This window comes from Labrus mixtus, chromosome 2 (assembly GCF_963584025.1).
Source record: "Labrus mixtus chromosome 2, fLabMix1.1, whole genome shotgun sequence".
NCBI lineage: Eukaryota > Metazoa > Chordata > Actinopteri > Labriformes > Labridae > Labrus > Labrus mixtus.
Window position 1 is genome coordinate 3009736 of NC_083613.1, and position 72089 is coordinate 3081824.

At 40.1% G+C, this 72089-nt stretch overlaps 2 protein-coding genes and 1 long non-coding RNA gene across 3 annotated transcripts in view; all 3 read right to left on the bottom strand.

The window, feature by feature from the left end:
- Nucleotides 1-21112: 21112 nt before the first annotated feature.
- On the bottom strand, nucleotides 21113-33045 carry LOC132980893 (multidrug and toxin extrusion protein 1-like). Its single transcript, XM_061047273.1, has 16 exons — nucleotides 32740-33045; nucleotides 31135-31236; nucleotides 30948-31016; nucleotides 30576-30724; nucleotides 29184-29226; nucleotides 29004-29048; nucleotides 28810-28907; nucleotides 28108-28205; nucleotides 26788-26969; nucleotides 26529-26637; nucleotides 23881-23956; nucleotides 23115-23184; nucleotides 22885-23017; nucleotides 22681-22775; nucleotides 22520-22583; nucleotides 21113-21998 (listed from the first exon to the last, which is right to left on the bottom strand). The coding sequence occupies exons 1-16, from the start codon at nucleotides 32929-32931 to the stop codon at nucleotides 21757-21759; spliced, it is 1767 nt and encodes a 588-aa protein (XP_060903256.1). The 5' UTR covers nucleotides 32932-33045; the 3' UTR covers nucleotides 21113-21756.
- Nucleotides 33046-35039: 1994 nt separating this feature from the next.
- On the bottom strand, nucleotides 35040-59886 carry LOC132993994 (FERM and PDZ domain-containing protein 1). Its single transcript, XM_061064041.1, has 14 exons — nucleotides 59768-59886; nucleotides 59319-59482; nucleotides 52390-52492; nucleotides 52212-52257; nucleotides 50959-51063; nucleotides 47931-48026; nucleotides 47473-47598; nucleotides 47108-47227; nucleotides 45302-45438; nucleotides 44486-44705; nucleotides 44154-44336; nucleotides 43107-43251; nucleotides 41674-43002; nucleotides 35040-40284 (listed from the first exon to the last, which is right to left on the bottom strand). Exons 1-14 carry the CDS (start codon nucleotides 59884-59886, stop codon nucleotides 36824-36826), a joined length of 6354 nt encoding a protein of 2117 aa, XP_060920024.1. The 3' UTR covers nucleotides 35040-36823.
- Nucleotides 59887-68320: 8434 nt separating this feature from the next.
- The window catches only part of LOC132954418 (uncharacterized), a 12253-nt gene continuing 8484 nt past the window's right edge, over nucleotides 68321-72089 (bottom strand). The window contains exons 2-3 of the long non-coding RNA XR_009665759.1: nucleotides 68454-69986; nucleotides 68321-68378 (exon numbers count right to left, since the gene is read on the bottom strand). This is a non-coding gene — a long non-coding RNA (uncharacterized LOC132954418). The remainder of the gene's footprint in view (nucleotides 68379-68453; nucleotides 69987-72089) is intronic.

Genomic DNA, 72089 nt, shown 5'->3' on the forward strand with positions numbered 1-72089 from the left:
ACAGAGGAAGTGGAGTGTTGCTGGTTAGTCCAACCTCAATGGAACAAAAAGACTGATATTTAATGTACTGTCTGATCATCAAGCTTTCATAAACTGTTGATGAGTAGAGTGAGCTATATTTTGAATATAGATCATTTTAAATGATCACAGATACCATTGACTAACACCTCATATAAGGCCTTCATTCTGTCCAGGCATTTTGCAGCCTGGTCTGAAAGCTGCCATTTCGGGTGCTGGACCTGAGTAATCCACGTGGCAGGCTTCTTCACTGGTTTTGCAATAAACACCATGGCCCTGTATCCCAGCGTGTTTAATTTCTCCAGCTGATACAGAATTTCAAATGTCATACAGAAATACCACCAGCCTTAATTTTGTGAAATACAATTAGAGACTTTAAACACATACCAATATAGACGCCTCATCCATCACGAGAGGTGGTTTTGTTTTTTTGTTGTTTTTTTAGCCAGCCCTCTTTTTTGGCCTCTAACTTAAGCAGATTGTTGGCCAGCCTTTGCTTCCTGGGTTGCACTGTCTGACAGGCCTTGCATGTTTTTGTGGCCACAGCAATGACTGCTTTGCAGCTGATACATTTTGTTGTAGTAGAGCCTCGTGGCATCTTGAACCTGGAATAAAAAAAAGTCACACAGTCAGCTAGGATTGTCAACCTTCCATGATTGGCCTGGAGACTTTATGAATTTGCCTCAGTCTCCAGGAAAATAAAAAATAAATTTAAAGAGATCTGTTGAAAAGCTGGATGTTGGCATTGGGTAACAGCAGGATTTCAGTAAATTGCATATTTTCATTCATGATCATCATATCAGAGCAGGACTGACTAGTGTGTGTTGAGACCCCCACATGAACAGGCAAAGTCTACTTGATTAAACATTCCTTCAACCTTTACTGAATAATGATATGGTAATCTTAAACATGTTCCTTCAACGAGGGGGGTAAATGTTTGCGATTAAGGCCTACTGTTCTGCAGGGTGCATCGGAGGCTGCCACTCTCTTTTGCAATATATATTATATAAAATAGCTTTAGCTTTAGAACCCAGTTACAGTAAGATACACTGAAAAAGATGAAGTAGCTGTTTAAAACGGAACGAATAATGGCTGACACGTCATTAATGCAAGTTCATATTGTTTCTTATTGCATCATGTGTGCTCATTTCTTACCATTTAGTCTGTCCAGTGCAATCCGTGTGGTACAGAAGGAGCGCAACAGGGACTCTTCATCAGCTGAACTCTGAACTCTGGGATGGATGGGGATCGCCCCCCCTCCCCTCCCCTCCCCTCCCCTCCTCTCCGTAGACTCAAATTTTAAATCCCTTTTTCATACACTTATGTTTGACCTAGAACCCCCAAATTCACCAGTTGTTCGTGAGATTGGGAACTGTCACCAAAACAAAAATCAACTTCCTAGGTGTCTTCTAAGAGATTTTGTGAGCCCACAAGTCACTTAAGGCCCCACTCTCAATTTGCCAAACCTTTCACAATTTATCAAAACATCAAAAAGGGTGTTAAAAAGTGTGAAAATGTTCCAAAAGACAAAGGGTCATTCTCCACTATATGCTGTATGCTTTGGGAACTAGACTGATGTTAAAAACTCCTTTTAAAGGTGCTTAAAAGATCTAATTTGACCATTTGATGCCCAGCAGAGACATGAAGCCTTTTGACCTGTTCAACCCTGTTGCTCTTTGGCTACAATTCTACAATTCTACAATTCTACAATTCACTTAGCAGACGCTTTTATCCAAAGCGACGTACATCAGAGAGTAAGAACAACATAAGCAAGGATCTAGAAAAAAGGGAACAATGTCAGTAAGAGCAAACGATCAGCTTTGAGTCTGATTGGACACACAGGTGCTGACAGGAAGTGACCAGAGGCAAAGCACAACATTGAGGGCAGTTCTTGAGAGCTCTAATCAGTATAGAAACCATCTTTAAAGTTACTTTATCTTTCAAGTTAGTAGGTATTCATGAAAGAGAATTGCTCTCATCATTCATGGCTCTCATAACAAGCACGTGGGATGTTTCAAAGATATGAAAGACATTAAACTGAATATTAAAACAATGACTGATGACAAATTAGATTAACTCTTCTATGAGGAAAGAAGGATAAAAAAAAGTACTAGGATGAATTTATATGGACAAGAGTATAAGAGATTTTTACTTTTAGCCATAATTCTAAACCAAGCACTTAAGGCTGTCCTCCAAGCATATAGTTCCCCAGATTCTATGATATACTTACACCAAAACAAACAAACAAACAAACAAACAAAAAAGGGGCTACAGACATGGGAACTGTTTTAGAGAGGTATCATGTGAGGGTAGGGTCTTACCAAAACAACAGGGGGAGCTGCTATATATGGTTAAAATACATTTTAACAAATGTATCAATTATTTTTTTAAATATCTGATAACATAAATGTGTTAACCATCCAATTAAACTCCCCTGTGTACCCTCAATTAAATATATATTACTTCTTAGGTAAGGGAAACACTGAGATTTGTCTAAAAGACTACAATTCCGCAGAGTCAAGTCATACAGCTTGACACTGAATGGCGCCATAATTGTAGTCTTTTCCGTTTCCAAAAAAATGTTGTAACTAGGATTATAAAAGGCTTACAAAAGATATATTCACTGAATATGTCACGGATCTCATGTGGCCGAAGTATTTATTGCATAGTACATATATGATCTATGTTAAAATAAAGTACATATATCAGTTAATTTCAGATATTTTGACTGTTATTCTAGAAACGTCTGGCGTTGTGCACAGAGGGAACATAATTAGGGTTGTAAAAAATGTTTATCTACCCACTATATCAAATATTTACTAAAGCTGAATGGGTTTTGTAAAATAATCTAGACTATATATATTGTAAAAAGTGATGACGCTGGTTTATTTCACACAATTTAGTGATTTTTGTGGAAATCGCGTTTTGTTTTGGGAATTCTTCCGGTTTCAACTTTTCATACATAAATATACATTTATCTGCTGAATATATCATATTTATACTATTGCCAAAGTAGTAGTAACGTGGAATAGTTGAGAGAAAATAGTTGAGAGAAAGTAAAGTTGATTTTTTATTTCATATAATTTAGACAAATGAGGAGTCAAATATGTCGTGGATTACAGCTTCCGCATTACATCATTGACTCACAGCCAATGGGGAGATACACAAGATTTACATAGTGTAAATGTATATTGATAGCTATTTTTATGGCGCTTATCTATGAATAGGGCAATTCTATAAAATCAAAGCACATACCATATGGTTTTGAGCTTACATTTATTTGTTGTCCAGTTTTTTTTCTTTTAGCAGCAGAAAATATATTTATGGTTGTAGATTGATTTATTACTCAGTTAACATTTTTTTTTTTTTTAAATCTCTCCTAAATACAGGTTGTTTGTTGTGGATGTCTTTAAGTTTGTGCACTTTGAGGTGAAGCATTTCTAATTTAATTGTACAGTTATATACTGACCATAAAAGCTTTCTATTACAATCATATTGAGATACATAAGACAAGGCCACAGTTCCCATACATGTTTTATTTTTAAAAGACAAGAAAAAAACAAAACGACACCTCTGCATGATTGACAGTTTATGGAAACTAATTTGCAGTCTTAACTTAACCCAGCAGAATAGAACCACTTATTCGCAAGTTGATCTTCAAGACGATCAACCAAGGGGAGAAGGAGACCAAGAGACGATAAATACTCAGTGAGCAAGAGACATAGAGAGAGAGAGAGAGTAGACTCCTTTTGGGGGAAGTCAAAGTTCTTCATCAGAGGAGGAGCTATTGTCCGAGTTTTCTTCTTCGTCGGACGAGTCATCCATGGACACCGTTTGCAGTCCCAAAACACTTTGGTATATTGTACGTGCTGCACCCTGCTGCGCTTGAACTACGGACAATCTTCTCTTTAGCAGACAGAGTAGCCCTTCACGTCCTCTCTCCGTCAACGCCTCAGTGCTGTCTGACAATAGGACATTAAATTTAAAATAATAATTTTAAAAAAGCTACAAGCAATTTCCCAAAAATATTTATTGTACTTACTTTGCTGGTTGATGCCTTCAGAAAGCTGTGATGAAAGCTCTTCAATCATACTCCTCATATACTCCCAGTGCTGCTTGACTTCATGAACCAAAATAACCTCCTCTTCTTTCAGTCTGGTCAGCAGCATTACCTTGTCATGAACGCTTTTTTTCTTTGCCATATCGCCATGACCTGCAATTCATCACATTAAAGTGTTATCAATAATCTAATATCACCAAAATGCACTTTACTTTAGGTGGTCATTGGTGAAAGACAGGGCTATCATTTCTCTGCTTAACTCTTTTAGAAATATTTCAATGCCAGATATTTTGTTTAATCAATAATTCTTTATTTTTTTCTGCAAGTCGTGACTTCAATACTAATCATGCTTCAAGAAGTTGCTTTACACTTACACCCACAAACACAGGACAACGTGCTGTTATTGATAGAGGCATGAAGAATTGTCTTTAAGCAAACATTACCAGTCTAACCAGTAATACTGTTTTTAAAAAGTTTAAAGCAATATCTTATGTCACAGAGGCTGTTTCTGAAGGTCCTCAGACGCCTCTGAAATCCTTTGTACAGTCTATCAAAACAAATGTTGAAGTTACAAAAACGTGACCCAAATTTGAAACAATCGTGCTTAAGCATGGTACGGGACAAGTTGCTAGTGTGAGTGTGCACTTAGTCATACAACACCGGTCTGGTCTGTACCTTGATGTATCTTTTGGCCAATGTCCGGTCAAGGTTTTCTGCTTCCTTTTGTTCCAGCCACTTGCCTGGATGGTAAGCATGTCTCTGTGAACTAAATAGACACTGCATATTAGGTAAGGAAATCAAAAACAAATTAATTAGATGCAACTAAAAAATACTTACCAGCCTTTGACATGTACTTGGAACATATGGCTGCTTGAGAGAGGAAGCTGTTGACCTGTTCAACCTCCTCCCCCATTGTTGTCCCTGCTCCTTCTTGATTACGTCCTCCCCATTGCAACTACAACATATTGACTCAGATGTTAACATTTGGAAAACAGTGTGTGTTGGCAGAGGACCAACAGTAATAATAAATACAGTACAAGTGATTGTCAATCATTACCTCACACATCCAGGAATGTGCTTTAGCATGCATGATGGAGAGAAATGGACGCATGTTCAACAGGTCTTGCAACTCCGGACAGTGGCCCACACCCCTCTGAAAATACGGCCAGTATTTGCAGACCACGTTGGAGCAAAAAAACTGTACAGTCTGTGAAGCAAGCTGTCTCTGGAGCTATAAGGGATATGCAAATATCTCTCCACGGGAACATATTCAATCCCTTCAGCAGAAACCCATGACGGCAGACAGCAACCTCAACGCCTTCCTCGTCTACTTTGCTGGCAGACTTGTTTGAGGACTCTCGTGCTGCCACCCACTCGCCTGTACCACACCTCCCTTTTGATGGATTCTAAAAGAGAAGATGGCAAATACAGACATGTACACAGTGCTAAGTGGTATAAATTAAGCTGTTGACATTAGTAACAGGACGTTTTATGGGGTCATCATATTAATACACAAGATTTGCAAGAAGTAGGCTACAAGCATTCACAAGGCACAAGAGTAATCAAGGAGAAATGTAAATTATCGTTACATGTCGTGTTGTCCCATGGATGTAGTTGACAAAGGAGGTCACTTCAGCATCCTTGGCCAGAAACACGCCATCAAAAAATCCATTAGGTCTAAAGAAATAAAAACACAAATATTGGTGAAACTTACTAAGGTACCATTTATGGCAATCTAAATTTTAAATAGACAAGAATTCTACACACCCTGGTTGGCTCTTGAAGCGGTAGTTTGCGGTTCCCATCCACTGCAACAGCCAACATGGAGGGTGTGCATGCAGGGCACTGAAAATGCTGCACTTGAGACAGCCTTTCAACCTCAAATTTTGCATAGGTCCAATCCAGGAATGACTTCTGCATGGTGTCTCCACATATTTTACCACTCTGATAGCAAAAGGAAAACCAAAATGCATCATAAAAATCATACAAATATATCTGAAAATCATTCCAAGTTGTGGACAATTACTTGCATCATGTACTCACCCGGTCGAAGAGTTTTGTGCGCTGTTCAAGCATGCTAACAAAAGCTTGCCATGACATTCCCGGTGCAGTGATCTTAAGATCCTCATACGTAGTGAACAAATCCACTGTGTACAAAGTCTCAAAATTGACTGTGGCTGGCCAGTAGCCACTTTCAACCAGATCCCCTATGCTTACTGACAAAATCTTTCCACAGGAGCAACTCATAGTTGGAAGGGACAGATTGTATCGTCCTGAAATGTAAGAGAAAAATAATTAGCTTAATTCACAAGCCATTTAAAAGTCATTATGAGAAGAAAACAAAAATACCATTCATTCCAATCAGAATGACTTGCTTTCCTGCAGAAACAATCATTTGACCAGTGGAGCAATCGCAGCAGGGAAGCATTATCGGTAAAAAGCATTCTAGCAAGGGAAGAAACATTTTACATTACTGTAAAAATCCATTTAAACTTTCAACAGTGGGTGTGTGCTTTCATTATGAAAAAAACTTAAAGTCAAAAATAAATAAATCACTGAAACTTCACAAAAGATGCCCTTTGGATTAAAATAATGTAACAGTTTTAGTAGGCCTATATGATCTTGAACATAGAAAGTACCTTTTTCATGGTAGGAGAATTTTCCTCCCTCATCTTCCTTGATGTGAGTTGATGGTGGCAGTGGCCTGAAGAATCCCTCTACCATTGATGATCTGTTATGGAGCACCATGGAGTGTGTATGGCGAGATCTGAGGCTGTACAGTAAAGTGGTCTTGGTAAACAATCAGGGTTGGTAAGGTAAGGTAAGGTTATAGTTATAAAGCAAGGGTAAAACTTAATCAGTACATGACAAGTAAGGAAACAAGAATAAAAACTACCTATGTCTTGAATGGTCCCACTCTCTTGTCCACTAGTAGATGGAACACATCCACTAGTAGATGGAGAACATAAGGGTCCATGCTTCCAGAGGTAACTGCAAGAGTGAGTGTACATTTTTATTTTACATTCATTTACCCAGGTTAGTCCCATCAGAGATCTACTTTTCAAGGGTGACCTGGTATTTTAGAACTAATTTCAAGAATAAATAAAAGTACTGAATTGATTGGGAAACAAAACTAACCTGTGGCTGAACCTCGCTTCCGTTTCTCCCCAGTTCTACTCCTTTTTGGGAGAGGATTCCCTTCCTGGTCCACCTCAACCCAAACAAACTTTTCTGAGCCTGTTTTAGACACTCCAGTAGTTTGCTTACTTTGATCCTCCTTAAATAAACACCACAGGACATGCCAGTGTTACTTAATACGTATCACCACCTAACGTTACAAACATTGATGTTACATTCTACATTACATTGTTACATTCTGTACAATGTAAATTTCCCCGTTGTGGGATAAATAAAGGATTATCTTATCTTATCTTCTACAAATAAATGTGAATTTAAGCGTCCGAAGCGTCACTTCAGGAAAGACCACTCTAGTTTTTGCATTTGTAAGGAGACAATTAAAACATATAGCCTACCTCGCACTCATCCAAGAGCACATCAGCAAGAAATATGGCGTCATCGTCTTCAAGCGAATCCATTGTACTTCACGGCGTTGAATTGATAGTGAACTAGAAGTTACCAGGTGGGTTACAGTGGGCGTGACTGCACAATTGCACATGTCAGCAGTACACTGGCAGACCATAGCATAATGGCCTTTTTCAATGGATTTTTGCTTAGATTCCTGGAATGGGATCTTTGTTTAACACAGATTTAAGATGTGTTTTTGCAACCAACCTTAAAAAACATCAGTAAATACCCCCTGAAAGATCTAATAAAGAGGTCGCTCACAAGTGACGATTATCAATACGTCATTATTTGATGTCAGTGTCATGCGCCCGTTTGTAGTTCTTATCGCCGGCCGGTTACTTTATTGATTACATTTTCTGGTATTAATCTAATCCGTCAGGATTATTTTGTTAAATAAAATTATGAAATCATATAAATCACACAAACTGTACAGTATTGTCTTTATGTATTGTTACATGTTATAGTTTATAATGTTGCTAATATGCATCGATCTGTTCCAATCGTTTTATTACATTTGGTTGTAATGAAAGACATCCATAAAAATGTAACAGAAATCATTATTTATTGCATAGGAGTTTAGTTTGATGTCTAGGGTCTGATGTAAGCCGTTTTAAGAGCCGCGAACCGAACGTCCACTTCCTTCCGGTTCGTTGTTGATAGCGTCCATAGCTATCACTATAGCAACAGTAGAAAACGTAACAGTCCAACGTTTCTCTAGCGAGACCAGAAAGAATCTTCGTAGAAACGAACAAACTAAAGATCATAAACATAAACTGAACGAAGATTATGAAGATACAATGTACATTTGTCGCCAGAAAGGTTATCAAAACGACACTTAAGCCTCAAACTATCTTAAAATATTGCATTTTCCACCGAAAATAGAAGGGATGTCCGCCATGTTTATTTTTTCGCCAGGGGAAAACTGGGCAGTCACGTGACCTGAGGTATGCCTATACAAAAGAATAGACAAAAGGAAACGTAGACATGTCACAATTTTAGAGCCCTTATTGTGAAACTACTACGTTTTGCGCTGTGGACCAACGTAGGTATTACACATTTTGACATGAGACTGGGTTGTCCCAGCTCACTTTGTTTAGTTTGCTAATGTAACAGGTCGTTATTGATGACATATGAATTTCCCCAAAACACTAATTTTTCATTTTAAATCGAATTGTTTTGGAGTCTGTGCATAATGACGGAGGTAAGTGCGTGCGTGGTAAGTGCGCGTGCGGTGCGCCCTCTGGCCAGAGCCGTTACAACTTTGGTCAGAGGGGAGATGCTCGACTCTGACAACACACACACAGGACTGATATGTGCTTTTATCTGTTGAATACAGAGAACCAGAATCCAAGAGCTGTCTCCTGATTTATTTCTGCAACCCAGAACACAACGCAGAACACATCCTTTACACACGGGTTACACTAAACCTAGTTAGCTTGGATTAATGCTTTTTACTTTGATTCCAGCAGAGGGAGATGATCACCAATAAACCTGAACTAACAAAAGTCATCACTGTTTCAGTTCCAGGAAATAACAAGAATAGAAGTAGTCCTGAGAAAAGAAGTAGTCCACTTTCACAGAGCTGATCCTGCACTGTATCTGATCAGTTTTAAAGTATTACTCAGCATGAACCTGCCTCATTAACAGATGAACCAGAGGTTTAAACAGTAAAGTCATAATAATTTTAAATTAAACACGTCTGAGACAGGGTGAGTTTAATTTAAAATTATTATGACTTTACTGTTTAAACCTCTGGTTCATCTGTTAATGAAGCAGGTTCATGCTGAGTAATACTTTAAAACTGATCAGATACAGTGCAGGATCAGCTCTGTGAAAGTGGACTACTTCTTTTCTCAGCTTTGGGAGGGGCAAGTAAAATACATTTTGTGTACACACACATATTATATATATATATATATATATATATATATATATATATATATATGTACACAGTCAAACACACACACACACACACACACACACACACTCACACACACTTACAGGTTTATAGTGTTTAGATCGACAAAATCTCAAAACCCGTGTTTTGGTGGTTTACATTGACACACCTTTCCCAAGGTCCTATAACAGGTGTCCTCAAACTTTTTAGACTGCGTACCACCTCCGAAAATATTTGGCTCTCCAAGTACCACCATTATGGTAGACGTTAAAATACACTGTAGGCCTATTTCTACACACATTTTACACAGGAGGTTATTTATTATTGACTGTTGGCAGCCATACTATAGGACTACTAAGGGCTAGCGCTAGAACTGACACTTTAACTAACACAACTCTGACATTTACCCAAATCAAAAAAAAAGTGCAGAACAATAAAAATGACAACTTCATACCAACAACCTGTTTGAGAATATTTAGTCTCCAGTGTTTCCCACACAAACACGATACCTGGGCTCAAGTATATTTCCGACCTGTTCTCATTTAATTTTTCATTTATTCATAAAATTGCTGCGTGCCTGAGAGAGCGAGAGGGAGCGGGGGAGAGCGAGAGAGAGAGGGAGCAGGGGGAGAGAGAGAGGGAGTGGGGGATAGTGATGTGTAGTTCATGAACGATTCGTTCAAAATGAACAAATCATCTGGGTGAATGAACTGAACTGAATCACTTACTGAAAAGAGTCGTTCATTTCTCAACTTCAGTTGCGCTCTCCTCTCTCCCGTCTCGTGTCTCTCTCTCTAGACCGTAAGAGTCACTCAAAGCCCGCCCTCCTCTCCTCAGTCAGTACAGTGTGTGTGTGTGTGCTCTCGTTCTCGTGTGTGAGCTCTCGTTCAGTGAACGAACTGAACGAGAGCTCCGACATGAATCACTGAACGAACTGAACGAGAGCTCCGACATGAATCACTGAACGAACTGAACGAGAGCTCAGACGTGAATCACTGAACGAACTGAGAGGAAGAGCGGATCTCTCGTTCAGTGAACGTACTGAACAGAACGGTCGGGGAAAATAAATGTGATTGTTTTAGCAGCTTTCAGTTTGCAAACTGTAACTTTATCCAACTAAATTCTCAGCTCATTGGTTTATTATTCACCACCGGCTGTTCTCAGTACGATCGCGAGCAGAACTAAGCGTTCGGCCGTGTTTCAGCTTATTAAATTCTGATTCACAGACAGAGCTGCGGAGAAGCACTGAACGATTTGGTGAACGAATCTTTTGAACGAATCACTTTACTGAACTGATTCTACTGATTCAGTACACTGAAAAGAACTGCTTTTCCCATCACTAGTGGGGGAGAGAGAGAGAGAGAGGGAGTGGGGGGAGAGAGAGAGGGAGCGGGGGAGAGAGAGAGAGAGAGGGAGCGGGGGAGAGAGAGAGCGAGAAGGAGGGGGGGAGAGAGAGAGAGGGAGTGGGGGAGAGAGAGAGGGAGCGGGGGAGGGAGAGAGAGAGCGAGAAGGAGGGGGGGAGAGAGAGAGAGCGCGTGAGAGTGCAGGCGCGCGCTCTGCAGGCTCTGTGCAACCAGAGCCTCTGTATTATAAGTCTCTGCGTTCAACATAGCAAAACTGCCTTTAAAAAAAATCCTGCGGAGTGTTAACACTAGAACCGCCAAGACCGTCTGCCGGACGGTTTGGGTTTTTATAATACAAATAACTCTTTTTCAATAAAAACTACGAGCCTCTCATCCAATGACTTTTCTTAAATATGTGTCCTGTATGTTTTCTGAAGCCTATGTGTAACTAAAATAAAACACACAAGATTTCTGAGCATTTATACCTCTAACCGCCGCCTTCATATTGACAGCAGTTGAAAATGATACATTTCCCTGGATTGTTTTCGCACGTCATTTTAATTTGTATTAGTTATTATTTCTATTTATAGACTTCAATTTTAACAAAGAGCGACAGATAGATAGGATATACAAATAGATAGATAGAGACCATAGACAGATAGATACATGCTCATTCTTGAGCCGGCAAAGGAACAGAGAGAGGAACACCTGCGTGTCAAGGCCAGTCTGACGTCGGTGCCCACTGAGCCACAACATCCACAAGAGCTGAGAAGGAGGCAGTGTCAGAGAAACACGCACTGCAAGAATATGACCATTGTCTCCTGCAAGGGGTGCAAGCACCCTGTGAGTGGGAAGTGCACCGTAAAGGTTGAGCACTTGTGCAGCAGGTTTGTGCATTGTGCCGCGGCGCTGTGCGAGGTGCTGATCGTTCATTTGTTCATCTGTTTGTTTGTTCACCACTGCATCTGTTATGGATTTCTGCAGTTATTTTTGTAGGCTATATAGTTTGTCATGCCCATAGATAGCCGTGTTTTTGTTGTTGTTGTTGTTTTTGGCGTGTGTGTGAGTGTTGGTCAATGATTTCCTCTATGTCGGGGAAACAAACCCAGTTGCAGAGAGGAGGAGGAGGAACATCGGTGTTTATCTCTTTTTTTGCAGTGTTTTTATTAAAATGCATAGCCTAATATATCCAACAATATAATAGACTAAAAGTCATGTCTGTTTCATTTTTGTAGAATGTGTTTTATCAACGGGAGACGTGGAGCAGCAGTAAAAAACGGCGCTCTAAAAAAGCCGACAGATATTGTAAATTGACATGCGACATTTAGAAGGTTACCGATCCTGCTTTATGCTGATTGTCTATTTGATTTGTAGATAAAAGTAAGTTGTATTTAACTTCATCAAAAAAAAATGCATTATTTGTGTGCTTCTGAGCACAAACGATTTCATTTGCATATGCCCTCTGAAAGACGGCTGCGGCGCTTGGAGGGGGGTCTAGAATGTTGGTGGTCCTAGTGTTAAGAGCAGCAAAATAGAGCAGAATCACATCAGCTTCAGAGCGAGAGAGAGAGAGAGAGAGGGTGAGCAACTGTCCGTACATGCATCAAAAAGTGAAGCTTCTCCTGGCTCCGTTATGTACAGCTGCTTGCTGCCGATTGTACTGAACTCCAATGAATAACAGAATATCTATTAATGTAGGTCTACAGCTGCTTTCTGTTGTTTCAGGACTGAAATAAAAACGGAATATCGAGAGGAACTTTTCAAAACGTGAGGCGTACTCCTGTAGTTGTTTATGTCTGTGCGCGCGAGCATAAATTGAGCAGATTAAAGTTGTTTGTTGCAAAAACTAGATACATTTAGAGGGGAAAACACATTTGATATAAATACAACCCAATAGATACAAGACAGATAAGAGTATGACAAAAATAAAAAATGTCGTTTTATGCTGAGCAGGTTTTTTTTTATATTGTGGAGATTTCTTTGCGTACCACCACAGGGAGCCCGCGTACTACCATAGTTTGAGAACCACTGAATTAAATAAAATAAATTAACAACTTAAATTGACCACAACTTTTGAATAAAAATTCAGTTAGTTCAACTTATTTAAGCTTGGATAGGTCAAAACAAATCATGTTGGTTATACTCAACTAATTTGGTTAGTTTGACAATAAAGACCTTAAAGGATTTACTTAATAACACTAGAGTTGGAACAACTTAAAAAGATGCATACAAATTGTTACCTTAATTTTTTTAAGTTCATTTTTTTAGAGTGTATGGCTTTTGAGTATTGCTGTGTCCCTTTTTCAAATTGTTGCTGATCAAAACATAAGAAAAAAATCAAATCAAATAAAGTGTTATTGTTCCACATATCTTTGCAGGATTGAGAATGAGATACTTTCTAACATGTTTGTTCATGAAGATCAGTATGTAGCTGTTTTCCTCTTCCACAATGTTATTGTGTCAAATGTTGATGGGAACACATTTTTTGATAACACAGTCACTCTAGCAGACGTTTGTGTTGCCGCATCCACTCTGGATGCATGTACAGTATCTATTGCAGTTGACCTTAACTAGTCACATGTGTGGGTGGTTCATACTGTAGTTGGCTCTCTATTGGGTTAAAGTTGCAAACTAGTCCCCGGTTGGAAGTAATGCACAGTGGTCTTGGCTGGTGAAATGGAATCTACCACCAGTACTCAGAAAGAAAAGACAGTAAGTACTTAGCATATTTGATCAATTAAAACAAGTACTAATCTTTCTAATGATTCAAAAAAATGTCTGCCATTTTTAACCATGCAATAAAACATTCCATACGCTAGGCTTTAATTACATCTGACACTGTCTGAGTATCATTATGATTAAAGGATCTGTCTTTGACGCTGTGTCAGTCAGTGTAGAGTATACAAACAGCTCGTCATAAATGACATCATCTTTAGCTTGTCATGCATTAACAGCTGTGTTTGGGATATGCAGATTCACATGTCTCAGTTTACCGACATGTTGTGTATCATGAAAAGCGGTAGATTTGTTGTTTGAATGTCATTTGGATGAGCTTGAATCATCGTAAAGTCAATATCTATTGGTCTTAGATTTCTTTCTGTCCTTTGTTTATTTTGCAAGGCCATTGAGCACAAATGAAATTCCATGCTTTAAACACAGATAAATGTAGTCTTTATCCCACAATGGATCACACCGAAGTGATATCAATTAAATAACCATGGAGTTCAGTTTCTGCTTGGCAAAGCTACCTTCTATGGGATAGTGATTATCAGTTCATGCTGCTAAAAAAGTAAAATAGAGTTCTACATTATGAAACTTAATTCGCTCTGGATCTACTCTCTTAGAACAATTTATTGACAGATTTATCTGCTTAAAGTTAGAAATGTGGTACGAGTTTTATCACGTTTTCATGGTTAGTTCTTTTTCCTATTACATTTTTCGAATTCATGAAGATTGGTACTAACACAGAGAGTCATATTTTGTTTTACGGTCTTCTTTTCCGTGTAATTATACTCAACGCTATTACTCAAATGTCTTCACACCACACCACAGGTTTGAGTGACTGCGGTGCTTATTGCTGCCTCTCCTCACCAGTCGCCATGTAAAAGTAATGGGTGAATGTTTCTTTGGTATAGTCAAGACCAGTGGTTCCCAAAGTGTGGGTTGGGACCCCCAGGGGGGGTCGCATGCCACCAAGAGGGGGGTCACGAGATGCCTTCCATAAAAAATAAAAAATCATTTAAAAGTGCATAAGTATATATTTTTACCCATTTTTGTAAATATACAAAAAGTATACCTGAGGAGCTCTCTTAAGGGCTAAGACACTTTGTGAATAACTTTCATCTTTACAACAATCTAGTCTTAGAATTTTGTCACTAGGAGCAACTCTTAGTTACTCTTACTTAGGAGGCTTTGTGAATACGGCCTCTGGTTTACACAGGTGTAGCTTCGTGCTTGACTGATGTCTTTTTTTTTTGCAGTCTATGGTCTGTCCGTGTGCGTCTGTATATGTGCATATGTGTGTTTGTGTTCTGTGAGAACATGATAGTGTGATCAACTGCCCCATCACATAACCAGGGTGTTTGTGTGTGTGTGTGTGTGTGTGTGTGTGTGTGTGTGTGTGTGGGTACATCTTCAGCAAAGCCGAATTGGGTGACCTATTGCTCCATAGCACCTCTGGGTAATTTTTCACTCTGACACAGACAACAAAAGCTTAACATTTTCATAAAAATGGAGCAGAGCAGCGTACTACGGTGAGCGTATTGCATAATTTCTTGTTCTGTCCTCCTCTGTACTGTGTTACTGTGTACCTACTCTTAGCTTAGCTTAGCAGTTAGCTTTACAATGGCTTCTTTTTCTGTCTCTCCCTCTCCTGCTCTCTCCTGCTCTACGTGTCAGATGTTAAGTTACTCCTCGTCCTCCTTTAGTGATAATGATACATGTAAGAAATGTAGTTTATTTTGAGCTTTGGAGGCAAGGATGTCTGAGTTAGAGAGACGGCTCCGCACCATTGAGTCAGAGTCATCGTATGCAGCAGTAGTTAGCCAGCCACCTGTAGCCGGTGCGGGCCGACATAGCTTGGCTTCCCCCCCGGTAGCTCCCGAGCAGCCGGGAGGCAGTGGCTGGGTTACTGTCCGAGGGAAGCATAGTCGAAAATTGAAGCACACGGTTCCCCACCAACCACTTCACGTTTCAAACAAATTTTCCCCACTCAGCGACACACCCGCTGAGAATAAAACTCTGATTATTGGAGACTCCATAGTCCGAAACGTGAAGCTAGCGAAGTCAGCGGGCATAGTTAGGTGTATACCCGGGGCCAGAGCGGGCGACATCGCATCTCATTTAAAGTTGCTGACAAAGGCTAAAGGTAGATTTGATACAATTGTAATTCATGTCGGCACGAATGACTCCCGACTACGCCAGTCGGAAGTCACTAAGGTTAATGTGGAGTCGGTGTGTACTTTTGCTAAGACGATGTCGGACTCCGTAGTGTTCTCTGGTCCCCTCCCAAATCGGACCAGTGATGACATGTATAGCCGCATGTCATCACTCAACCGCTGGCTGTCGAGGTGGTGTCCAGCACATGATGTGGGCTTCATAGATAACTGGCGGTCTTTTTGGGGAAAACCTGGTCTGCTAGCTAGAGACGGCATCCATCCCACTTTGGACGGTGCAGCTCTATTATCTAGAAACATAGCAGAGGTTATTAGTCCAAAACCTTGACAACAACTCAGAGTTCAGACCAGGAGGCAGAGCTGCAGTCTTACATGCTTCTCTGCGCCTCCCTTAGATCTGTCTCCCAGTCACTATAGCTGTAATTCTGAATCGAACTGTAGTTATACTATAGGTACTGTGTCTGTCCCCCGGCCCAGACCCGTTTTTATAAGTCATCCAAACGGCGTGGATCATCAAAATCTGATTAGAATCAAAACTACGAATACGATTTTGCTACAAGATCGGAGGATTCACTGCGGACTTTTGAACAATAGGTCCTTAGCATCCAAGTCTCTTCTAGTGAATGATCTGATATCAGATCAGCATATTGATTTACTTTTTTTGACTGAAACCTGGCTGTGTCGAGATGAATATGTTAGTTTGAATGAATCCACTCCTCCCAGTCATTTTAATACTCATATACCTCGAGACACCGGACGAGGTGGTGGAGTAGCAGCTATTTTTAATTCCAGTCTTTTAGTTAACCCTCGACCAAAGCTGAACTTTTCTTCTTTTGAAAGCCTTGTTCTTAGTCTTCCACATCCAGTCTCAAGAACCTTTCAGCCACTTCTAGTTGTTGTAGTTTACCGCCCTCCTGGCCCATATTCTGAATTTTTATCTGAATTTGCAGAATTTTTATCAGACTTAGACCTTAGCAGTGATAGAATAATTGTCGTAGGTGACTTCAATATCCATGTGGATGTTGATAATGATAGCCTGAGCACAGCTTTCATGTCACTATTAGACTCTATTGGTTTCACCCAGGGTGTAAACGAACCTACTCATCATTTTAACCACACCCTGGATCTTGTTTTAGCTTATGGAATTGAAATCCATAACCTTACAGTTTTCCTAGAAAATCCTCTGCTATCAGACCATTTTTTTATTACATTCGATTTTGTCCTACTAGAATTACCTCTGCCTGGAAGAGATGTGCTCTCTAGAAGTTTGTCGGATAGTGCTGTGGCTAGATTTAAGGAAGCTATTTCAGCTGCTTTTGATTCAGTACCGTGTTTCAACCCAGTTGGAAACTCTTATGATAGCTTTAGTCCCTCTCAGCTAGATCAGTTTGTTGATAGTGCAGTGGATTCGCTGAGAGTTACTCTGGATTCGATTGCTCCCCTGAAACAGAAGGTTGTCAAGCGGCGGAGAGTGGCTCCATGGTTCAACTCAGAAACCCGTACTCTGAAACAATCGTCGCGGAATTTTAAAAGAATATGGCGCTCGACCAAAACGGTAGAATCTCGTTTTTTCTGGCAGGATAGTCATAGAAGATATATGAAGGCTCTACGTCACGCTCGAGCTGCCTACTACTCCTCTCTAATCGAGGAAAACAAAAGCAATCCTAGATACCTTTTCAGCACTGTAGCCAGGCTGACAGAGAGTCATGGCTCCATTGAGCCTTGTATTCCTCTAGCCCTCAGCAGTAATGACTTCCTGAGCTTTTTCAACAACAAAGTTCTAGACATCAGAGACAAAATTGGTAACCTCCTGCCCTTACCTGGTGCAGATACGTCTGATACGGCAGAGACAGTTCCAGGACCAGATATTAGTCTTGATTGTTTTTCTCCAATCGCCCTTTCAGAGCTATATTCCATTTTTTCTGCGTCGAAACCGTCAACCTGTATTTTAGACCCAATCCCAACCAAGCTGTTTAAGGAAGTCTTTCCCTTAGTTAGCAACTCTATATTAGATATGATCAATATGTCTTTACTGGCAGGCTATGTACCACAGGCATTTAAAGTAGCGGTAATCAAACCTCTACTTAAAAAGCCTACTCTGGACTCAGGAACTCTGGCTAATTACAGGCCTATATCCAACCTTCCTTTTATCTCGAAGATCCTGGAGAAGGTGGTAGCTAAACAGCTGTGTGACTTTCTCCATGACAACAGTTTATTTGAGGAGTTCCAGTCAGGTTTTAGAGTCCACCATAGCACTGAGACTGCACTAGTTAGAGTTACAAACAATCTACTTCTAGCTTCAGACAGGGGACTTCTGTCTGTGCTCGTCTTGTTAGATCTTAGTGCTGCTTTTGACACCATTGACCATCGGATCCTGTTGTATAGACTGGAGCATTTGCTTGGAATTACAGGGACAGCTTTAAGTTGGTTTGAATCCTACTTATCAGACCGATCTCAGTTTGTACATGTTAATGATGAGTCCTCTATGCACACTAAAGTTTGCCATGGAGTCCCACAAGGTTCAGTGCTTGGACCAATTCTTTTTACATTATATATGCTTCCTCTGGGAAATATTATGAGGAAACACTCCATACAGTTTCATTGTTATGCAGATGATACTCAGCTTTATGTATCAATGAAGCCCGATGGTACCAGTCAGTTATGTCAGCTAGAAACGTGCCTTACGGACGTTAGGACCTGGATGACCAGAAATGTTTTGCTACTTAACTCAGACAAGACTGAAGTTATTGTGCTAGGCCCTAAAAACCTCAGAGAGACTTTTTCTAGTGATGTGACTGTCCTTAATGACATCAGCCTGGCATCTAGTACCACTGTTAGGAATCTAGGAGTTCTATTTGATCAAGATATGTCCTTTAGCTCTCACATCAGTCAAATTTCAAGAACAGCCTATTTTCACCTTCGTAATATATCCAAGATCAGGAATATCCTGTCGCAAAATGATGCAGAAAAACTAGTTCATGCATTTGTTACCTCCAGACTGGATTATTATAATTATCTTTTGTCAGGGTGCTCTGGTAAATCTCTAAAGACTCTTCAACTGGTCCAGAACGCTGCAGCTCGTGTACTGACCAGAACTAGGAAAAGGGACCACATTACTCCTGTGTTGGCTTCTCTGCACTGGCTCCCTATACAGTCTAGAATAGAATTCAAGATCCTTCTTCTCACCTACAAAGCTCTAAATGGCCAGGCACCATCTTATCTTAAGGAGCTACTAGTGCCGTACTGTCCCTCGAGAACATTACGGTCCCAGAATGCAGGCCTGCTAGTGGTACCTACAGTCTCTAAGTGTACTATGGGAGGTAAAGCCTTCAGTTATCGGGCTCCTCTCCTCTGGAATCGTCTTCCAGCCGGGGTCCGGGAGGCAGACACAGTCTGTATTTTTAAGAATAGACTTAAAACTCTCCTTTTTGATAAATCTTATAGTTAGGGCTGGTGCTGGTGTAGACCAGCTCTTAGTTATGCTGCTATAGGCTTAGACTACCGGGGGAACTGGCACCCTGAGCTCCTCTCTCTCTCTCTCTCTCTCTGTGCATATACAGTACATCATATTACTGCATGTACCTATCTATAAATCTCAGTCACTAACCACCTACTTTCCTGGGAGCTCTTGAGCTCTCCTAGGCTCCTCAAGATCGTCGGTTGACGGCTTGCCAGAACATTTATGAGTCTGTGGGAAACAAAAGAACTAGCCCACGGTTAGCTTTGGCCAAGACATAATAAAGCCAACATGTTTTTATTAATCATTTATTTCTTTACAATGAGAGATGACAATGAAGAGAAAACTCATTATAAAAAGTAATTACAGTGTATTGTTGACATGATTCATTAGTATTAATGGTGTTTATACTTTGGTTACTGTCCTTGGTATTTAGCTGCAATATGCTGCTCATTAATCTGAGTCATAAAAACGAGTGGTGATTGTGTTGCTGGGAAACACACAAACTATTAAATACTTAATTTGCACATCTATATATTTATACTGCATGTGTATAAATAATACAATCATTTGTTTACAACAATTCTCCAAAGACCTCAATTGAAAATGAGTCATCTCAGAGTTCTTCTGCCCTTGTCGAGTGTGTACAGACACACAGTGCAATTTTTGCAATATTACAAGTTTATTGCAAGCCACACTGTGCAACACGGATCTCATTATCTTTGGTACCACATGTATGCACACTGTGCGAGGAGATACAAGTGAATCATAGGCTGGAGATGTGTGGCTGAGGTTGCCATGGAAGTCAGCTGAAAGCACTCATACTGTAGTTTTAGGCAGTATTTCACTATTAGACTATATGGACCAGTACTTCTCACACAAGTGGCCTGGGGATACTTGTAGTGTTTCTCACTAAGCCTGCCCTCCAGATATATTAATGATCGTCATTAAAGACAAATAAACTAGAAGGTGATTGGTCTTCCTCACTCTGTACCCCTCGCATGTCGAGGTGACCAGAGAGAGAAAAAAAAGTTAACTGCTGTTAAATCTCTTTGAATTAATTTGCTGCAATGCAATATCTCGTCTTTTATACAAAACTTCAAATTGTCTCTTTTTGTTCAGCTTCTTGCTGCCAAAGTATTTCTACTCTCTCTTGGTTTTGCTGCGTCTTGTTGCAATAACTGAGTCCAAGTGAAACTTTTCAAAATGGGAGTTTAGTTTGTTTTGCACGAGACCCCACAGACTCAGTTAAGACAAAAAAAAAGGAAAATCGAAAACTGTACCCACAGTAAATAATGATGTTCTGTGGGCATGGATTACCAAACCGTTTCTGTACGCTTTCAGTTTACAAACACGCTCTGTGAGGTCTGAAAGTTGGCAATTATTTCCATGCAGCACTCTCGCGTGCACGTTCAGTAGGAGTGCAGGAATGTCTTCACTGCATGACCATGTACTCTATCACAGAAATTAATTACATTCTGGATTATTTTTTAACAATTTTATATTGTCTGCCATTTTTACAAGTGCATTACAAGACAAAATAATGTCATAGTACATTATATTTCAGCTATTCATAGGCTACTTATATAAAGCTACAGCTTCAGAAGTTCTGCAGAGCTAGAATAATGCAGAAACATTTGATTTGATCAAGAAGTCAAGAGAATAGTGATCCTGATTTATATACTAGTGAGTCTAAAATGATATATCTCCAGGGAGAGGATGTGAACTTAAGCGGGCTGGGCTGAAAATCAGTCCCACTCCGGCCCTAGGTACAAAGATCCAAAAACTCTCTCTGACTCTCCAATGTGTGTGACGTGTCACTCTCTTCCTACTTCAAAACCTATAAATAGAATCACATTGAAGTTTCTCACCTTTGTATTTTCTAATCAGATCCACAGTATGTAAACATTTCAAACTGGTACACTTAAATTGACCCATCAAGGATTTTTCTTCTTTTTAACTCCACCTGAGAAACTAAATAAATTGTGAACACAAACGGAGATAAGCATGTAGCATTTCTTCTTTTAAGTTGAATTAGTGAATTAGTGCTTCTTTTAAATTAGTGATATTGGTCATCTATCAATGAGCTGACTTGAACAAAATCATGATGACTCTTAATTCTTGAGCTTTCATAAAATGTGTTGTGGCTATCATTTAGACAAACACCCTCCTTTGACAGAAAGAGAGCAACATAGTTATCACACTACAATCCTTTTTTCAAACTTGTTATTTTTTTGCGTGACTCCCAGTCCATATTCTTAAACTATAACTGAACCTAAACTAACTTTCTTATCACCCATTCATCCCTCAGTCCCAGAGGGGCTATAAGGTCATTTACATGTGTTCTGGTCTCTAAATGCAGCACTAAACTGCAGTCGGGCATTGATCCTCTGTGGATTCATCTCACACTACAAGGTGAGTCATTGTTATCTTATGGAACATGAAGCTCACCTAATAGACAACCAACCACTCTGAATGCCAGTTTTAAATATCTGACAGACTCACTTCAGCAGCTTGATGAGGAATTCACTGGCGAACACTCCAACAATCAGGATGACCACCATGAGAAGCAATACCAAACCACGGCGTAAAACGAGTTGTGTTATAGACAGGACACCTCCAACTGTAGTGGTAATGGACTTTTTCTGCTCTGGATTATGCACCTCAGCGTCCTTGTTGTCCACCTCAGCATTCTCATAGATGGATTCAGTCGTACTGACCTCAGCCTGGTTGTGATTGGAGTCTGAGGGTTTGATGGAGAATCTCGAGTCATGACAAAATACTGTTACACATTTAAAGGCTTTATATGTGATTTTTTGATCCAGCAGATGTCGCCCTTGAGCACCAGCATGAAACCAAAACAACTGGCGCTGCATTGTTGTGTTAGCATGCTAATGCTAGCGATCTTTATCATGCTCGTATCTTCACACTGCATGTAAATTTACCTGAAATGAGCGTGATCTAGAAACACAGTTAAGCAGTGAGTACAGTATGTTATTCTTCTTTTCTCTAGTCCCTCAATTAAACAACTTTTATACGTGAGGGGAGGAGCCAGCCGGCCGTCCTGGCGATGTAAACAAACTGAAGATAGGACTCTGAAAACTCTGAAAACATCACAGACAGTGGGACTCGGGTATTACACCCATTGTAGACAGTCATGACTCACAGAGTTATTTTCAGAGGATATACTTGATTTATATTACATTTAAGTGTGAAAAATCACATAGAAAGCCTTTAATGTTCAGTTTGTGTGTCAGAACTCACCTGTACTTTCAATCCCAGTCATCTCTTTTTCTTCTTTGACCTGCACACCTGCTCTCACAAGAGCCTGGTCACATCAATGTAGGAAGATTTATTTTGAAAAGGCACGTTGAGACAAAATTAGAAGGATCATTTCTATTGGTCATAGGGCTGTTGGTACTCACCTCTTCAGCAGCCTTCTTCCAATCCAGTTTGCAAACTAATATGAGGAAGAAGAGGGACTGCATGAACACGCAAACGACAAATCCCGTCCAAAGACCTACACAAAAAGAGAAGAAAAATTCTCAGATTCTTTTTAAATATAAATTGTGAAGCAGGAGACAAGACAACACACAGCAGTAAATCACCTGGACAGTATTTACTCTTACCTATAATGCCCATTTTTGCTGCAAACATGAGCGACACACCGATAGGAAACCCGATGAAGTAGTACCCCACCAGGTTACACAGAGCACCGATTAGCTGTTTCCCTACGCCGCGGAGAACACCTCCAGTCACACCCTGAAATCAAACAGAGATCGGCTCAGGGGTCTGTTCACATTCTGTACATCTCTGTAAAATGTCTGATATCATGATGACTTAAACACTACGTCCTCACCGCTACTGCATCAAAAACATGCATGAAACAAAACAGGATCATGACGTCAGCGACCCTCTGTATGATGTCTCTGAAAAGATATGCAGACAGAGATTAGGGGAGTGTTGTGGTACTCGAATCAAAAGCATTTTTACTTTGTCTTGTCTCGGTCTCAGACTGGGCAGAATCCAGATTTTAAATCAGGACTGCAAGACCAGCACTGAAAGGCGATTCTTCCAAGTCATTACTGTGATTAGAAGAAAAACGCCTCTTTCTAAAAGAACAAATAACTTCAATTCATCTGTAGTTGATGATTTTTACACTATATTACTGTATACAAAAATTATCCACATGATCAATAAATACAATGAACTGATAAGAAAACTGAATGTTATCAAAACTTTTCCACTGGCAGAAAATAAGAAACACATAATTTGACAAAATAATTTGATAACTTTTGTCAAATGAAGCAATTCATCTTCGATGAAAAGATTGACGTACTTGTCACTTCAAATTAGGAAAAGCTTTAATGACCTTATGTGATGACTCGCATAGATTATGTTTGTGTATGTTTACTAATGTGGAACAAACTTGTGAATATATATTGTTTGGCAGACCTCATGTGGCCTTGGAACCGTTGAACTCACGTTAATATATAAAAGTCTGAAGAGCAATGCTAAACCGAGCCTGCTATGTCACGTTGACTGCCAACGAGCGCTGGTTAAACAACAGAATAAATCACTCAGTGAGAGGAAGTGAAGGATCTCGTGTCAAAGAGTTGACTCACTGCTCTGATGTGAAGATGTATCCGATGACATTTCTGGTGATGCTGAGACCAGCTCCAATGAAACATGCGATTATGACTGCCGTGGTAACATAGAAGGAAACAAAAAAAAAATACAAAGTATTCATGAATTGACAATGTACCAAAAGTAAATTTTACATTAGATTAGATTAGAAAACGTTATTAATCCCAGTGAGGAAACCAATTTTCCACCTGGTCAATTCATAAACACAATAAACAATATTGACAGTACAATCACGATACACAACAAGTAAATAAATAACAAACACCATTGAAACCATTTGAGACATCATTTACAGCCATGAATCAGAGCAACAACTTTAAATATCTATCTGCTGCTGGAACAAAGGAGCGTCTAAGTCGATCAGTGGAACTCTGTAAAGGATTGCCTTGAAAGGTCAGAACTGTTTTTTTTTTGTTTTCTTCTCAACGGTAACCTCAAGTGAGTCTGGGTTATTGCCAGTCACAGAGATAGCATTACTGATCAGTTTATTGGACCTCATTCACCAATATTGTCCTTAAGAATTTTCATCATCTTATGAAGGTTTCTAAGAAGACTCTCTGTCAGATTCACCAACATGTTCTTATATGACTGAATTGTTCGCAGCTGTGTTCTTATCTCCTTGTGTTCGTAAGTTGAAAACGCATGCATGTTATTCCTAATTAGCATAGGTAACCGCCCACTAATGCCCATAAAAGGGCATGAGTGAAGGGCCCTGCAGACACACAGACATGCATGCTGGAAGGACAAAAAAAAGGTTGTGGAGATTCCTTACGAAGATGGCATTGGCGGAGCAGCGGACTCCTAACAGAGAAGAAACTTTAAAAAATACAAAATGAAATAGAAAAAAAAAGAAACTTGATCAGCTGGGAAGTTGCGATACTAATGCAGGAAGTCAGCAGCAAACAAACTGTTTTATTCAGCAGGAAATATATTTTTTACATATAATATTTAGTACATAAAAATAAGTATTCAATATTTTATTAATTATATCGGTAAAATAAAGAATTGTTATGTAAACCATATAACATTGGTTCTCAAACTTTTTGGACTGCGTACCACCTCCGAAAATATTTGGCTCTCCAAGTACCACCATTATGGTAGATGTTAAAATACACTGTAGGCCTATTTCTACACACATTCATTTCATGCAAGAGGCAAATTAATTCATAAAAAGAATATTATTTATTATTGACCGCTGGCAGCCACACTGTAGGACTACTAAGGGCTAGTGCTAGAACTTGCACACACAAAAGTGCAGAACAATAAAAATGACAACTTTATTACCAACAACTTGGGCCCAAGTATATTTCCGACCTGGTCTTATTTAATTTTTCATTTATTCATAAAATTGCTGCGTGCCTGAGAGAGCGAGAGGGAGCGGGGGAGAGAGAGAGAGAGAGAGAGAGGGAGCGGGGGGGAGAGAGAGAGAGAGAGGGAGCGGGGGGAGAGAGAGCGAGAGGTAGCAGGGGAGAGAGAGAGAGCGAGAGGTAGCGGGGGAGAGAGAGAGAGGGAGCGGGGGGAGAGAGAGAGCGAGAGGTAGCGGGGGAGAGAGAGAGAGCGCGTGAGAGTGCAGGCGCGCGCTCTGCAGGCTCCGTGCAACCAGAGCCTCTGTATTATAAGTCTCTGCGTTCAACATAGCAAAACTGCCTTTAAAAAAAATCCCTCTCGACTCCTGAGGAGTGTTAAGACAGCAAAAGAGAGCAGAATCACATTAGCTTCAGAGCAAGAGAGAGAGAGAGGGAGGGGGAGTATATAATTTTATATGCTAAAGAGCATATAAAACCAGAAAAAGCATAATATGACCCCTTTAAGGCCCAAAGGAGGAAGGTTTAAAAAAGTCAAGGCTAACCTTGAATAAAATACAATTACAAATCAGGCTGATAATCTTGTTGTAACCCACCTTTTGGAATAATTTTAGCAGCTACACCAAGATAAATAAATAAATCTGCCAGATAAAAGCACAACAATATAGCGAGAATTTAACGATTTCTGTCTAAACAAGATACAGAACAACCTTCTGTGAGTTTATTTTCGAACAGGCAGGACTATTGTAATGTTATCTTCAAAGGTTTAAGAAAAGAAATAAGACAATCACAGACCTCTGCAGCGCGCTCAGATTGCTGCCTGCAGAGTACTCACAAACACTAAGAGAGTGAAGCAAATCACCCTTAAATCACTGCATTGACTTCATGTGTGGCAAAGGATAGGTTTTAAATTGCTACCACTTATGAATGAAACACCTCCTGGTCTTGATCTTCAATATACAACTGATTAACTTGTATGCTTTGATGCTTCCTGACCCCTCAGGTCTTCAGGGAGAGGTTTGTTCCCAGGATCAAAACCAAGGAAAGGGAAGCAGCTTTTAGTTTGTCTTGCCCTAAACCTGAGGAGCAAGCTTCCTACATTCCTGAGGTCTGCTTAAACTACAGCCCATGTTCCTTATGCCTTACTACATTTTTAACTGCAGCTTTCAGTAAACGGGATGCATTACTTCTGGAAAATTCTGACTATTTTACTCTTTTTTTTTAAACATTGTGCATATGATAAGAGTGTTAGTCTTTGACATTAAATTAGTTTCAGTGAGAAGATGTTCAATGTAACGTGTGCCTTATGCATTGGTTCTTACAAGTACAGATGATGGGGACTCTGGAGGACAGCTTAGCCTGCTCTACATCTCCCGCTCCAAGTGCATTCCCAACCCGAACACTGGCAGCACCGGCGAAACCCAATGGGAACTATGGGGAAAAAAGATACATGATAACCTAAAATGAATTAAAGGTGCGGTTTCTTACCTATAGGGCCATTTAAAAAAAAAAAAAAGGATACACACAAGAATTTACAATTAATACACCATTAATGAAAGGGAAAACATTTAGAGTCTTTACCATATAGGCTATAACAGCCAGCTCATAAACTATGGACTGAGCTCCAAGCTCGGCCTCACTAATCACTCCTGCAAGAAAGCTTCCCATTTCAAACATCCACCACTCAAGACACAGCATGAGCATACTGGGGATCGCCAGCTGGACAAAGGGTCCCCATTCCTGCAGACAGTCCATTGACCAACCTGTGGGTCAGAGTGGGACAGGTTATCTTTCCATTTTTTCATTTCATGTAAGAGCAGTTTGTTATTCTCACTGAGTACAATCACCATACAGAAAATAATACTGCAGGGGATTCTTTGAGATGCCGTGAAGTGTGCTTAAAACCCTAAATGAGTCACTCAATGTGTAAATGGTTAAGGTGATATGACATATGACAGAACCTTTTCAAAGGTTTTCCTCAGCCACCTGCGTCATTACTGTCACCTCTCCTATCCTCTCCACCACATTACACAGTTACACTGAAACTACTTTGTCAAACATTATACACAGGAATGTTGGGAGTTATTTTCACTTAAAGCCCCAATATGTCACTTTACAACCTTAAAATATTTGCTTGTAAGTCTGTCTAACAGCGTAATCACGTTCAACAGGAGGCTTTTACACGTTGGAGAGAGCTTCAGGGAACAGTGGGTTGTAAGTCCGATACCGAGCTGGCACTGCTGCTGGTGAACTGGTGAGTAATATGCTCGTTATAAACTTTGTGTCTTATTTCTTTGCATCATAGTTATCAGTTGTTTCAACACAAACCCATTCAGTCTATATCACATATATATTGTATCAACCAGCATAATGACTTTATTCCAGCTTTCTAAAAAGGAGATCAGTATCATCTCCAGCAACAAATGCAGCCTACAACCCTGTCAGAGTCTTACAGTCAGACCGCGACAGGTATGTTTTCATGGAGTAACGTTATCTAAAAAATACTGTCATTGAATGGTAAGATGTAATATTCTACTTGTCTCTTGATTCGGGAATGATGTGTTTCCTGTCCAAGGTGTTCAGCTACTGAATGAGGAAGAGGAGGAAGCTGATGTCTTGTAATCCAGATAAATTTGACTTACATCTCAAACACACAAATATATATTTCGCAGATCATTTCCACATTTTTTCAAATCGACAATGGCTGCATGATGCATCAATGTTATTTAGGACCATTACAAATTTTATTTGAAATGGCACACTGCATTTATATTTTGACTCTTTCTATCTCTCAAGCTGATTTTCAAGCTGACGACTCTGCTCACCTTTATGTTAATACATTACAATACATTTTTATTATGTATTCAAATAACTCGATACAAAAGTCTGAAAATGACTGACCTCCCCATGTGGCCTTATGCAGGCCCCTCCAGCAGATGTAGACATACAAGACCACAGCTAGCAGGTACTGAGAGATGGCATTGGCGGCAGCAGATCCACTTTTAGCAAACACAAAAGAGACAGATTGGTACAATGTAGTTGTTAGCAACAAGTATGAATAGGTTGCTAAAAGTAAAAACGTATTACCATGATCATTAGATTCTTAATGAAAGGTTATTAAATCATAACAGAAATTCAGATACTTGTTTCATTGATTTTTGTCATCTAAACCGATGATTTACCTTTTGTATTAATGAATGCTAAATGAACTACATATGCAGATGATACTGTAGTATATGCATCAACAACAACACCTGCTGATCTGACTGCCATCGTAAACAAGGAGCTAAATATTATAGGAAAATGGATCCTGGGAAACAAGCTCATACTGAATACATTCAAAACAAAAGCATAGTATTTGGTTCAAATCATGCTCTAAGGCATGAGCTTAAAGTCTGAGATAAATGACACCTATTGAGCAAGAAAAGGAAAGTGAAGCTCAAACATTCTCTTAATCACAAATATCAGTTATAGATGAAATATTCCTGCCTAAATTGATTTCTGTCCCGACAGTGAGTTGGGTCCATTGTAAAAAAACAGTCATTTGTATATTTCATGACTAAATAATGAGGTCAATGGCAAAAGGGATTTTAAAAAACTCACGCAACGCCCATATCCAGACAGTGGAGTAAGACGTAGTTGATAATTGCGTTGAAGACATTTCCAATTGCTCCAGTTATAACCTGAGGCCATATAATTCCCTGTGGACCACAGAACAACATGGAGTCAATATAAATATCAATAACCAGGGTCCAGCAGTTTGTAACTTTAAAAACAATTAGTCTGTTTCGCTGTACCTGATTCTGAAGATACCTGCCTTGCAGCTGGTACATAAAAGCGGCCTGAAGAAGTAACAAAAAATGGAATCCAAGTCACGTTTATATAAACTTTAAAAATGTATAAACCTCTTATAATATATATATATAATATCACAATTATTATTGTTAAAGACAGGGTTCAGAAGGCGCCAAACTCACTGGCAGTGCAGGCATGAAGATCTTCACATACAGCTGGGAGAGACTTCATGCAGAAAGACAAGAAACAAATATGCTTGTGAAATGATGTGCTTGTGGCATAATACTGTTTGTCATATTATAAATATCAAGTAAGAGGTTATGAGGCATGACTTATCCATTGGTCTTGGACTTATTTGGCAGCTTATCTTATTTAATATATCATTCAAGACAAAAGTGATGAACAGTGAGCTTTTCAATTTCATTAATAACTAAATAACTGTGGGTGCCACTAAGGAAGTAGTTTATAGGTTTTACTACGATCAAACGTTGCTGGATTATATCTAATACAGACGAAAATGTGTTTTATGCCACAGACTGCTGCATAGGTGTCATGACCGGAATTTACTAACATTTAGTAACGTCATGGCCGGAATTAGTAACAATTCAGTATTTTGTTGAATTACCAAGTTACAAATTGGTCAACTTTGTTTAATGAGTTATTTGAAATGTTTTACACATTTGTGTCAAAGTGTCTTTCTGTAAACAAGCTGCCCAGCACAAAAGTACAGAACATGTTAGTGACTTGCTGAAGCAGCTGACTTAAAGGGCAGAAAATCCCCACAGAACATGGTAATGACAAAACCGAGTGAAAAGCTGTTAGTATGTATTTTCATGAATTCATTCATATATCTTTGAATTGTGTCAACCATCTTAGGGTAATTCTTCTTTTGGGTCTGTGAAGCTGTAACCTTATATGGTGAAACATCTAAATTGGAGCAGATCTACATTTGGATAGGAGCCAACCATATGTTGTTTGCTAGACAAAGAGTCTACATCTGTTACGTATACAAATCAGTGTCATGTCATCTTTATTGTTTTATAGTGATGTACCCTAATGGAAAGGAATTTGTGGACTGTACCTTCTAGCAGAATATAAGCAACACTGTGTGATGAAGACTTTGCCATTCGGCCACTTTGCTAATGATTGCAAGCGATTGTGAGATCTTGGTCAGCATGAGTCAGCGATGGTCTGCACTTTGTCATCCATGTGTGTTGTGTTTCTGTGTTGTCTGACCACGGCTGAATAAATCTAAGATGATCCACAGTCTGTTTCACGATTTCATCATTGTCCATCTACTACAGAAATGACCCCCACCTAACAAAAGCATAGTCCCTTTTGTTTTTACATTTATAATGTGGCCGGAAACACAACTAGAAATGAATGCTAATGTTGATCAGTATCTGATTAATGTGTACATAAGCAACTGTTTGCTATTCATACTAAAGTCGTCAGTGGGTGACTGTAGATGCTTCTTACCCTTATTCACTTTCTATCCCATCCCAATCGTACAATATTCTCAGTAAAAACGTTGCTAAAGCTGTTAGTTGTTTGTCAGATTCTTCATCACATACCTGGCAACCTCTGGGCTCTGTTTGACAGCAAGTAGAAGGGGTTCAGTGTTGATGAGGATGGCCCAGCAGGGGAAACAGGCCAATAACAGAATCAGAATCCCCCTCTGGAGAATCACACCAACACGCTTCAAGTTACCGCTCCCATATGTCTGTGTGAAACATGCGGACGGACTCTTCAATAAGCACAGTTGGAAAACACGCATTGCACAAAAAAAAACAAGGGTTTGACCAGTCAAGAAAACTAACTTGATACAAAAGCTCATTGTGGAGTTGTTTTAAAGCGAACCCCAGGACAACCTGGGAACTAAGGTGGAACTGCTTTTGTCTGTGTAATATGAATCAAGTGAAAGAACATCCTCTGGTGAGGAGTACCTGAGATATGAGGGTATCACAAGTTAATGACAAGCCAGTGCCAATGGAAATACCTGTGACGTTCACAACCTGCAACCAACATAACATGATTTAGGGAAAAATACAAACATCGAAGGAAGGATTTAAACCCTATAAAGGCAGCATGAGATACAAATAAAGACACAGAAAAGACTCAAAAACATCTCACCGCAATTGATAATGATACTCCTGCAAGTTCGGTTTTCCCCAGGTGACCACAGAACACAGTGCTGACGAAACTGATCATAAAAACCATCAACTGGGAAATGACCTGGAGCACAAAAAAACAAACAGTATCACAGAAAGTCTGATGTGTGAGGAATCATACGATGAATAAAGTAAAGACTATGGGCTACGGGGTGAAACAACCTTGATAGTGGATCATGATTGAAGTCAATATGGAAAGCTCAAACAGGCTGACTGTGATAGAGAGCACACGCCCACTTACCATTGGTTCAAAGTGGATATAAAGTGCATGCCAGTAGGAGTTTATGAGAAAAATATGGGAGGAACAAACCGACAGAGAAGAAAAAGAGAAGAAAGAGGTCATTGTTGACCAAAATTGTTAGGACTTTATTTTATGTTTAATAGCAGCCTCTTCACAGGACATCCTGTTTCCACTGAAGATTGTAGAGATACATAATGTTTACCTAAAACTGCTTTATTAAATGATTTGACTCTTTTAATTGCCAGGTCTGTGTGTCTTAAAGAAGAAGAGACCTATCTAAATAAATTGGCCTCTGGTGAAAGGATAACTGAGATGAAAAAACAAGGCACCTTGTCAAAGATGAATGCTGAAGTAATCATTACCCAAAAGACGCTGAGCTCACATAAACACGTTTAGCTGGTGTTGGCAGCAGCTGATGTCCTGTGTCCATTGTAAAGCTTCAGAGAGACACTGATTTTCAATGACAAACTCCTCTTTAGTATGTTTAATTAGAAACTTATGGTCAATGAACGATATTCTAAGGCATGTTTTCTTAGGCCACTGTCTTTAACAGGACACCGCTTTATCTCACAACTGTACATCGATGTCGAGCGATACGGAAAAATATATTTTTTCCCGTACTGCCAAGTCTTGTTATATATATAAATACTTTATGAAAAAACTACCCAAAAAGTTTAGTGAATTATTTTTTGTCTGCGATGTGAAAAACTTGACTTTTTTCTCTAGCAAATATATTCTGATTAGATTTGGCTATACAATTAAAACGGTGATTATGTATAACAAACTAAATTCTATCAAATAGTACACATTAATTCCAATATTGTAATGAATACATACACACACACACACACACACACACACACAAACACACTGTATGTAATTATGATACAGTAAAATATTACAGCCAGTCTCTTACTATTGAGACATTAATCAACATGCATCATGAGGTTTTTCAGGAGCCCCAGGATTCTTAAGTTCCTAAAAGCTCCCAACTGTAATGATGGTCATTTTGTTATGTAGCCTTTAAAAAATCCCAAACCTCGTTAGGCTATATTTTACGAGTCCTGCTTCAAATCTAGCCTATTTTAGTTCATACTTAGGCCACATATCACAGAATGTATTGCATACTTGTTTGTGCTTTATAGGTTTATTACAAAATAATAGCATAGGTCATACACACAGAGAGGGGGACACATGAATAGCCTCAAACATTGAAATACTAATTGTCCTTTCACATCAGTTTACGTCACTGCCCGTTATACGTCCATTACCATTCACAGCGCACACAGGGTGCTCTACAGTTACAGTGATGTGTGTCAGTCTTACCACTGGTCCCGCTAGTTTGAAAAGTTGCACGAGCTCATTCCGGTACACCGGCGGGATGAAGCCCCTCGTGCGCTTCAGACAGGAGCCATAGTCTTCTGTGGAGCTCTGAACAGAAGGAGCCTCTTCACAAGCTTTTACATCTTCCTTTGTTTCCGCTGTTTGTTTCATTTGTGTTTTATCAGAGCCCTCCATGGTGGACAAATGTTCTCAGCAGACTGCCAGGACTGATCACTGTTACTCTCCCCCCCCCCCGACAGTGTCAATGACACAAGAGTTTCGTACAGTGCGTTATAAAAACCACCATGGAGGGAGTCAGAGGAGGGGTTACGCACGTGCTGCAGGAGTGTCCTGCAAAGCCAACCACCTCCTGCAGTTTTTGGGGCGTCACTGGCTGCTATCGGGCAGACCTATAAGGTTGCGTTCAAGTGCTCATTATGTGTTCAGTTTATTTCTACCTCAATGAAACTATAATATCCATTTTACCAAAAATACACACTGAGTAGGCGTACAAAAGTACAGTTTTTTTTAAATTTTATTTGTACATTTTATTTAATTCAAACAAACAATAAAGTTAATTCAAACAAACAAACATAAAATCTCAAATTTTGAATGAAAAGGAGCAGAAAGAAGACTAATCTTATAATATCTGCCCCTCTTTCACAAAACATTAATCAAAACAAAACACTTAATTGAGATTGTTGTTCTTAATTTGAAGGACCCATGAGAAGTTTCTATGGCTATGAATTAAATAGGAATAAATACTTATGGTTGATGTTTAATCCTTTTTTTTCCATTCCACAGACCCTTGACTTTTAAACAACAGGTTTCTCAATTGTGATTGTCCCTACAACCTTAAGTGAACTGTCTTTCTTTTTTAGATTTATTTTTTAATAAATAGAATTAATAAAACAAGAAATGTAAAATGAAATGTGAGTTTAAAAAATACAGCAATATTTTCAAAACAAAAATGCAGCGTTCAACAATAGAGATGTTTATAGAGATGATTGCACTGGAGGCTCATTGAAAAGCCATTTATCCAATATCAGCACTGCACACTAAGGCTGAGGTTGGGCGCAGGCTTTCAGCACTTTGAGGTTGACACCATCAGAGCCTGAAGCACATTGAGGACTTTGGGTTATTTACTTTATTTTCACTTGTATACATAGCAGAGCGTTAATCCAGTGACAAGAGTTTAAAGCTCGAGAACAGTGGCCCCCTTTGGAAGATGAAAATATCTTCAATATCTTCGGTTTCTTAGTCTTCCAAAAGTGTTAGGGTCTGTCTGGGCCCTGTGGAGGCAAATCAAGTTCTGAACCTATCTAATTGTGGGGAACAGTCATGCTGTCACCACAAAGTGTTTTTAATATCTTTGTAACCTGTTGTATAAATATAACCTTTGGCTGAAACTAGGGGGCCCAGCCCAAAAAAAAGGGTCCCTTTAAAACCAACCGTAGAGTATGGCACTTGCAATCCCTGCAGAACCTTGCTTAGGGGGCAAGTCTGAATTTCTTTCCTCAACACCAGCTGCAGCTTTGCATTCCACATGATGTGAGGCTCACATTCATTGTGCTCATGTTACTTCCAGTTTTTACCTCTGTAGTATGTGATGCAACAGAAGACAGATTTTTACACACTTCATCACTCATTAGTCACACTTTGAATGAACATGGTCCATCACCATGGGCGGTTGTGGCTCAGTTGGTAGAGTCGTCGCCTACGGGTTCGATCCCCAGCTGAGCAACATGTCCTTGGGCAAGACACTTAACCCTGCATTGCTCCCGCTGCTTCGGTGGCGGTGTATGAATGGATTACTGTTGTACTTACTCTCTGATGTACATCGCTTTGGATAAAAGCATCTGCTAAGTGAAATGTAGAATTGTAACATCACTTTGTGACAAAGCTGCTGCTTCTTGGACTTCCCACTCACTCTGGAAATGGACCGGGACAGATCAGTCAGAGTAAAAATGTCACGACCCAACTTGAGGCAAAGGTGGCATCCTATTCTGCTAAGTATAAAGTTATTGAACTCATGACCTATTCCAAGCAAACACATGTATATATATATATATTAATAGATACCATATGCTAGATGAATAGTAAGCACACTTGAAAAGGAAATCAGTGCAAGCGCCACCATTTTGGTATGTAAGGCTACTTTTTACTTGACCAATAAATCATCTTTTGTCACCCCAGTATTGTCTGTAGAGTAAAGACTTTCTGGCATTGCTTATAAAAACAGATATGTTTAATGAACTCTCCTGGTTGCGGTTTAGTTGATTGAGCAAAGAATGTACAAGGAGTCTTCTTGACGTAGTTTTAATGGTGGGAGCTGAGCATTACAAAGCAAGAGCAGACGTCATCATTCAGTCATTCACAGATAAAATCCCTGATGAAACGACAATGCATTTTATGGCTTATTAGCATGCTTTGTGAGCACAGATGATTTAAAAAAAAAAAATGTTTTGCACCCTTCGCTTGGGGACAATTTTCTCATTGAGCTCCAAAGTAAATCAGTTCTCAGCAAAAAAAAAAAAATGGGACAAATAATCCAGAAATGATATTCTGTAATAACCACAGAGAACAAAACAGGACAGGTAAATGATGAAGTGTTTCAATGCCATTATAAATATATATATATATATATAGAAATACTGTTTGCATAAATTGTGTTCCCAGTAAAGCAGTGGTGGAAGCTTTAAACTCTCCAGTGAACATGCAGTTCCAGTGAGCATCAAATCATTTTTACTTCAACAAACATGACAAGTGAAAACGCTGTATCGCACAGCTCATTCACAATTAACTTTACGGAATCTGTGTTGTTGTTTGGTGACCAATGTGTTGAGTTTAAGGAACTGCAATGATAGGCTGTCAACGGATGACTGGGTCAGTTCAGTGATGTTTCCTGAGACCCTCCCACTTAGCGTGCCAGTCAAAAGCTGATAATGCACACACAGATGGCCAACAGTGCTACATATTGTAAACCGTCACTGCTAAGGCTATCTGTGCCTGTGTTCATTCATTGGTTTTTCACTACTTGTAGTCATAACTGGAAGAAATAATGCACTTAGTGTTGACACCCATCTCACCATGCACTGGAGGATTCTGTGTTTCAACTGGAGGTGGAGAAAGAGAGTGTTTAACAAATTAGAAAATCAAACAAATGTATGTCTCAATTAGTTTGACCGAATGCATGTGCAAAATGACAAAAAGTTGAATGTGCAAAGATCTGTACCTCATCTGAACTGTTTCATAAACTCACATAATGCGCTTATATCAGCATTCTGCTACTGGATTTATAAAACAGCAAACACACCTTCAGTCTTGATTTGTGTGGTTTCGGTTAAATCAGTCCTCACTCAAGTTTTTGGTTTTGTAAACAGTAACATTCAAGGAACTCCCCTCTGACATCCTGGACAATGTAAGGACATGCAGAGTTTCTTATCTTTACACGGTCAGCCAGTCCAGAAAGGCCTGTGTATGAATAGAATCAAATACTGATTCACACTGTGTGTTTGAGGTTGTGTGCTTGTGTATGTGTGTCAACGCTCCACGGCTCTCCACACCACTTCTCTACCTAAAGCTTTGCCTGTAAACATTTCCAAATTTCTTCCTTCTTTGTCTTAACATTCCTTGCTTGCTCACTGTATGGACCCATTAATCAAATTAAATAAACATAATAAATAACATAGAATACATTCAAGTACAGCAGTTCCTCAATACTGTAACGCAAGCAGGCTCTGCTTTTGCAGTTTGCACCACTATGAAGTCCGGGTGTTGGCTGACTGTTTCGTTTGTTGGCTGCAGTACGTGCACAGCATATAGTCAACAACCACATGCACCTCAACAATCTCTAACTGGCTCTACTGTATGATGTTGAGAGTTTTGTGATCATTTGAGCTCTCATCGAGCTCGGTGCCCCACCAGTGTGTTTCTGGGGAAACCTCACCTGCTCATTCTGAACATGTATGACACACTCTGCCCACATGTGCAGCAACGTGGGTCTCATTGACGATCCCTTGTAGTGAGGTCAGAGACCACATGTTGACTTAGTGTCATTGTCAAGCGTCCAGAGGGTTTGGTTCTCTCATAGAGCAGTGAGGGTGCGGAACAGCTGAGTGAGGCAGAAGACGGAGGCGGTGAGCGCGGTGCACTGTTTGGCTAGCAGCTTGGTGCTCAGGTCTTGGCAGCTGCGTTTGCTGCTGGCGCGCTCTGCTGCGAGACAGAAGTCTCTAAATGAGCGGGCGACATCCACCAGACCTGCAACTGCCTCTGCGTTCCTCCGGTCACACCTGTCGCAGCCTGAGAACCAGAGGCATATACCTGCCAACTCAACCAGGGTCCTGAAACTGTTAGCAAGGGAGCAAAGCATTTCCTCTGGGCTCTGTCCAATCCCTACCACCTCCTGGCAGCCTGACATCAGTCTCCGAGCCTCTACCTGGAGCACGCGCTTGTTCTCTGTAAAATGGGCGGGGCAGGTGTCCCTTGGATGGCGACCCCCATATCCTGCCACTGATCGGTCAACACCAGTACTTTCCAGGATTGTAAGGAGCTGATCCACGTCTATACGGAGTACTTGGAAACCAGTTGGGGGTTCTGGGTAACGCTGCTGACCCAGCCGACTAATGGTGTCCTTTTGTGTTTGAGACAGGAAACAGTCCGAGCTGTCAGACAGCGGTGAGAGGAGGGGGCTGAGCTCTGAGGTTGAAGAAGAGAAAAGGATGGAGCGCGGGAAAGAGGGAGAGATGTTGGAAGACGTAGGCGAGAGAAAGGAGTGAATAGGTGATGAAGTCATGAGAGGAAGCCCTGCTCCAGAAGTCTGTGTCAAACCGCTGCTCTGAGTACGACAGGAGAACTCGTAGACGGTCAGCTCCTCATCAAAGCCGTCCCCACTACTGAAGCAGTTGGTATAAACTGCAGGGCAACCACAGGCATCCAGAGGCATCTGCACCTCTTCCATAACTGTCTCACATCCAGACACCAGCACTGAGCCGCAGCCAAACTCAGACTTTAAGGGCGGGGCATTCCCCAGCTCGACTGGGGTTTTTGTCTGCAGTGAATCCTCACAGATTGTGAACACCCTGCAACCTGAATTAAGTGTTTTTGGTGAGTCCAAATTCTGCCCAGTGGGCCTACAAAGACCCATCAAAGGCCTGTCGCTACTGGTCCGTCTCACTTTCTGTGACTGACTATGAAAAGGGATTCCAGGCCCATTTAGATTCTGTGTGGTGACAACTACCGGAGGAAGGATAGAAGGTACGGCATCTTTTATTGGTCCGGGAGTGTCCGTCTTTATGCCTGAAGAGTCTCTCTGAAAGTTGTTCACTATGGACGATGGAGGCTCTGTTATTGGTCCTGGTGTGTTCTTGATAGGTCCCGTGTACAGTAGCTGATTTCGGTGTTGGGATTTAGGCTCAGTCTGGACCGGCGATGGAGAGCTTACTTCCTTCACCTCTGATCCAGAATGAAAACCCTTTGCAGCGGCTGTTTCTGCAAGAAAATCCCTGTCCACCTCTGACCCTGTAACAGTTGTGTCCGAACCATCTGAATCCACTGAGTTCGATCGGCCTAGTTCAGAATCTACGGTTTGTGTGACGTCATTAACGTCGGTAACTTTGATGGTTATCTCGACATCGTCCTTACATCTGTCCTCAGCAGGACTTTGACGCACATTGCCCACTCCTGCTTGGTTGAGGGTATCCTGGGAGCGCGATAAATAAAGGGGCAGCTGTTGAATCTTTCCTCTTAGCGTGGAGGCAGATAAGCGACCCATTATGCTAGGGGAGCATGGCTGAAAGAGAAAGTGTGTTGGTGAGGGGGGCTCTTTGGATAGATCATGGATTGTGCCTGCGTACGCTTGGACTAAGCTAGGACTAGCTAAACTACCTTTGACTTCAGTTCTGGGAATCGTAACATCACTTCTTGGTTTGTCTACACTTTGATTTGAGCATGAAAGACCCTCATCACTTTTCAATCTGGTATCTGAATTAAATGTAGGAGATGTAACACTTGTTGCAGCTCCGAGTTTTGCAGTGATAGAGTTGATAGTACGAGTATAATCAGGATTAACTGAATTCATTCTTGCATGAGCTTCAGTTTTAGGATGAGACTTAATAGTTGTTGACTTTGAATTAGCAACGCTGTTATGCTTTGTGTCTGTGGCCCAGCCCTCTTTTTGGCCACTTGAAAAAGAATTTAAAGAATTACTCACCTCATCATCATCGAAAACATTGTCTGAATTGGTGCTGTCAGTTATTTCATCGCTAATAGTCATAGTAGGACTAACACCACTAATGGCCTCGTCCTCGTTAACACTGGCGGTGACTTCTAAATGCAATTGTGCTTTGTTCACGTGGTTTTGTTTGCTAAGTGGCAGCTCAGCAGAACTACACAAAGATGTTTTGGTTAAGGTTCTCCTGACTTCACTGCCCTCTTCTTCCTTCATCAAACAGTCACTTGGGGATTTTTGACAAACTGGTATTGGAGGTAGAGGGGATGACGGTGGAGGTGGTGGTGGAGAGTATGGTAGAGGGTTTGACTTTTCATGCATGCTGTCAAATAAATGTTCTTCCAAATATGAATTCTGCTCGGGGGTGATCAGAGGGCCTCCCAAAAGGCCATTACTACTCTTTTTATTCACACCTATGGAACATTTAGGGAGGTTGTTAGCCTCTGGTTGCTTTATACTAGCTATGAGAGGTCTCTTTGAACTCGATGAGCTCTCACTGAGCCCGGCTTTTTTCTCTTCTTCCCTCTTGATTTCCTCTTTGTGGATTTCTGGTAAAAACATATGATGAGTGAAAGGCCCATTTTCTGAAACACTGGTTGCCTCCTCCTTTTCTCCCTCCTCTTTCTTCTTAAGCATCTCACCCAGCCCCTCTCCTTCCTCCTTGCCGTCACCCCTACGATCAGCACTTTCCTTACCGTCTGGATCCACCCGGCAGCGGACAACGCTTATCGTAGGAGACGCCGCCTTCACCAGATCTGTGACCGATTTGGATTCCATTGCATCCGGTTCCATCTCCATTTCTTGATTTCTGGATCTGGAGGGGGCATGTGGTTCTCTTGTCTGGTCATTAGAATCAAAACCACAAGGCGAGCTAGGTCCCTGCAAGTGTTGTTTGGACAAGATGGGTTTTAGTTCAAGCTGAGCTGGTTCCCCTTCAGAGTGAGTCAAGGAGGAAAGTGTAGGACTGGGGTTCTGGGTTTGCTTGGAAGGTTCAGGATCTGAACTTAGAATCTGTGCTTCATTGTTCTCTGACGAAAGGTTTTTGTTAATCTCACTGGAGACCTGGTCCTGCTTTGATCCTGGATCATGCTCTGGGTATGACACTGTAGAGGTGTAATCAGTTTCCATGAAGGAACGGCGTTTACGTGATCGTTTCCTGAGCTGGTGCAATGTTTCTTTGCCTCCTCCTTCTTCATCTTCATCTTCACCTGTCCTATCTTCCTCTGCTTCTTCATCTTTGTCTGCTTCAGTCACAGACACTCCAATGTCACTGAGACTGAGCGTACTGAGGAAGTCCAGTTTCATTTCTGTGCAAATATCTGTAAAAACAGTAAAAACATCTCAGACAAAGTTTTGTTAAAACACACTTTCAAAATAAGCTTGAATTAAAAAAAACTCCCTATGAATACCAAGGAGGAAGTTTCCTGTGGATGAAGGGGAATTAAACATTTTATAATCCAATACACGCCCTCCTAGACTTCTTGTCAAATTACTGATTACTTTCCTCACAGTCTTTCAGGTTAAAATAGTTAATATTTTCCACACATAAAGGCACTGTGAGACAACACTAAATCTGTACTCAATGAATCAGCAGAAAAAAACATACTTTGGAACAGATACAACAATACAACATCTGCAATTGTTAAAGCTTGACCAAAGTGGGATGATTTCTGTCTTTGTTGATGTTATCCTGAACCTTTGTAAGTAGTCTTTGCTGACAAAAAAAACATCCTTTATTTAATTTAAATGTCAAATAGTTCAAATAGAAATAGAAAATTAATATGTAGAAATGTGTCATCTTCTCTCGGATGGTCTCCTCTTGTAAATCTTCAACTTTAAGTTTTAGATCTCCACCAAGGAATCTAAACGAACCTAATAAATCAAAACTCATTTTTAAGCAGTCATAGTACATTCATAATATTTTAGCAAATTTCCATAGATCTTTTTTTGCTTTATCTGGTCAAGCACATTTAGAAATTGGATTTTCTTTTTCTGTAGTCTGATTGTGTGATTGGTGGTGGCTGCTGCAGGCACAGAGATGCTGCTAATTAGAACTACTTTATATGAATCAGATTGGCCAAGTTCACAAAATAAATGAGAAGAGTTACATTGATTTTGGAGGAAGTAACATAGTAAAAAAACAATTTTGGGTAAGATTTGCATAAAGTTTTGACATCTTGATATCATTGTATTTTTGTATATTTTATATTCGTTGTAAATCTGTCTGTAGTAAAACCGTAAAACCTGAAGAACATTACAAGTAGGGCCTCATTTACAGTAGATTACTGCTCTCAATGGGGTCACTTCCCAAAGAGGTAGGCACTTATATATTTGTCAGATAAACATGGTGAAGTAACAAGTCAAAACCAAAATAGAACCACTACTACAAAGGGCAAACTCCAAGTACTTCAGAATTGAGATAAACACAAACTTATTAACTATATCCGATCGGACAAGAGTGAGAGTGAGACACTGAGCTCTGAAGTCTGGATCTTTAAAGTCACAGCCAGACTCTCTGTTACAGCATTTGCGGTCAAAAGTATATCTACAGTACTGCTTTCCTGGTTCAAATGTTGTATTACTTTTGTGGAGCACAAACTTTCAACACTAGATGGCAGTGAATCCCAAATTAACAGCCCTTCACTTTGAACTAAAAAAAGATGAAAAGCATGTGGTCAGCCCACTACTAAGAAAAATATCACCTCTACCTCTAGGCAGGGCCCCTAAGGTGGGGTCTTCAGGGGAGGTGAAGCGATCTCTTGCATCAAAGAACTCCTCATCGGAACTGCTGTCTCCAAAGCCAGGGGGAGGCTGAAGGATTGGAGCGGACTCCAAGTCGGCCCCCTTAGCAGGATCTCCCTCCACCACCTTCACATCGTCTCCCTCGTTTTGACTCAAGGGGCGGGTGAGGCTGCGGGCGCTGTCTGGGGTGATGTTGGAGCACAGTTTGTAGTAGCAGCGGGCATCGCTCTGGTCAAAGTTAAACACAAACTCCATGTTGGAGGCGGGGGAGGATGGGGAAGGGGCAAGTGGACGTTCTTTATAACAACCCTCTCCGCTCACACTTCCACCTTCACCTGCTCTTCTCACAGATTCAATCCTTTCTTTTGACATCTTTTTCCTCCTCCTCCTCAGCTCCTCCTCTTCATCTTCGTCCTCGCTGGCCTCTGGAGGGCTCGGCAAGAAGTCCACAAGGCGGGAGAGCTCAGCGAAACACAGGGAGCTGTCACTAGAATAAGGGTTGTCTATACATTTTTGGACATGGTGAAGACCCGGTAAGGGGGAGGCAGGTGTGAGGAGCTGGGGATCGGCTCCATCGCCTGACCTCCTGTATCCTCCTCCTCCTCTGTGGGGAGCTGTGAGGTGGATGAGTGGATGAGAGTGGGCTGGTGGAGGGGCAAGAAAGTGGGACTGAGCATTTCCATAAGAGAAGTGATGTAACTGAAAGGGAGGGTGGGTATGACCATGAGCACTGGGATTAATGGTGGAAGAAGAACACGACAGTAAGTCATCTTCCTCCAAAGCGTCGAGGGAGTCGCTGGACGGGCTGGTGAGTACACGAGAGTCAGAGTGACAAGAATCTGATGCTTCTGATACAGGAGGCTGCTCATCTGCTGCTCCCATCTCTCCCCCATCTCCCATCTCACCTGCTTGTCCCGTTTGTTTCTGCTTTTCCCCTGCATCATTAATTATCTCTATCTGTATTTGCAAAGTATCCCTCCCTATCCCTCCCTTTGTCTCCTCCTTGAGCTCTGTATCCTCCTTCTTACCCACTCTGTTTGTATCAAGTGGACCTTCCTTTTCCGTGTCAGCATCCTTTTCTTCCTTTTCCTTTTTATTCCCCCAAGGTTTATCTCTGTTTTCATTGCTTTCTTTGTTTTTCCTTCTTTCCCTGGCTTTCCTCTTCCTTCCATCTGGATCTGATGCGGATCTGACACGATGGCAGGGCTTGTCGTCTTGAGACATCTGGGTCACAAGTGGATCCATGTCCAAGTCTGACGAGTTATCTGAGTCGCTGCCACAGCGGGACACATAACCTGTGAAGATACACCAAAATGAAAACAGTAGCTTCTTTAGAATACTTTTTATCGTAGATTCATGGAAAGTGACTGTTTTTCTGTGTATGTGTATTTTTTTGTACCTTCCTCAGCAGACACTTTGTGCTTCCTTGAGTCATCAATCCAGGGAAAGATGTTAAGATTGGGGTCAACAAACACTCGGCAATACCCAGCTATTAGGCAGGACATATCTTTGGCTGCCACTGACTCCAACAGCAACGTGATGGGCTGTGCATGAGAGAGGACATAAGATGTAAGAGACAGGAAGAGCAAAGAGAGAGAGAGAAAGTGATAAAAGAATGTCAGCAGTTTTTCTTGTTGTATAAGATCATTCTACTGACGAAAAATCTGATGCACTTCTTTAAGGGTTAAAAAAATCACCTTTGCAGTACTGCTTTAATGAAAGGTTATGTTAAGGTGAACGCTAATTAGCAGCCTTGTTAACCCTAATCCTACCATCAGTGGTACCAGATCCCAGTGGGATGGATTTTGTCACATCTTAAAGGTGCTTTCATTTTTCTGAATTTGTCAATCACTGAGTTTCTAATGACATAAAATCATTGCTTCTTCTTCTGTCTTCTTTATAGATGAAACTATGTATTGAATCCATGTTACAATGAGTCTTAGATCAAAGTGTTGAAGTATAAGTAGGGTCACTTTGTCAGTAAATTCAAAGCAGGCTGACACAGACTTGACCAGTGTTTTTTTTAACAAATTGTCATTACCCACAACATAAAAATACACCCCCCCCCAAAAAAAAAAAAAAATAATAATAATACAGCTTTCTATCTTTCTATCTATCTTTAGAAGAAATTGCTGACAATATTAATCATATCAGCCAGTAGATCGATTTGGAGCTTTTAGACCACAAAGTGGGCTTCTTCTTCTCTGTCAAATTGCTGGTGCATAAAATACAAAGTTCAGCCATTCCTGTACCAGCTCATTAGACATGGTTTACACAGACAGAGTGCAACAACAGAGGAAGAATAAATATGGCTAATTGGAACCGAACCCAATATAACTAGCCTTTGTAGTGCTGATTCAGTTACTTCAAAGTTCAAATTCCTCTTTTTTCAACTGCTTTACTGTACTTGGTCGGGCTGTATGTGAGGTGTCGGCTGAGTGCTTACCTTGATGTCCTGCAGGTAGATTTTGACCAGGCTGACCTTGTCAGACTCGGGCAGCAGCTCAATACGTGTGATGCTGGTAAACTCTGTGAGATTCGACAGGATGCTCAGTTTGTGGTTGACTATCTGACTCACACCATAGCGTGCTCCAACTAACAAGCTCACCATTGACTCCCTGTCCTGGAGCTGAAAGGTGGGGATGCAGGGGAGGAGTCATGATACCGACAGAGACAGAGAAAGACAATGTACTGAGAATGATACTGATCGAAACTTAAATCAACTAAGTCCCCACAAAAAATGAACAAATGTTGACAAAAAGCTGTTAGAAGCCCTACCATCATGGTGGCACTGAAGGATTTCCCTCCGAATGACTTGAGATCACTCAGCTCCTCCAGGTAGTTGATGCGAGCCTGATTAGCAGACAGGCCCTTCTGCTTAGGATCGTGCAGTGATTGGCTCTTCTTCATGTGGTAGCCAATTGCCTTCCTCAGATCTTTCTCTCGCATGTTCCGCAACAAGGTGGATGACACAAAGTTCTCTATGCCCCATGTCTTCCTGGAGCAAAATAAAAAAAACACAAGCCGCTTACATATTGCCAGTTCAAAGTGGTATATTTATGCCTCAACTGCAATGTGTTACGCAGAGGTTAAATGGTGGGGCGAAGTTGTTCCACCCCTGATCCGCCATTTGAGTAGTAGTTGTACGTGTAGTAACAGCCATCTAAAATGTTTAATGGCTGAGCTGGAAAGATGGAATAGCACTACGTGTGTGCGTATGTGTGTGTTTATGTGAAGCTCCTGCTGTGTCTGAGAAACTACACAGTGTTATGTCAGTGCGGATGCTATACATAAGTGTAAGGAGTATTGCCAGTGGAACTTTGAAGGCACAGTTTTTTTCCTGAGTGACAACAAAATTAATTTCACATTTAAAAATGCATCCTTGATGCTCACCTAAAGGACTTAGTGCTTCAAGGCTGGAGTTTTACAATGCAAGTTGTTAAACTGTGAGTAGCTGGGTTGCTGCTTTAAAATATCCAACAATACTTATCGCAGTTTCTCAGAAAAAAGTCACTTTGCTCTGTGGCATTTACTAGTATTAGTTTAGTGTATAAACACAGAAAAGGATATAATTTGAATGTTTGTGTCTCTCACGTGATATTCTTCAGATTGGTCTTTGGTGACTGTCCACAGCTTGCTAGTCTCTCCTGGATATGAAGAGCAGCAAGTCTCAAGGCGGTGTTACACCTCATCTCTATTGCAAAGCGCTCCTGCAGCACATCATTCACTCCCTGAAATATAAACACAACAGGCACAGAATAAAAAAAAAACAGTGTAGGTAGTTAAAAAAATATGCACAAATACTTTTCCCAAAACAATCACAGGTAATGTTTGTATTCATTTTAGATCCATTCATGTTGTTCTTCACTTTTATGTTATGTGGCTGAGCTAAAGTATCATTAACAACAGATGGAAACTTTTTTGATGTAAAAGAACTACGTAATTGGGTCTCTATAAAGCAGGGAGTTTATAAACAATATTAAGCTTAAAAATACATAGAAATGACACCTTCTCCACACTTACACCTGCACTCATTATTAGTATTGTTCACAGTATCTGTACTGTTTTTTTCTATTTGTCTGTATCTGCCTAGCCCATGCTAATGTCCTGTAAATGTGTTTGTCTTGATGTGTCATGACTGTGGTTTATGTTTCATGTTCTGCAGAACAGGAACCTGCTGGAAACCAGTTTTTTAAACTGAGTCAGGCCTGATAAACTGTAACTTAATGTTACTTTTAAACTTTCCTGTATAATAAATGAAATGAAGCTTGTTATAGGACAAAATCTAAAAGTTCCATTTGGATTACAAAACAACAGTACAGGAGTAAAACCAGGGTGGGTTTTAATGAAAGACTGCACGATTCAAAACAAGCTGACTACTGAGTCAGTCTGCTGCTACTGGATACCATTTCAACAGAGCAGGGAGGTTAAATCAGGTCACACTGGTAGAGAACTGGCACTTTTACTATTCTTGATGACAGAATTTACAAACAGATGTTTTGTAGCTTTCTCACACATGTAGTAAATGTGCTATCTGGACAACAACAAACAAATATATTTGTGTGTTTTTGTAGGGGCCCCCTAAACTTTTCTCCGTCTGTACACCCTGATCCTAAGCTATTTGTTTTAGTATATCTTGATTTATTTCCCAGCTTCTGGTGAGTGTACAATTACATCAAAGCAGCTCATAACATATAGTCCATCCACAAAATCTTACTGGTCCAGAACTCTGCTTCTCGCATCATCTCGCATCATCTCGCATCATCTCCAGAATCCCCTCTATTAATCACATCACCCCTGTCCTACAGAGGCTTCATTGGCTCCCGGTTAAATATCGCATCAACTTCAAAATTCTGCTCCTCACCTTTAAGGCCGTCCATAACCTCGCTCTGCTTTACCTCTCTGAACTCCTGCACATCAACACACCTACCCGCACTCTCAGGTCTTCTTCTTCCATTCAACTCACTGCACCACCCGCCCGCCTGTCCACCATGGGGGTCCAGGGCCTTCAGTCGCTCTGGTCCCAGACTCTGGAACTCCCTCCCACACATCCGTAATATCGACTCTCTCTCCATTTTTAAATCTCATCTCAAAACACATCTTTTTAAACTGGCATATTCAGTCTGATCATTCTCCACCCGGTCTCATAAATCCACTACATCCTGTTCATTTGTCTTTTTAATTTTCATTTTATCGATGTATTGAATTTGTTGTAAGATGACCTCGAGTGTTTTGAAGGGGGTCTTTAAATAAAATGTATTATTATCATTATTATTATTTTTCTAACCCCTGCACATAGGATCTCAAAATAAAAAAGAATAAAGAAACAATCAAAATGTATTAGACATACGAACAATTAACTACTGAAGATCTTTGTTGGAAAGATGTTTATCAATCTACCTGCAAATAGAGATATTCAAAGGCAGCTGGATCCTCCTGCAGCAACGTCTGGAGGAATTTGGGCAGGAAACAGACACGGAACAGACATCTGTAGTCATGGGCCTCTTTCTTCTGGACCACCTGAACACACAGACAAGTCAAACTTAAATATAAAGCACATTTCATACACAAGGCAACACAATTTGTTTCACAGTAAGTGAAAAAAGAAACAACTAGAACAAAGTGGTAATAGAGAAAGGAGTCATTTAGCTTCAAATACATATTAAAAGCAGGTGAAAGCTTTAGTGCTGTGCAGATTAAACCACATTCAGAACAGAGCTGTAGGATAGATATGTATGAGTCTGTGTGTTTGTGGGTGTGTGCACCTGCTGTATCCTCTCCTCATCATGTAGCAGCAGTAGTTTGGTGATGCTGTGCTGCTGCTCCAGCACCAGAGAGAAGTGTTCAATACGGCTCAGAGAAAGCTTTTCCTCCAGGGTCATCACAATGTCCTGATGTACAAAGAAAATGACTTCTCAATGACATCACTGCACAACATTCAGGAGCATAGTTGCTGAAATGAGCTGAGCTCAGTTGTATGGTTACATTTTTATACAGAGCTTATTGAGGACAGCATCAGGCTCCTCCTTCAGTGCAATACAAGAAAGTGTGGAAATTAAGAATCACAGCAAATACTGGCGTTGCATAAGCACATAATTTAACTTCAGTGTGTGATCTCACAGATTTCCCCACACTTGTTATGCATCCAGGACAAGGAAGACATGAAGCGGGCAATAAATAGCAACATACAGTATATCAACATGAGTGTATCATTGCCTATTACCTTGACTGTGGTGCTGGGTTCAAACTTAAAGGCCTTGGTCTGCCCGTTCTCCAGATACACCTTCAGGACGTTAGGCAGGAAGAGCAGCGAGTTGCCCTGTCAATCAGACATTGTGGTCAAAGGTCATGGCAAGTGTCAGATGAAGTGTCAACATCATAAAAACCTGCTGGTTCAAGAGGACTAAACAGCCTGACATGAAAATATGACACAGAGTCAATAAAGGAAAGAAATGTTGACATTTTTTTTCACAGCTGACCACGAAAACAAATCAGAGTTTGTTTCACAGGTGACTTCTTCTGCCCTATATAAAAACTCTAAATCAGCAGTTAGGCACACTAGTTTGCCAGCATTAAATTGATGGTTAATGGACTTGAGCTTGTATCAGACTTTTACACCCCTCTATGTCACACCTACACATTCACACACTGATGGCAGAGACTGCTGTGTAAAGTGACCATCAGAAGTAACTAATTCCATTCATACACACTCATACACCACAGCCGAAGAAGCAGGAGCAATTCGGGGTCAGGTGTCTTGCCCAAGGACACATCGGACATGTAGCTGCAGGAGCTGGGGATCGAACTCTTAACTTTCCGGTTGATAGACGTCCGACTCTACTAACTGAGCAACAGCCGCCCCCATCAGCTAATGACATTAGCACATGTCTATTTATAGATGGCTTGATGTTTTGTCAATGGGGCCAGTTTTGCATAATATGGATGTTTAAGTGATGCTTCAGTGTTATCCCTACTCGGTCACCTCCAGTTGAATGTAAGGACAATTAGAGGAGGCTTTTGTTGTTTTGAATGAGAAGTCTCATTGCTGTGTTTTTAGACTTTGGAGGCAGATGTGTCTGATTTACAGTGATCTAAATGTGAGGACATTAAAGTATTCATATTGGATTGTGTGACTTTGAAGCGCAGAAGTGGATGGGTATGAACAATATTCCCTGAAAGGATAAGAAGCACGATTGACTAACCTTAACATGCATTTAACCGGTAACATAAAGGATTTGTAATATTGAAAATAGTACCAAGTAATAAGTGTGTTTTAGTTTGAACATCATCAGGTAGAGAGCAAAATGTGTGTCACAAGGAGATTCCTGATTAAATAATAGTGGCACAAACAGTTGATGGGTTAATTATTCAGTCTGATGTCATTACATTATTGTTGCAGAAGAGAGTGTGCTAAGATTACTCCATTAAAATATGTGTCCATCAAACTTCAAACACAAAGCCACACCATCACATAACAGGAATAAGACATGTGAGCTGGATTACAGCATGCTCCCAGCTCTGCACAGACCTGATGCTTCTGTCTGCACTCATTTTTCTTCATGTCTTCAGTGTCTAGTCAAATGCCTAATGTATGCCATGATTTATTCATCAAGTCTGCTTCCATTGCACTTTGGCTGAGATGGAAATGATGGTGTATAGATTACAACAAAATGTGATAAGAATTTTTGACATTGTGTATTATTTTAAGCCATAACTAATATTATAATACAGGCTGATTAAACTGAACAGGGGTTGAAATAATTTTGGTTTTATTTAAACTTTATTGAAGAAATTTAAAAAGTATCTCTGCTTTAGAACCAGAAGAAGAATTTTAATTTTAACAAATTTTGTACACATGAAGACATACTTAGACGAAGACAGAGCCTTGTTTTCAGCTCGTCCCATCATATCCTCTGGTCAGTTTCTGTCAGTACAGCCCGTTCACTGTGTTGAGTCATATTTCCACCATTATCCTAACTTTTATTATCATTGAAGAAAGTGAATATTGACACTGTGATTAAATGTAACACTGAGGTCTGTATAATTGAAGTTCAAACAGAGAGTGCATTCTCCTGTTTAATAATGGCTAACACAGCCCCCCCCCCCTTTCCCCCCTTGACTCTTTCACCTCCCTATCTCCCTTCATCCCTATCTCTCTCCTTAATCTTGTGCTTATTGTCCTGTAATCACAGACATTAGGACTAGAGGATGAGGGAGGCATCGATCCGTGTTTTCTCTGTGATCAGTAATGGGCACTTCAGCCTCTGTGGTTTCTTCTCACAGCTAATTTCACATCCGGTGGCAGGATGGGAAACGACCAGAGCCAGGCTTTATGAGAGAAAAAGTGCGTACTGCATGGAGTCATGAGGAACAATTAAGAAGGATCACTCCTCTGCATTTTGAAAAGAGGCGTCAGATATATCAAATCTTTTTAAAGCAAAGATTGCTGTGTGTGACAAATTCTGAACAGCCAAAATCTAGGAGCTCTGTAAGAGGCACAGCACGTTTAAAAAAAAAAATAAACAAAAAGGTTTAATTCTAGAGTTGACATCCTTCATGTTATCAGATGTTGCTTCATCTTATTGGCATAAGACTAACACAAGTTAGGCGGCAGTAGCTCAGTCTGTAGGGACTTGGGTTGGAAATTGGAGGGTCGCCGGTTCAAGTCCCGGCACGGACCAAGTCCAGAAATTGGTCTGGTAGCTGGAGAGGTGCCAGTCCACCTCCTGAGCACTGCCAAGGTGCCCTTGAGCAAGGCACCTAACCCAGCCCAGGAGCACCCACCGTGGGCAGCCCCCTCACTCTGAGACCTCTCCATCAGTGCATGTCCATAGGATCCTGTGTATTTCGGCCTATGTTTGTGTAGCATGTTAACTAGACAGAGTGTAAAAACAAATTTCCCCTCGCGGGATCAATAAAGTATAAATTATTATTAAGTAGGAAACCATTCATTAACTAAAGTACAAGTTGGACAAACAGTCTCGTAGCCTCAATAAGAAAAAAACATTTTAAATATTTAAACTTAAATAAGTATTAACTACAGCAATATCCCAAAAGGGATACTCGGCCAGGAATACATGATACACGTTGTTACTGAATGTGAAGAGCTCTGACTTTCCCAAGACCACTTGAGTAAACAAAATAAGTTAAGTTAACAATTAAGAGTAGTATTGGTTGATTGCGAGCTAATGTCATTGTTATGAACATTATGATTCCAGAAAAAAAAGCATAAAAATAATTTTTTGACTCACCTGAGAGTGTCCATTTACTTCTACCTCCTCTGCAAAGTGAACTTTCACGGGGTTGGACCTGAGCTTGGCTCTCTTCTCTGGTGTGATGAAAGAAGACTTTGGCCCCTGGGAGGAATGCAAACCAATGAATACGTTTGTCAAAGTATTTTTTAAATAAATTTGATCAACAATGCAGCTGTATTTGCTGTATTGGCAGCAAAGACCTGTTAAGCTATACATATGAAGTTTTCTTTTGTTGACTTACTAATACGATGTTAGAAGTAAGGTTAACACACAAGTTAAGTTTATTTAAGACGAGGATAAACATTTTAAATGTTTGATAAAATCACAAGCATGGTATGATTTTAAAGAGCTGTACACAACAGGAAAAGATGAGTCGGGTTACTGTATACATGTGTACATCAACCAACAAAGAACACTTTAATATAGTAATAGAAAGACAATTTGACTTTCAGTAAAACATAATTATCCAAAAAGCATTTCATCTGAGTATTTCAGTAAGTAAGCTATCCTTTCTGTACCATTAGCTGCTCAGCTGCTTTCATCACTGTAAATGCAGTTGGATTGAAACTACCAGACCGAGCAAATGTTCTCCTCCTACATCAATGTCTGATTTTGATTAAAAAAACTCCATCACTTAGCATTGCCTCCACTCTGAACTCTGTTGATGTTTTGCAACCATGACAGGGATACATATTTTATGAGAAAAGCCAATACTTCCTTAAAAGATCAGTAATTTCTTGGAGGAGCTGAGGGCAATAAATTAGACGGTAAAGGTGCCACCCTCAGCAGAGCTGAGGATGAGAATCACAGAGGAGGAGACATTTATTTACCGATCTACTCTCTATCTTAGCGCAAACACAGACGTCACTTTACCAGGTTTTAGTCCAGAACCCCCCAACACACAGAAGCAGTGCACAGTCAGTCATACACATAGAGTAGATTGAGTATGTATCTGTCTGTGGGGGTAGTTTCAGAGGGTGTAACACTGATGTAGTGCTGAGACCTTGACGACAGGAAGCTTGTTAGCAATGAGGCTCAACCCTAAGCCTCATTGACATGCTGATTAATGGCTTTGTTGTCAGCAGTGTTTAAAATTCAATATGTAAGGACACACTACATCCATAAGATGCAATCATGAGTACACACAACCCTGTGTATGTGTTTGTAAACAGGCCAAACGCAGATGGAATAAGGGTCAAATAATTCAACTTTTTCATGAAACTGTGTTTGTGGGACTACAACACACTCACCAGCATTGTTCTGAGGACCGTCATTGTCAACGATTCTTGACACTCCCTGAAAAAAAAAAGAAAAAAAAAAGAGGACGATTATTTTAAGCATGAGGTCTATGTTCTATTAAAATGCTAACTGTAAATGTGTGTGTGTGTGTGTGTGTGTGTGTGTGTGTGTGCAGCTGTCAGTGAGGACCTGATTATTTCAGCAGCTTGCTCCGGGGTCAGGTCATCGACAGCGACGTTATTGATCTTTACAAGCTGGTCGCCAGGGACGAGCCGACCATCTGCAGGACCACCTGGACACACAAAATGTCCTTGTGTTGTCATGCCTGAGGATGTTTTCATTCGCCTGCATTCATTCTGTTACTGGCAGTACCGACAGGCAGCAGCTTTTATTCAAGATACCCTTTCATCTTATACATGCATATTTTTTCATCATCCAAACAGAAGGAGCGGCTCATAGCTGTGTCATTACTGTTCATATGAAACAGCTGTATATTCTCTGTCTCTACATATTCAGTTGTTAACACCCTCCCCTCTCTCAGTCTATATTTAACACAAAATGGCATTGTGAGTAACTTGGGAGCAAAGTCATAATTTTCTCAGCGTTTGCATCAGCAGTGTCTGGATGTGTGTGCTTTGTGTTTCTACCATTCTAAAAGTGAAAAGGTGAAAAATATACAGTATGTAGTGTACACTTATTTAAATTTAAAAACATGTTTGGATTAAAGATCTCTTTTTCAAGAGTCTCCTGGCCAAGACAGGTACAGTAGCAGCACAGTTAACAACGTTTCTGTCAAACAAGGAGCAGCCAAACATTCAGCAGATATCTGACCAGAAGTGACCATAGTAGTTTGCAGTTGAAGACGATTTCTTGCATATCTTATTGTTAACAACTTCTCCAACTTGTACTCCAACTGATGATACGGAGCTCTTGCTTTGCATCTAACTGTCCATTCCGCACAGTACAGTTTACCCCTATCTATACAAAACACAGAGAGTGGACAGTGTGCTACAAAAGGCTGATACTATGAAAGATACCTGAATGCTCTTGAGGTAAGTCACAGTATTAGGGGCATGGAAGAGGATGTTTACAGTGTATTACGCCAACAAGCTACACTTATGGAAGATCTGGAAGAGTTACTGTGTGCTCTATCACAAGGTTTGCATATTTTATTTTTAAGAAAAAAAAGTTTAACACGGACCTGAATTAGGATTGATTTCCTGGAACTTTGTGCACCATCACAAAACATGCACTGTGATATATGCCAAAGTTTTTAAAGACAGTGCAATTTAATTATTGTGAGTTTGAGCACTAAAATAAAAAAAAAATATTCCCATAAATTCATTGTTTTCAATAGTAATAATTATACACAATGACATTTATCACAACTATGCCACGCTCTATCAACATTTCCCCACCATTGTCTTTAATATAACATTTTCCTCTCATAATCCTTTTTTCACAGCGTAACCTTTTTTTTGTCGGTATCATATTGTGTAGTCATATCACTATTTCTGTATTTCTTTCAGTCTAATCCTTCTGTTTAAATCCTTAAAGCCTACCCAGAAACAAGTGATGCATTAGCCATGGCTAGAAACCTGTATGTATGGCATCTACTTTGTATTTTACATAATGAAGCAATGTTCATTTCCATGTTAAATAAACAAATACAATAAATTATAAATAACAAATCAACAGCATCCTCTACATATTTATTTTTTAAGAACAACATCAGGTAATGCCCTGACTCCAAGTTGTTCTCTGGTTATACATGTTAGTAATTCCTGTTATCATAAGTTAGATGAGTTGAGCTGCTAGCTCTGAAAAAGCTTTTTAAATTAAGGACTCATATTCCACTGTCAAGATGCTGCACCATGTGCTGCAGAGACCCACAGAGGAAATATTGAGCTTGGACTTAGTGGAGCCACTAGGGACTTGAATAACAGTGTGTTTGGTTGTATGTGTGTGAGTGAGTGTGTTGAGGGAACGGGCAGAAGCAGATGGTGACGGAACAGACTTCAGCCAGACAGGAGAAAGCAAGGTAATCTGCCCCCGGACCTCGGGGGGATTCAGATTCTTTTTGGCTCTGTAGCTCAGAAACAAACTGAAACACTTCAGTAATCAGATACAAACTGAATATAACATGCAGTCATTATTCACTGATTGGAATTAGTTGCTTAGTTAAAGTCAGAGGTCAATGATGAATATGTGTTTCTATTTTTGGATCAGTAGTTACAGTGCTTTCTTGCTATCTGTGAGTTAATCAGATGGTTTTAAACAGAGATTCCCTGTTTGTTTTATATGCTCAGTGAGAATATAATACTGACTGATGTATTGACAATGACTTTTAAACGTGTTATGACCTTTGTGTTGCCTATTATATGATTTACATTTGACCTAGTAAAGTAGTTTGTCACCTGTATTAGCACATACATTATTTGAGATATGAGCCAGGATTATTTTTTTCGCTGTATGATAGTTGAAGAGAACATTGAAATACAAAAGGAACAACATGGTGTACAGTCAAGGCAAGGCAACACAAATTACACAGACATCCATTTGGCTCACAACTGTTCCAAAAATCTTGGAAAGATTTACTGAACAATCAGCTAGGCTTCACCCCTGAAAGGCTAAATAAAAGAGAGGTTTGATTATTGTAACTAGATTATTTTAGGAGATCCAGTATGGTAGTTTATTATATTCAAGGAAAGACACTGATGAACAGAGAGAATGTGTCTCTCGCCTTTGAGCAACAGCATGAAACCAAAACAAACTGCTGTTTGGTGACACCTCTACTATTCTGAAGCCTCCGCTCTCCTCCAGCGGCACACCTCCAACCCCTCTCCACTCGTGTTCACACTAAGGAGTTATCAATTAGAACGCACCATGATTAAGCACCATTAAGCGCAAGCATTGGACAACATTGTCCTTTGCTCGAGCTGCAATTGCCTGTGGTCTGCAGTGTTGTGTTAGCACGCTAATGTTAGTACACTTTGGTTAACATTGCACATAAATTGACACGGAAATGACCGAGATCTAAATACATTTACGTGACATCCAAATAAGCAGTGAGTAGACTGTGTTATTCTTCTTTTCTCTAGTCCTTGGCCTAAAACAGCTTTATACACGAGGCCCACCCGTCCATGTAAACATGATGTAAACACGGCTCCGATAACAATACAGCTGGCGGGACTTGCGGCTCTCACTCATTGAAGACAGTCATAACTCAGAGGGATTTACAGAGGATAGACTTGATTTCTGCTGTAGTTATGTTTAAAATGTTGGACATTCTTCCTTTAAAAATCTTGCAGCAAAGGTAACTATTCAGTAATGCCTTACCTTTTACTGTAATGTATAAGTTATCATGAATAGGGGTTGCACAATGTTTCTATGAGCATAATAGAAGATTTGAAGTTTGCATTGCGACTAGTTGTGTGAGATCTAGCAGGAGTCATTGTCAACCTTCAGTCACTGACTCATGATGTTCTTTAAGATTCAATGTGTGTTAAGCTTGTTCAACCTGAGTAAAGCTTCTCAAACACATCTCCAGCTGTATTCACATCCGGCCTCCTTTGCTCGTACCTTAATCACACTCCTAATCCCAATTTACCCATCTATTGTACAACAGAGAGTCCATTGGGCATTTAATTAAAAATGGTACATGGATACAGTACACAGCCCTGAAGACGTTGCTGTGATAGAAAGGGGAAAGAGTCAATTTCTTTAAAAATGTTCCTCTTTGTTTTGTCTCCATATAACACTGAGGACACTTAATAAACTCTGATAACACACAGCATTTACATTTCTTTTGATAATTTGATTATGTGCGCATGTTTGCAGTTTGAGTGCACAGAGTCAGCTCCCTTGGAGTTTCCACTTTTTTTGTTTGCCTTGTGCGATGGCCAGAAGCCTGCAGTGTTTTGGCAGAGTTCCACTTGCCGAGGGGACTTGCTCTTTGCAAACAGGAGACAACAGAAAGAACGAATGGAAAACTACTCTGCTACAGAGAGAACTGAGTTTATAAGACAGTAACACTCTCCTATCAATTATGTTTCTGGGAACCACATACTGTAGCTAAATGTCTTTGCAGAAGAAGAAGAAAGAGACAAATATCAATAAAATATAATACTAATATATTCTGGTGGTTTAAGAAATAAATATGTAAGGGCTGAGATAAACCCCACATATTACGTAATGAATGAATTACAATATGAATGATTTACACATGCTAACTGTTCTTGTTACCTAACATTACTTCCAAAAGGTTCACAACCTTCACAACAGACATGTGCAGTCTTAGCTGTTGGACAGGACTCTCAAACAAAGCAGACCAAAACCCTGCAGACCTTTGCAATACAAATTGGATTCTAAAGCACGATCTTCATGAAGCAAGAAGCCTCAGCTGGTGATGTGAAAACAAGACCCAGCTGGGTTTACCCAAATATGCAGTGTCAGCTATGACATCAAAATCCCTATGGACTTCTGCACCAGCTCTGTATAAGTTCTGTCAGCGTGTTTGGTTTCACCACAATGATGTTAGGTTCATCTTCACCAACATCCAAACTAACCAAAATATTGTTGCAGAAAGGACGTCTTTTCTTAAAGGGATACTTCACCTGTTGAATTGTTGAATTGATGAATCTGTATTGACATTGGGTCATACATGTAGTAGAAATGTGAACTACATTTTGAAGTTGGTGCCTTCTTGGCCGAGAAAAGGCAGAAAGTGTCTTTTTGGCTCATGTGGATGAAAGACACCAAATCCCAGAATGCACAGCACCACAGGCCACTCCCACTAAGGTCCTCTAGTTCAGAATCAGAATCAGAAATACTTTATTAATCCCAGAAAGAAATTCGATCGATACAGTTTCTCCAAAATATACAATACAGCAGTAGAAATATAGAAATAAAAACATTTACAGACATGTTTACTTCAACACATAAGACCGTTTCCTCAACTGATTCAGAGATTTCTTCTAGAATTGATCTTGGGGTGCTGGTGGCGCAGTGGTTAGTGCGCGCGCCCCATGTATGGAGGCTTTGCTCCTCCAGGCGGGTGGCCCAGGTTCGAGTCCCACCTGTGGCTCCTTTCCTGCATGTCTTTCCCTACTCTCTCTCCCTGATTTCTGGGTCTGTCCACTATCCTGTCTCTCGATTAAAAGCCCAAAAATAAATTTTAAGAAAAAGAAAACAGACTCTATGTCTGTGTCCATAGTCAAACAGTGAGAGCACCGACACTACCAGTCCGCCCCAGCTACAGCCGGCCCCTGCTCCCCGTCCTCACCGCCGTCGACAGGCAGGCCTTATGTCTCGGCTGCTGAGTTGGACGGTTGCTGCCGACAGGTCGGTCTTGTGTCGCGGCGGCCCTGGCGGCTAGCGGCCAGCGGCTAGCACCAGCCCCGGCAGCTTTCTCCATAGAGCCTGTTAGCATAGCTTCCAAGCAATATGGCGGATGTTAAGTTTCGATCATGGCAGTGAGTTCCCACCCACTGATCTGTGATTGGTCTGTAGCTTCAGTGGTTGAAAATATGAGGAACTGGCGTTGTAGTTTCAACCCGCTAACCGCAACAGCTTCCAGTGACGCAAAAAACGTCATTTAGCATCACTGGAAGCTCCTTTTCAGACTCAGAAATACAAAGATTTCCCATCTCAGGGGAAAATGAGGGCGGGATGCACGACCATTCAAAAATACTACCAGGTTTCTAATGATACAAAGATTAATGCAAATGAGTGAAGTATCCCTTTAAATAAGTGAAACGTTTTTTTTTTAAAAGGAGTGTTTTTTGAAGAGATGCCTCTCATGCTTAATTTTCTCCAAACAGACAAACGGCTGCAAATAACTTCCTTTAAATGAACTTCTGTTTATCCATGAACGGAAACAATTAAGAATGTAAAACATGACAAAGCATTATAATTAGATGACAAATATAGACTAAAACCTTTATCTACAGCAAGTATAAAACAAGGGAGACATCAAGTGGTTACATCTTTAACTAAAACAAAAAGGGGATTTAATGGCACTCTATTGTTGGACTGGTGGAATTATCTCAGCTCAAAGCAGGAGATACAACAAGGAAGTCATCTATCACAGAGAATGCACCGCTGACACCAAACAGCCGGTAAGAACCTTCGCTCCTCCTCATCCTCCAAGTTATCCCACCTTTCAAAACAGATCATAGTGACAACCGTGTTTTATGGAGAACTTTCAACCTACTGGCAGCGAGGTGTAAAATTTAAGTTGTAACTTATGCCTTGTTGGAACTATAAGAGCTGGTGCAACACCTTAAAGGCTTTATATGTGATTTTTTGATCCAGCAGATGTCGCCCTTGAGCACCAGCATAAAACCAAAACAACTCACGGTGCATTGTGGGTTAGCATGCTAATGCTAGCGATCTTTATTATGCTCGTATCTTCACACTGCATGTAAATTTACCTGAAATGAGCGTGATCTAGAAACACAGTTAATCAGTGAGTACAGTATGTTATTCTTCTTTTCTCTAGTCCCTCAATTAAACAACTTTTATACACGAGGGGAGGAGTCAGCCATCGGGCCGGCTATGTCAATAAACAGAAAAAAAAATCTGAAAACATCACAGACAGTGGGACTCGGGTGTTACACCCATTGTAGACAGTCATGACTCACATAGTTATTTTCAGAGGACATACTTGATTTATATTATATTTAAGTGTGAAAAATCGCATATAAAGCCTTTAAAAGTGATACAGGTGTAAACTCTGTCCTAAAAAAAGACATTTAAACTAGGCTATATTTAAACTTACACATAGCTTGTGCAACCCAGTGCTGTTGCTGAGTACTATCTTCTCCTATTTTCAGGGTATAAGAGACAAGTAGGTTACGTACTGTATATGTGTGTAAAAGAACGGTGTATAAACACTTCAAGGCTTGTACATAGTATCAAAATTGATTTGTGATTGATTATTACCAGTGACCTGCTTTATACGTGTTCACTCAGAATAGTCATGTGGGGGAAGTAGGGCCTCATTTTTAATAATGAATGCTTCTTCTGTCTCCACTAGTTCAGGATAATAGACCTCCTCTATAATTCCCCTTGTCTTGTTTTCTCTTCTATGCGTCCATTGCATGAATATATTGTACCTGGGGTGATCTCCTGCACCAGGATGGGGGTCTGGGAGGACAGAGTGAGGCCATGAGAGTTGAGCTTCGGGTCACGCTGGATCTGAACATTGAAGCGGAAGGGGTAATTCCTCTGATCAGAGCCACTTGACTCTGCTGACCTCCCTTCTACAGCAGCCCGATCTCTGAAAAAGGGAAGGTTGACATGAATGAAAAAGAAAGAAAACAATAAATTCTGAATACAACCTTCTGTTCTACTCTGGCAGAACAGAAGGCCAGTTCACTTTAAATCATCAAATGAGAGGAGAAATAATTGAGAAAACAAAAAGTAAAAAATATTAGATCGCTTTTATTCTTGGCATCCCTTGGAAACGGCTAACACAGACGGGGGATTACATCCATCCATGCTTTCAAATTGACTCCTCAAATGAATGACTTACAGATAAAAACAGACAAACACAATTGTTTACCTGGTCAGAGAGTGAGACCTGCTGCCTAAGTCTCTGGAACGTCTCAGCCATCGTCCCACTACCTGCTCCACCCGGCTGGTCTTACGGGATGGGGAGCGGCTCCTGTCTTGCACCTCCATTTACCTGCAGGAGTCAAAGGTTAAGGAAGTCATACATAGAGTTGAATAATAATTGTATTTATAAAGCATGCATGATAAGTGCTTGGACCACTTCTACTGTATTAACCTTTAAGATTCTTTCTCTGGGTATTACTTTCAGGAAACACTCCATTAATATGATTGTTATCCAGATGAAAAAACATGTTTATCGATGACATAAACACCTTATGTCATGGTTAACCCTTGTTTAGTTTGTTTTGTACAAGTTGAGTTCTTTATGTTTTCCTGATTTAGTTTGTTCCTCCCTTGTGTTGCTCTATCCCTGCGTGTATTTTTCTGTTAGTATTCCTTGCTCAAGTTTTCAGTGTTTCCTGTTTTATTTTGTAGTTTTTCCCCTGTATATCATGTCTTGTGTTACTTCCTCCCTTTGAGTGGTTCCCTCCTTTTTTGATTGCCTTCACCTGTTTCACCTGTGTGTTGTTTGTCACACCTGTGTCCAATCAACAAAAGTCTATTTATTGTCTGTGTGCTTCCTCTTCTTTGTCACTTCATCATATGTCATTCGTACCTTGGACTTATGGACTGAAGCTTTTTCTTTGTTGTTTTCCTGTGGCTTCTCTTTGTGTGTTTTGCTGGTTTTGACGTTGGAGTTTTGTTTGATTTTTATGAATAAAAATGAATAACATCAGAATCAGAATCAGCTTTATTGGCCATGTATGCTTAGACACACAAGGCATTTGTCTTTTGTGAACTGAGCTCTCAATGTACAAAAAGTCTACATTAAATATAAACATAATATAACCAAAAATACATTTTGTTTCATTAAACCTTTTTGAGTTCTGCAGTTGGGTCCTTTTCCTTTGTTTTAAATATTCAGAACTTTCACACCTTTACATAAAGACCTTAATGATGAGCAGTTTTGTGCTACTTTACTCAGACCGAGATATTGTGTTTGGCCGTTAAAAGCTTAGGAACACATTTCCAATTCTGGCATCTTACCAGGTGTGTATAAATGATTGCAGGTATTTTTGATCAGGATTGTATTTAAGATAAGATAATCCTTTATTTAATCCCACAATTTATCCCACTTAAATAATGATGCAAACATGCAGCTTTATAAAATGATACATCATGATACATTTTGATATTGATCCATAATAAAAAATATTGTCTTGATCATAATCTTTCCATGTTGACCAGCGTTAATGTCTTTTTACCATCATATGAAAACAAATTTTGTTATTTCTACTTAGGAAAACTTGTTTCCACTGCTACCAATATTTTTATTTTCTCATTCCTTTTCATGTGTCAGCAGTGTATCTGCTGGATTTTTTTTATGAAAAAGGAAGCTATTCTGCCATCTTGGAAAGAGCTGAAAGCAGCTGCTTTTTGGCTTTTCATACATGGTAGACCAACAAAATGACGGCCTGCAATATCTGCAAAGACAATTTTTTTCAAGTGTGGTGGCAGCATTGCAAATGTAACATGGTACATCCAGAAGGATCATGCCAAATAATCTGTATCCAATGCACAGTGAGGTATACAGGTTATTTCTCTGACTCTGACACCAAGACCACTGAACCATACTTATTGTCAGAAAATGCCCAAATCTCAGGTATCAGTAACAGGACTTCCTGAGTGGGAACTGCAGTGGCCAATAAGGTTTCAGGGGTTGCCTGCTCCCTTAAGGCGCCATTAATCAATTTTATAGCAGTAGTCAAAACAACTTGCAAATGCAATGCTTCACAGACGCAGGACACAAACACGTGCACACCAGGCTTTACAGTGGGACCTTTGGGTATTAACTGTGGGCTGAGGCCAATAATGATGTCACTTGTGGAATCATGCTGCCTAATAGGCTCTTAGCCCAAGTTATGATCCAATTTATTGTATGTTGGGTTCAAGCCTCAGTAAACATCACTATCATTAATTCCTAATCATCAATAAAAAAAGTCCCTCCTCTAAATGGGTCCCTGTTGTGTTTACTTGAGGTAGATAGATGTTTATATGTTTATCGACTTGCTGTTGTGGGATGGGGGGGTGTAATGGACATGGGTAGCCTGAGCCTCTGGTGTCAGTGAGGTATAGTCAGGCTAGTTCATGGGCAAGTAGCTGTGAGTTAATGGGCCTTTGTGAAACCTTGCAATATACCATATCAGGTTAGAGACGTTAAAAAAGGTCTATAGACACTAATGCCCTCGTCTAGCCGAGATTCTTGAAAATAGAAGCTGGTGCAATTACAGCTGCAACAAAAAACTTCAACCAAAAACAACCAACTAATTCATGAGGTATTAGCAAATAATTGTACAATATATTTTTTTACGTAATAGATACATTTTTTTAAATGCTGGTGATGGATATAAAAAAATGTAACTTTAACATTTCAGAGCCTAAACTGAGTGATCCAGATGGCTTGTGTTGAGAGACAACAGCTAAAACCCCAAAGAAATTCAATTAAACTTCATATGTAAAGGATTACTCTCATTTGTAGAACTGAACACAGACGTTCAGTCTTTTGTTTGTAAGAACAAAGAAGAATAGTTTACCAGATTAGATACATTTTTTTAAATTATAATTTTTTGCAGTGTATTCATATAACACTTGCCGTTTATGGGTATGTGTTGAAAAGTAAGTACATTCAGTCTATGCCTAGAGTCGTACATTTCGGGTTTCATGTGGAGAGATCTTACAAACACTTTGTCTAAATCACAAGATGATGAAATGGTCGTCACGCAACCTTTTGGGACCCTTTTACTCATTACTACATCATTTGGGCTACATTAGGTTAAAATAATGCACACATGTATCATTAAAAACAAACAATACAAATATTTTTTGCCTTGTAGGGAGTAAGTGGTTAAATAAAAGGCTCAATGGGGCACAGATTAGCCTATAGTGCTTAAATTGCATGTCCCATGGCTATAGTCCAACCTACTGCCCCTTTACCGCGTGACATCCCCCACTCTTTCTTCCCCGTTTCATACTCTGTCCATTGTCCATCCTGTCGACTACATATAAAATAAAACTTCTTGGAAACAAATAAAAAATAAAATAAAATAAAAGACCCAACAAAGGGTAGCTAGTCTACACAACTGGGAAATACAAAGATCATCGCTCATAATGATCACACACACTCTGATGGCTGAGGCAGTCAGACAAAGTCTTTATGATTAGCTGTAACTGAATACTACCTTTACATTACGAGGGTTGAATCTAACTAGACTGTGACAGGGTAACAGATGCTCACTTACTTGTTACGTTTCGTTTGGTTACTCTGGATATCAGATTGAAAAAACACATTAGCAGTGAAATGAATGAATCATTTATTGAAAATGATCAATTGATGGCTGTTTGAAATAGTGGATATCTGAGTCCAAAAGAACTGAATGAGTGAATGGACAGATGGGTGGCAGATAATTTAATGAATTTATAGATGGGTGGAGTGAATGAGTGAATGAGCTCAGCAGGCCCGTTATGTCTGTCAGTGAGCACATGCAGGAAGGAATCACCCCCAGACGGACGTCGCTGATGATGAGCATTAGCACCATCCATTAGTGAAAACAAGAGGGTGGTGAGGGAAGAAGAGCAGAGAGGGGAGGAGAGGGGAAGTAAGGTATAAAAAAAACAAAAAAAACATAGTGGTTCCAGTGAATTATCAGTTACAGCACGATGAAACGAGAGCACTGAATGAAAGTGCGATAGAAAACAGACACGGGTGATAAAGGTAAGAGAGGATGATGGCTTAGCAATGAACTTGGTCACACATGCACACAGCAATGTCTCCTGGGGGATCTTGACTCATGAGCACATTATCCATCCATCTGTCTGTGAATCCCCCTCTCCTACTTCACTCTCTTGCATTTCATCCTGTCTGCCCCTCCTCACTTGATCTTTCTATAGCTCGCTCTTCCTGTTTGCTTCGCTTTCAGAATCACCCTTCTCGGGTTACAGGGACACACAGCAGCAGTGTACCTAGCTTTGTTAGAGTTAGAATGGTTTAACTAGCTCACCAGCACAGTACAAATATAAGAACCCCCAGTCTCTGAAAATCCTGGATTTCCAAAGTGAGTCTTTTTAAAATGGGAAAAACAGAGATGCAGTGTTTGTGCAATATAAATGTCAAGTGCTAGGACAACGCCTTCACACACAGTTTATTTTATTTAATCCCACAAACAAGTGGATTTGATTTACTACACTGATGAAGTACAAGCACAGTGGTTGAATCATTCAATCCACTTCAGTGAATAAATAGTGTTGAGGCTGCAATGGCTATTCCGGTTTTGCAATCACAGCATTTTAAGAAAAGAGACCAAGACAGGAAATGTGATCAGATTTTTTTCTAAAGGGGTAATGTTAGAGGCTTCTGGGAATATTATACTGTACTCTCCTCATATTAATCACAAAACACGTTGCATATCTCATCCTACACTATTTATGAATCACCTCGGTGCTTCCATTACTGATTGTAGTTACATGTTTTCTCATAATGTGGGACTTGAAGCATCCTCTCCTCTTGAATACCTTTTGAGTGACAGATTGATGAGTCATGAAAGAGGTTGAAAAGGAAGCTTATAAAGGTTTTTAGGATAACTATAAGACTCAAATAACTTAAACATCTTAAGTTCATTCAGCATCAGGACACAACGATATACATTATGCCTGTATAAACCAGCTCTCTGAGAACGCTCCGTTTTGGTGGGTGTGTCTCTTTAAATGCAATTTTCTTGGCAGACATCACTCCTTCACTAGTGAGAATAAAAACGGAAGACCTTGTTCTAGGCTGGGGGTGGAGTCCATGACTGGAGATATCAGGGGAGGGTATTTTTTTCTTTTTACCAGAATCCCACTGTGACATCACAAGGAGAGTCAATTTGAAACGCAGCATTTTTCTCTGTGTTGTAAGACTTATGCAGACCACAAACAAAGGACTGGATGAGTTTATTTCATATTTTGTGGGTCTGTAGGCACTTAGGTGTCCCCTTTAAACTAAAATAGAGTAAAAATCTATGGCATGTTAACAATGTCAGCCTGATTTCTTTCTGTTTTAGTGTGAATGATGTATATTATTTTCCTATAACATGCTTATTTGTTCACCACTGCTATCTTCTAAACCTGGTGTTGAATGTTTTTCACACTTTTGCACACATTACAAACTGTTCCAAACAGATGCATTGATTACATCCATTTAAACTCTTCACCTGTAATCTTCAATTTCATTGATTTCAATCAGAATGACTTAAGGGTGGAAGCAAATGTATACTATTAGTGGAAGGGGATAAGTGCTTGATGGTAATTACGTTTCACACAATTGTTGGAGAGGAACTGCTATTAGACACGAAATAGGACACAAGTACAATACATGTCTGAAATGAACCCTTTTCTCTTTGTGTTGTAGGCAGTAGAGGTCAAAAAGCTCCAGCAGCACTTGTAGTATGAAGATAAACTTTATTAACAAAATAGACCAACGTGTTTCGGCTTGTGGCCTTCATCAGGGTCATATTGTAGGCAGTAGGGAAGATATCTGCACAACGGCTGAGGCATATACTTTATATGTTAACCTGGCCACCAAATAATCTCACATTTCTAAGTGATCTTCTAAGGGTGCATTCACACTAGGCCCAGTTGCCAATTGCCTGTACTCACATTGCCCCAGGCCCAACTGGACATGAGCACGTATACGTCATCATGTCGTAATACGACACATGCTTGGCTTTAAGTCATCATGAAGTGTACTTAAGGGAGTATTCCCTCCTACCCAGTGTTGCCAACTTGGCGACTTTCTCGTTAAATCTGGTGACTTTCCAAATCCTCTTGGCAATTTTATTTGTCAAAAGCTACTAGCGACAAATCTAGCGACTTTTTCTGGTGTTAGAAACTGACGTGAAAGCACGTATTGCTCTGCAGTTACTGTCCTCAACAAGCAGCGGATATTGATATTCTAACATTTAACAATACAGGACAAAATGTATTTATGTAAAGCAGGTCTAAGCATTAAAGTCATGAAACCAGAAAAAATAAATTGTAGTTCATATTTGGCAAATGACAAATTATCCAAATTAGGCGATGACATCATTTAGCGACTTCTAGTGACTTTTGGGACAGCCAATAGTACTTTCCTTACTGAGGAGTTGGCAACACTGCTCCTACCTTGTTTAGTTCGCTTGAAACAAACAAAACCCTGGTGAACTCGGGTGCGCACCAAACAGCCGAACCGAGACCCAGCCGAAGAGGTGTCTCGGTTCGCTTCCAAACGAAGCCTGGTATGGTTCATTTGAGATGGTAACCCGTAGAGGTGGGACAAAAAAATCGATTCATGTAAAAATCGAGATTCTTGTCCTCCAGCAGGATACAAGTTTCAGACAGAGAACAAAGACAGACAAGAAACAAATATGACATCAATCAACAAATCAGAGGGGTTAAGTAGATTGATAATTGGATAAATGTTTTTGGCAGGCAGAGATTTTAGCACTGGCATCACATTTCTATAAAGCATCTACAGCTACAGCATGTTCTTCCAGGTACTTGCACTACCTAGTGACCTGAATGTTGTTATTGGCAGAGTTACAACACAGCACCAATCTGCAAACCCCGCTGTGGGGATAAGAGGAAGAAACAACCTCATCTGCTCTGAAAGTTCAATCCAAAGGTATCTGATGCAAGCAATATGATGCATTTTCTTTATCTAAAGGATAGACAACACGCGACTTCTTAAATATTGGACTATTCATGTAGCACAGTGATAAGGTGTGTCCTTTAAATATTTAACCTCAGCACACACATTAGATTGTCCAACCTGAAATCAAGTTATTAGAAAATACACCTTTTTTTTCACAATATAGTCCTGCCTTGGACTTCATTAAATGTTACCTGTCTTTTTAATTATTTTCTTTCTTTCGAACAATTTGCAGCAATCCCCACTCGTCACCTTGTAAACTGCCTTTACAAATAACTTCTCCCTTTACCAATACTTTTCTAGCATAATGTAGTTACTATTCTCCTTACTCATCACTAAATGTATGTGGTGTTCATATTGAGAATGGTCTAAGGTAAGGTGTCATGCCTCGCCTGTAGGTGCTGCAAGAAACACTTAAAGCATTGAGTTGTTGTGAGGATGGATTTGGGCAGGGTAACAACTGCTGCAGAGGAACTCACAAACACTCCCAAGCTGACTGATTGGGCTGCAGCAGCACTTATACTTTATCCCCTGCAGCCCACACTTAAGCTATCACTTGTAAATTCAAACCTTCCTTTTGACACCTCTCTCACTGTACTCTCTCTCACAATGTGTATTTGCATGCCATATTTACTGGAAGTGCACTAAAGATTTGAAATGAATGAGTTCTGGTGAAATACTGGTGTGAGTCACACACAAAACATTAACACTAAGCTTCACTTACATTAAGCTCTCCTTCAGTGTGTTTATAAGGACACTTGTTTTAACCAAAGTATGTGCTTGCATAAAAAACAGAAAGCATACTAGCCTGTATGTGCAAATCATTGAAGAATAATTAGCTGTGTATGTTGTCCCTGTAACAGCACATTAATCATATTACGATTCTCAACATTTAAAAAACTTCATTATGAGATCTGTAAAGTTTAAAGTCACATCAGCAGCATGCATTATAACAAATCAGAGTCATATTAAGATAGATTCTTATCTATTAAAAAACTAGATACTTTTTCTACAGGGTATAATACCTATTAAGTGTTTTTAGAAAAGATTTATAAAATTACTTTTGAACTAGTAGGGATGCCACAATTCTTAAAAGGCCTGTGAAGGTTTTTGTATTCATCCCGAACTGTGACGGTACGGGCGTCATGATTAGGTGCATGCAGTCACACAATGAATAATTCTAAGTGAAGATAAATGGCAATCACACATAGCAGTATTCACACCCCAATCCAGGTGGCAGTATTCTGCTCTTAACTATTTGCTAACCGCTTTTAAGCAACAAACAAAGATGATGTAGACCCAACTAAACACAGCTACAAGACCCGCTTGCTTCTTTCAAACAGTTGTGTGGGGAAAGTCCAGGTTTGCAGTGCGGTCAAACACGTCAAACATTTGATTGTATATAAGACGGCATCACCCAGAGGAGCAGATCACAGGAGCTAGGCAAAAGAAAACAGGTGTCCAACAGTTTATCCTAGCTGTATTTAACAAGCCTCTGGATGGGAATGCAGAAAGGGTTGAAGACTATCAAAGCTTTTTTGAGGCTATGCCCGTTAATGCAGTAGTAGGACCCCATCTGAAGTGTGTATTAAAAGTGTTCAAGCCTTGTTACAATGTCCAGCCTTTGCGCACATACACCAGTTTGTAGCCTCTTACTGCACACTTAAAAATGATTGTGAATTGTATTTATCTTGTTCTCTTTGTATAAACCCCAGGAAGAATGTTACTGCAGTAACAACTAATGGGGATCCACAAGATGATACATCGCTACCAAATGAACATATATATATACTCATCTTGTGAGTGTTTTGCTTATGAACATTGTTGCCTTGAAACTGTCCTGAACTTTCAGTCAGCCTGTTACTGTCTTTTCACTGCTTCAACTCACACGTTTTTAATGTCAGATTGACAGGACAGGCTTTATTATCATAAGTATTAGGTGTTGTATTAGGAGTTATTTTTAGGGCTGAGCCCGACGTCGGAGCGAGGACTCTATTAACATGGAAGCAATTAGTATTATTATTTTTCTTTCTGACTCTTTGAATGCATTTTTTGGGGGCCTGAACATGCCTGAGAACTTGATTATATATATCAATAACAAGTATAAAGTTTACCAATGTAATTAATTTAACCCCTTAACCCATGCAAATGACATACAACACATAAGTCACAAGGGGAACAATCATCTTACATGTAATGGGTCATTTGAGATGATGCATTTCTTAATTGTGGCCTGTTCTGCAATTTATTTGAGGGTTTTGTTCACAAACTACTTTAGTCTGCTCTCCTTTTAAGATGAATGTGTTTGTGTGTTATCCACACAAACATGAAACTCCTAATCTTAAGGCACAACGCTTGTCCCGCCACCCTATCAGTGTGTGTGAGCACAGGTGATCCAGACTAATGTCTCTCTCTCTCTTCAGTCTGTCTAGAACTCAACCATGCAAATGTTTGCTCTGTGACTTATGAGGGGATGTAAAGCCGACATCATTCGAAATTCATGCAGGAATTTCACGCTTTATGAGAACCAGGCTCGCAGGAATTTAATATTTTGTTATAGATTACCGCAATCCCGTGGCCAAATTCAGACACTAGATATTCCATTGTACTACTTCATGTGCTCATAGCTTTTCACATATTAATGTTTTTCTTAGTATAGACCATTTCTTACTTTAAGTTTTTATTTTTGGCTATTTAAACACAAAGTTCATATTTGAATATAGAGCACTTTTACACAGCAGCTTTTTCGGTGTACCAATTTGCAGACAGTCCCTGCACATCCGAGCCACAGATGATTATTATTATCATTATTGTTGATTATGATTATTATTATGTAATGTACATACAAGAAGTAAATCAGTTTCCTTTATACTGCATTTCTCAGGGGCAAATAAATAGTGCATAACAATCTTATTTTGGGTCCATGATGAAGTTGAGCATGCACACAAGTTTAACTGAACTTCTGCATAATGCTCGCACACGCTTGCACACAGAAGAGGCAAATGGGATTACAGAGTGTGTCTGCAGGCTGTGACAGGGACTTTGTGCGTCACTCTCTCTGAGCCAGATTACACTGAGCTTCCCTGACACCTTGCAGGTTTGTTTAGGGGTACAGACATGTTTAAAACCATAGCACCACACACACTGTCTATATCTGCTTCACAACCACCTTCTCTCTTACTGTCTGTATGTCTCACTCTCTCCTTATGCCACTCTCTTTAACCCTAGAATGATGTCATCTTTACATTTGTTTTCCAACACAAACACAATCTGTTTAACATTGGCTTTTACCCAATCAGAAATACTGACACACAAACACACACACTACACACACCTGCTCTCTGCCCTGCGTATCAGGGCTCCATGAAGGCGCCAGTTACAGCCCCGCTCTGCTTTCTCTCCGTCCATCGCTCTGCTGAAGAGGAGCAGCATGACGTGCGTTCATCTCCTAGAGGGAAACACAACGTCAGAATAAAGACTCGTTGGAGGCTGTATCACAGAGTCAAAATAGTCTGGCATATAGCCAAAAATAGACACTTTGATGGATGGACAAGACAGATGAAATAAATACATAGTTAGTACTGACGATGACAGTTCCATGCACCACTCTTAATTTTCATCTGAAAGGAACAGCTATGAAGAGGGGAGAGAACAATGGAGGATAGCGTTTCTTTTCATCCTCGTGTGCTAATCAAACAACTCGGCAATTATCACAGCGAGGGAGAGAACAGAGGAGTGCAGAGTCTGAAAGAAGCAGAGGAGCAAGCACTGATGAGGAAGATGAGGAATGGAGGAAAAAGGAGGAAAAATATTAGTATGGTAAAAGAATATGCACTTGGTCAGTACAGCTGATTGACAGAGACAGATAATGGCAGTTGAGTGAGTAAAAGGGGGGCGACAGTGAAGTGAGTTGAGGAAGAAGACAGAAAGACAGAAGAGGCAAAAAAGACAGCAGGGCTCCGTCGCAGCAGGATGGGCCTGCCCGGGCTGCTTGCGCTGTTTGTGGAGTCCCACTTGCCCCCACTCTGCTCCAAACACCATCCATATTTAATGAAGCCCTTACAAAGCCCTGGGAAAAGAGATGCTGGGAACTCTTTCGTCCCTCCCCTCCTACCTCTGCCTTTCCCTTCTCTCAAATCGTAACCTCCCAGTACTCTTTCTTTCATAATTTTTCCTCCTCAAACTCTTCCACGTCTTAATTTCCTGCTTTTTCAACATCTATTTTTGGATAACTCTTTTTCAAAGGTTGAATGTTTTCTGCAGCTCTTGACTCTGTTTCAACTCCTCCTAAAGTACTTCAGGGTCTTAAGCAAGCATACAGCACTAACCTATTTGCTCAGCGTGTGGTTGCCTGTGGAGGCTTTGCCTAATTTAAGTCATATGCATTTCAAACAGAAAGACTGCTTTATCTTTCCTCACCACAGACAACTTAGCCACAGAAAACAGCATGCACGTGTGATGCTTCTCTCTCTTTCTCTATTGCACCCACTGGCATTCAAAAACAAATTGAGGCACATGCTCCTTGTGATTGTGTATGTGTGTCTTTGTATAACACTGTGTTGAAGGCCTATGTTTTTATTATGTGAGCGAGCAGTTGAAGTTTGTGTGAATGTGTGCATGTGTTGTGCGTGTTAGTCAAAGTGCTGCGTGCATCAATAATATATTCAGATAATGCAGCCGCTTCACTCTACCAGGAACAACTAACAGGCATCCTGAAGCACAGAGAAAGACAGAGAATGAGGGGTAAAGAAAAAGAGACACATTGAGGTAAAGAGAGAGAGAGAGAGAGAGAGAGAGAGAGAGAGAGAGAGAGAGAGAGAGAGAGGAAACCTAAGGTTTGAAGGATCAGAAAATGACAATTTGAGCAAAATTTTTACAGGAAACTGGGGGAAAAAAATTACAATGAAAGTTATTCATTATTAATGTTTTGTGTCCATAATACCAAAATCCAGGTGAAACATTTTACAAATATCATTTGGGATGTATTGGAGCGTTCCCATACTTTTAACCTTTTCCCTCTCTTTTACTGTGAGTAAATTTTCACCCACTGAAGTGATATTCCCAACAATGTCCACAGCCTACTATTATAAACACTGAAAAATGTAATGGAGAACAAGGTGCGAGTAACCCAATGTGGATGCTGTCAAATATGGTATTGGGGGAAGTGCAAAACATGACAAACAAGTATTAAAGAAAGAGTTTTGACTTCAAAATGTTTTAGTCAAGAAACTGATGTTGATATCATACCAAAGATGTAATCTTATTGCAAATAAAACATAATGGCGTTATTGAAACTAAGTGGAGGCAATAGAAGGTGTTCCTTGTCTACAAGTATATTTAAAGTACCCACAAATTAGTCAATGTGACTGATGTAAGATTTAAAGATACAATGCAACTTTCAAGATACGGATATTATGAAGAACTGAGAATCTTACAATAAGAAGCATGAAAACAAATAGGAGAGCTATTCTAGGCAAGCTTGGGATAAGTTAAACATGCTTCAATTAAAAAAAAAAAGAGCTGATTCCTGCAAATACCACACATAGACGAT

What these genes read in the sequence shown, in the direction of transcription:
- LOC132993994 (XM_061064041.1), bottom strand. Translation starts at nt 59,886, where the DNA reads ATGGAGGTGCAAGACAGGAGCCGCTCCCCATCCCGTAAGACCAGCCGG. An exon ending in CAAGCTGCTGAAATAATCAG is followed by an intron (nt 52,258 to 52,389) that starts GTCCTCACTGAC and finishes TTTTTTTTTCAG; the next exon opens with GGAGTGTCAAGAATCGTTGA. An exon ending in CCTTCAGTGCCACCATGATG is followed by an intron (nt 44,337 to 44,485) that starts GTAGGGCTTCTA and finishes CCCACCTTTCAG; the next exon opens with CTCCAGGACAGGGAGTCAAT.
- LOC132980893 (XM_061047273.1), bottom strand. Translation starts at nt 32,931, where the DNA reads ATGGAGGGCTCTGATAAAACACAAATGAAACAAACAGCGGAAACAAAG. An exon ending in TGTCTGGATATGGGCGTTGC is followed by an intron (nt 28,206 to 28,809) that starts GTGAGTTTTTTA and finishes GTTTGCTAAAAG; the next exon opens with TGGATCTGCTGCCGCCAATG. An exon ending in AGTCCCCATCATCTGTACTT is followed by an intron (nt 23,957 to 26,528) that starts GTAAGAACCAAT and finishes TTACCACGGCAG; the next exon opens with TCATAATCGCATGTTTCATT.